This window comes from Trachurus trachurus (genome assembly GCF_905171665.1).
Source record: "Trachurus trachurus genome assembly, chromosome: 13".
NCBI classification, from domain to species: Eukaryota; Metazoa; Chordata; class Actinopteri; order Carangiformes; family Carangidae; genus Trachurus; species Trachurus trachurus.
This window is the reverse complement of record NC_139892.1, coordinates 56804-128892: the sequence shown is the minus strand read 5'-3', so window position 1 is coordinate 128892 and position 72089 is coordinate 56804. Positions and strand designations below refer to the sequence as shown.

General features: G+C 42.7%; 1 protein-coding gene across 1 annotated transcript; it reads left to right on the top strand.

Moving 5' to 3' along the window:
* Nucleotides 1-35787: 35787 nt before the first annotated feature.
* On the top strand, nucleotides 35788-63088 carry LOC310996040 (protein phosphatase 1D-like). The gene is made up of 8 exons (XM_083985311.1): nucleotides 35788-36083; nucleotides 36731-37222; nucleotides 42486-42714; nucleotides 51757-51881; nucleotides 57414-57595; nucleotides 58267-58491; nucleotides 61736-62475; nucleotides 62802-63088. Exons 1-7 carry the CDS (start codon nucleotides 35912-35914, stop codon nucleotides 62129-62131), a joined length of 1821 nt encoding a protein of 606 aa, XP_083841437.1. The 5' UTR covers nucleotides 35788-35911; the 3' UTR covers nucleotides 62132-62475; nucleotides 62802-63088.
* The last annotated feature ends 9001 nt before the right edge of the window (nucleotides 63089-72089 follow it).

Sequence of the window (72089 nt, the reverse complement as noted above, 5' to 3'; positions counted from 1 at the left end):
CACAGATTCAGCTTGGTGCAGTGGAAGTTTTGTGCGAAAATGTCTCGCCGAGGTTGCGCTGAAAGCTCGCCACCTCCAACCAGGTCTACTCTCAGCGCAGGGCGAAGCGCAGCAGGTGCAGTGGAAGTTTGGCTGACTGACCTGCAGTGCACACACGTCACCAAGACCACACAGGCAGATCTCCACAGTTCCAGACACATTTCAATGCAATAAATATCCACAATAACCACTATTTAATGCAACTAATGGAATCAACAGTGAATTTATATCTATATAGATTGTCCCGTCACATCTGACGTCAGATCAAAGCAGAGATCAAAGGCTGTCGGCAGCGTAATGGAAACTCCACCTGAATTAACACAGCAGGGACGAACTGGCACTGAAAAGCAGCTGTGGATGTCCCAAGCAGGACTGAGGGTGGATGACTGCATGTCGCTGCCGTGTTGAGATACCACTCTGCCCTTGTGATGATCGCTTTATTCATTTATTTACTTATTAAATCATTAGCGCGAGCGACCGCATCAGGCAGCCGTAATGAAAAACAAAACACAAATCTTCATCTCTCTTAGTCCACCACAGCCTCGGTATCAGATAGTCAGTATATAGCCTACTACAGTATATTCAGCATCTCTATCACAGAAAAAAAAGAGAAAAAAAGAGACGGACAGAGAGAGAGAGAGAGAGAGAGCGTCCTTTACGCTGATTTCATCCCGCATGGTGTTTGTTTATGTTGTGATTACACCTCTCATCTTGCTTACACAGGGTTTGAATAAATGTGAGTTTCTTTATTAGTTTATTAGTTGTTGTTTCTTTCATTGGGCAGGGGTTCTCAGTGTATCAGATCAAACCTGATTAAGGATATTTGTATTATTATTAGTAAACTCATTATTGGTCACTCTGAGCTCGGACCTCCGGACCAAAACAGCTGTTTCCTCCGGGGAGAGGTTCGGCCTCTGGCGTCGCTGTTTCCTCCGTCCATGTCCAAGTATAAAATGACAAACTTGCAGCGCGCATCACCCGCCGCGCAGTTAAAGGTGAGGAGAGGAGCTCCTTTGATTGGTGAAGATCTGACTCGGCTGTGTCAAACCCACTCCAGGCCTTTCTCTCCTCCTCCTGTCTCCCTCCCGCCCTCTCTCCTCCCTCTTCACCGTTTGCGCCGGTGGGAGGGACGAGGGGAGGGGCTGCGCTGGTCTAAGTCGGACTGCGCGGCCCACCAGACTTGCGAAATGGACCTGGGCCACACCCCGTTGGCGTGGCGAAGCTGCGCTGAGGTTAGACTTCACCTGGTCTAAGAAACTAGGGCCCAATGTGTTTTTGCTTTAGTGATTATTTCTCCTTTTTTATTATTTCTACTTTCTTTATTTGTTCTCTACCTCTTACAGCTCCCTGTCACCCTATAGATTCATATGTAGCTTCTGTTGTTCTGGTTCTTCTATGTTTTACCTTTATATTTGTAAACTCTTATTTTTAAAGCTTCTAGGAAATATGATGAATTATTACGACAACTAGCTCAGACGCTCATCCTGCTTCATCAGGAAACCTGAGTTGCGCTTGAAGGAGACGTCTTTTCTTCAATCGAGCTCTTCAACTTGTGAAACGTGAAAAGAAAAAGAAAATAAAGAGATTATTATAGAAGAAAAATCCTGTGTATCAGCTGTTTCCTCACTCACACCTGGATATCGATCGATCTCATGTGTCTGCTGCCGTTTATTTCATTCTGTTGTATCTGATGTGTATTGATGTGTGTGTGTGTGTGTGTGTGTGTGTGTGTGTGTGTGTGTGTGTGTGTGTGTGTGTGTGTGTGTGTGTGTGTGTGTGTGTGTGTGTGTGTGTGTTGTCGGTGCACAGTGATTTAGTGTAAGTGTCCTGATGGTGAAACACGATGTCATCACGCAGCCTCTTATTGACCCGAAACCTCCACACTGAGTATTTGCGTAGAGGCTGGTCCCAGATCAGACCAGTGTGTGTGTGTGTGTGTGTGTGTGTGTTGGGCTCTTCAGTAATGAAAATTACAGTGTAGCTGTCGTTATTTGCGGCTGCACCACATCATCACAGTCTGAGGCGTCTGCAGAACATCACCAGCCAACGACGACTCTGCACAATCTCCAAACCTGTAATTGTCGCCATGACACCAGCGCCGTCCGTATCGATCAGCGCGCGTGTGATTGCTTTACAAGGAGCCGAGGATCCGGCCAACGGGAGCGGGGCCGAGGGCCTCGCGCTGACCTTTAACACCAGACCGTGACCTCTCATCACTTTTATCCTGGAAGAAAAGAGAGACGATGTTTTATTCATTCACACTTTCAGAGACGGAGAGAGAGAGTGATTGAGGCGGCGAGCCAACGCTGTGATTTAGCGCCATTAACTCCTAAACGCAGACAATCTTGTGCGAGTCGTCGTCGTCGCGGGCGCTCAGCTGAGCGGACGCTGCTGTGATTGCAGACGAGTCCACGATGGAAATCAGACGCCGGAGTCGAGTTTTAAAAAACAAGAGGAGACTCGAGTTTTAATAACAAAATGACAGAGGGACGGCGTCCTGCGTCTCCACCGTAAAGACGTTCATTATGTGCAACAATGAATATTTGATGTCGCCGAAGAGTTCACGGGGGAAACTAAATGAGAGTGAAGTATTTATGGAAATGCTTCCTGCAGGTGTTTATTTACATTTGCAGGAGGCAAATGCATTTATTTTAATAATAATAATAATAATAATAATAATAATAATATAGTCTGTGTTATAATTCAGCATGATATCTTGTGTTTATAATAAATCTGTGTTTGTCGTTGCCACATGTGAAGGACGAACAGAAGCTCCAGGTTCAGAACAATCACACAAATAAAGTGAAATATGAATTATTTAAAAGATGAAAAGAGATTAGACCCTCTATAAAATCATGAGAGGTCAGTGACCTTTCACTTCTCACCTCCATCATCACCATTTAGTCAATAATATATGTTCATATTATATGTTCATATGTTCCTATATGTGCATGTGCTACATGTAGGGGAGACCGGGGATGATAGTAACACTTTTTGTTTGAGCAAGTGTAACTCAGTGGTTGTTGGTGCTAGAGATCTCAAATTTTGACATGTGGTACCCATATTTGTCTGCTGTAAATGACATACACTTGGACTTCTACTACACCATCACAGATTGTGTAAATTAATGTCAAACACGAGGAGGTATCTTGTTACAACCTACCCCAATACCGGGGTGAATTGTAATACTACTTGAGGATGGATGTAACAATTAAATTATTATACTTAAAAAAAGATCCACACTTAAAATGTATGCAGGCACTTTAATGAATAATAAAGAAGGAACCATAAACTTGTCAGAATACAAAAATATTGATAAAAAAAATAAATAGAAAGTATAAGTTAAATACAATACAAATAACATACAATAAAATAAATAAAATAAAGAATAATAAAGTATAAACTGGTGTGTGTTGTGTGTGAGTGTTTTGTAGCCTTGGCGACTCGTCTCACAGATGTTCCTAGATGACTTCAGCTGCTCCCTGTGGGAGAACTTCTGCAGGGACACCCCTGTACATACAAAATGTCAATATAAGGGGAACAGTTACAACCATCCCCATGCCAGGCAGCTATTAAAAACTAACCATTTTTAGCATTTAGCTTCAAAGCTAGCACTAATGCAGCATATCAAATTAAACTAGAGAAACTACTACTTGAGCTCATGTAAGTGAAACAACTGTATCTACAACACAATGGACACTATGCAAAAAATAGTTGTGATGGAAATATTTACTTTCTTACCTGAAAAATCGTTTTTTGGCTCCAGAACAGACAGTTTTCAACTCAGAGACATGAGGCTTCACCTGTGAGATCCATTTGTAAGTGGGCATGGACTGTATTGATGACATCACCACAGCTCGTTTCTGAGTGGTCAAACTGAGAGTGTTACAACTATCCCTTTGTTTCAACCATCCCCGGTCTCCCCTATTTGTGTGAGTATGTGTGATGATATGCATGTTTTCTTGTTTCTTGTAAATGCGTTATTTTTGTTTTTGTCTCTTCTCTGTGAAGCACTTTGGATGACTGTCTTTTTAATTGTGCTATATAAATAAAAGTGAACTTGAACTTGAACTTGAATAAAGGTTTTCATATTTGGTGGAAGTTTGGATCTAATCCACGAGATGATATCATCCATAGGACATCCAGTGATTACAATAAATCATGAAAAAAACGTGTGAGTGTTTTTTTTATTATCATTTATCATCGTAGAGCTGGCTTGTTTTTCTGCAGCAGCTTCAGTTTGTCTAAAATATATTCTTACTGTTGCGATGCCGGTGACAATGAACTAACACAGCGACGTGTTCAAAGTGTTTTATATATATTGTAAGAAATTCGGACGTTGATTTGAGGATGAATTGATCAAACGTGGTCAACTCACTGTCGGCCGCTGGACACTTGGTCGTCACTTTGAAAAAGAAAGACTTTGATTTAACAAACAAAAATAAATGTTTCAAACATTTTTCTAATTTAACTTAAATTAAAAACTTGAAACAGAAATAAAACCATTAAAAAATAAATAAAATAAAACTACCGTATTTTCCGGATAAGCCGCTACTTTTTTCCCCGCCCCGGTGTCCCAGCTCTCGTCTCTGCACCGCAACACAAACACGCTCCGTAACCCGTAATCTTTTGTTCATGACGGTTAAGACTACACAAACACACACGCCGTAACAATTATTTATCATCCTATTAGTTTCTCATCTCTTGGTTACGTTGTTAGGCTCCTTTTTCAGCTTTAACTCTAATAATTGTTCTTATCGTTATAACCAGGTCAAAGTTGACCCTAACACCACAAATGTCATAATTTTAACCAGAGCATTTTAGAATTTTGTGGGGGAAAAAAAGTTGTATTTTGTTTAGACAGAGGTTCCTGACAAAGTCAAAAAGCCTTGGTGCTATAAACAAATTTATGTGGTACTTTTATGCATTTAAAACCTGAAAACGGGTCACTGGTGACCCAAACACCACAGAAGGGTTAATAGCTGAAACAGTGGATGAGTGATGGGAAGGAGAAAAAAAAAAAAAAAAACAGACTCCAGTCGGGTCCGGACCGGTTGGAGCCCCTGCTGTCGTCCAGAGATGTTTAATCTCTAATGAAGATTTTACACATTTAAAATGTCCTGAAGCAGCTCTGAGGATTTATATTTCAGTGGACAGACAGAAAACCAGTATATTATTTTAATTTGACACAAAAGTTAGTCCCGCCCTCGAGTGCAGGATGAGTCATCGAATGTCTGTAATGGTTTTACAGGAAGAAAATAGAAAATACATCGATTATGATGAAAAAAAAACTTCAACAGATCAATCAACAATGAGCAGTTAACGTGTGTTTACAGGACTAAAACTGGACAATGAATCTGACTCGTGTCAGTACAGCAGATTGATCAGTAACTCACCTGCAGCTCCTCAGTGTTTCAGCTCTGCTCCCATAAAGCCACTGTACACTGTACAGTATTTCACTGCAGCTAATTAGCTCGCATTGCCTTCAGTATTAAAGACTCCCTTAAGTACTATTCAAGCTCTCTTTTCGCAGCCGATCTGAGTCGTAAGCCGAGTCATTAGCTCGGGCCGCGTGCCATCGGTTTAAACTGTAACAGTCGGCGGGGGAGCTCGTCGCTCTAATTCCACGGCATTATCAGAATTGTTTTCACAACACTGATCAGATTATGGCTCAGTGGGGGGCTCTTACAGCAGGGTACACACAATTTAGTGCCCCCCACTCCCACACACCCACCCAGCCCTGGTGGAGTTCATATGTAGATGTTAAGGGAACGGACACTGTAACAGCAGATCAATGCTTTCACTTCAGTTTCCTATTGTTGCAACTGTATTTATACACCGATCAGACCTAACATACAGAGCACTGACATGATGATCGGTGGATTTTTATACCTCAGACAGTTTGTTGTTTGTTTCTTTTATTATGTGTTGCTGCAGATTTAAAGAGTGAAGTTCTTGAAAAACCATAATTTCTGTTCTTTCTAGTGGAACTGTATTTTGGCTGATGTCTCTGATTGGCTGCTCCCTCTCAGACCATGTGATCAGTCATGTGATCACCTGAAGTGACCCGATCCTGGGCTGAGAACGTTTTTCTTCTTTTAAGTTTAATTCTGAACAACACAAATTCAGAACTGACTGTTAACTATTGTTTTCATCATATTTTATAGTTCAGCGTCCAGAGTTTATACATTTAACTGTGAATATTTCACTTTGAGAAACATCAGAAGCAGTAAATACACTTGAATGAGTGAGAGATTTGAGTCTTCATCAGATGTTTTCAGGAGGAGGAGGAGGAGGTGAAGCTACGTGAAGAACAGGAAAAGTGTGTGATTGGCTGGTTGAGATCATGGTGGTGAAATGTGATTGGTTACTGTAAAACACCAGTTTGATTCCACCAGTGGGCCTTTGCTATATGTCATTCCCCTTCTCTCTGTCTCCCCTTTTTTCCTGTCTCTCTACAGCTGTATTGTCAATTAAAGGCACAAAAGCCCCCCCCCCCCCCCCAAAAAAAAAAAAATACTTAAAGGGATAGTTCACCCTAGAATGATATTTCGCTCATTATCTACTCACCCTCATGTTGACTAAGGGCTGGAAGAATTATCAGAGTCCACCGTCCCTTCTCTGAGTTACAGGGGGTCTCGGCGTAGCAGTGAATTTCAATGCAACGGTTGCAAAGGGACACCGGAGCTCTTCGTAAAAAAACACACACAAAAAAACATCCAAATACCTCCATGATGCTCGTATGTAATGTCCGTCTTGTGCTGAAGCCCCAAATTGCGTAATTGTCCCGAAAAAAAATTAAATAAGTCTATATTTTAAGCTTGTTTGTAGCGGAAGCTTCTCGTCTTCTTCTTCTTCTCCTATTCCTGGTCCGTCCAAATATCGCGTGATTCGCAGTAACCGCAATGACGCCGGCGCAAATCACGCGATATTTGGACGGACCAGGAATAGGAGAAGAAGAAGAAGACGAGAAGCTTCCGCTACAAACAAGCTTAAAATATAGACTTATTTAATTTTTTTTCGGGACAATTACGCAATTTGGGGCTTCAGCACAAGACGGACATTACATACGAGCATCATGGAGGTATTTGGATGTTTTTTTGTGTGTGTTTTTTTACGAAGAGCTCCGGTGTCCCTTTGCAACCGTTGCATTGAAATTCACTGCTACGCCGAGACCCCCTGTAACTCAGAGAAGGGACGGTGGACTCTGAAAATTCTTCCAGCCCTTAGTCAACATGAGGGTGAGTAGATAATGAGCGAAATATCATTCTAGGGTGAACTATCCCTTTAAATAGACCCAGAGGAGTTTGCTTTTGTCTCATATTAATGTGGATGAATCTATGTTACCACTTGTTAATGGGCCCATTTAGATAAATATATCGTTTTGTCTTTATAGTTATTTTAAAGGAGCATTATCGCAAATCCAAATTCTTAATTTGGCCACTAGATGGAGCCAGGCGGAGCATATCAGATATAAACAAGTGGGCAGCTGTCAGAGAGAGAGAGCAGCCTCGTTTAGTCCTCCCCCCCCCCCCCTCCTCCTCCTCCTCCCTCCTCCCTCCTCCCCCCTCCTCCTCCCTCACCAGGCTGAATGAATGCTAGTGGAAGCGGCAGCTCTACGTCGCGCACAACCACAACAACGACAACAACAGCAACTGCAACTTCCTCCTCCTTAATAACGCTGAGAGGACAGCTGAAGAAAGACACGGGACGTGGAGACAAAGTGTTCTACCGAGCGATTCAGTGACTGTAAGCAGCCTAACACACTGCTACATTACTTACTGTTGCATTTTTCCGGTTCTGAGGTCGGATTTGCGAGTTCCGAGTGCAATTGAACGCAGCAAGCGCCGGGCCGGCTTGGATCATAACAAAGACAAATGCTGCATTTGCCCCACGGACACTACACTGTTGGCGATTTTTTTTGTAAATTTAGTTATGGCTCCCCCCGACCCATCTTTTGCATATTTCAGCTTATTTTATGCTATTACTGCTGTATTTGCGATAATGCTCCTTTAATATTATTATTTAGTTGTCGACTCGCCCAGCATTTCCTGGTTTCGGTTTCCCGGACGCCGCAGAATCGCCGTTTATGGTCGGAACTACGACGGTATCTGATCGTCTTCCAACCTCCGACTTTCATTCTTGATTAATGAAAACATTCTTGGCAAATGTTTTCGCTTTCGTCCAAGAATTTCACCGTGCGCGTGGAGGCTCATGGGAAATGTAGTGTGAAAACAGTTTGCTTTCCGAAACTCCAAAAAAGAAAGAAAGAAAGAAACCAAATATTAAGAAAACTGCTCTAAATATAGAGTACAATAGATATAGAAAATCCTTCATCAGGATTTTTAGTTCTTCTGCAGACAGTAGACGAGCTGCCAGACAAATGAATTTCCCTTTAGGGGATTAAGGTCATTCTAATCTAATCTAGTCATTCTTATCTTATTACATACATACTGCATAAAAATGACTGTGCTACACCCTAAAATAATACTACACTAAAATAGTAGCGCATAGAAACACATATGTAGACATACAGAAAATAGAGACATGGCACATTAAAGCAGGCAGCATGCAGGAGAAGAGCACAGCAGATGAACAGGAACATGTTTCCAAAAGGAACTTGATGAAAAAGAAGGGGAAAAAAAGAGACCACTTTCAGTTGTAGGTAATGAGACTCACAGATCATCAGATCAGACCGTCTGTGTTTCCCTTTGTTGTCCTGACACCCGGTGCCAGTGTTTATAATTGCGTGGCAGTGATTGGCACAAATGGAGCCAGATCCTGCACATTTGTATATCTTTCAGTGGTTTGTTAGTGTGATGGGACAAGGTGTGAAAGACGGTCCCAGCCGGTTTCGTTGTCGTAATTTAACACCTTCCTGCATGGTGTTCTTCTTCTCGCTCCGGTGATGAGCTTCAGCCTTGGAGTTTTCTGAAGGATGTCAGGATGTGGGTAAAAGACTTGTAAATTAGACCGTAAATACACAGACAGGACCGGTGTAGTGAAAGAAAAAATTCAGTTTCAGTTTCTCTGAAAGAAGTCACAGAACAAAAACCAGAACGGTCTTTATACTTCAGCAGGAAACTTAAGTTATTATGTGAAGCACAGCTGTATTATCTGTGTGGATCCACGTGTACGAGTCAATTACAGCCCAGTGAAACAGTGACGCTTAATTGAATAACAGAACGGCCCATTTTATTACATTTCAGCTCCTGACAAAAAGGCAGCGATAAAACGATAGTGAGTTTAAAAAAAAAAAAGAAATAAAAAAAACCTGCGTCGTCCGCCTCCTTTGATGATTCCAGTTACTTTGAATGATCTGAAATAATATATTACTACTTCATTATCTTTTTTATTTTATTCATGTCTTTACGTCTGGTTATTTATTTATCTCTGTGATGTACACCTGCTTTTTATTTTCCAGCCGAGCTCATGTTTAATCACTTCCCTGCAGCTTGTTCCCCTTCTTTGGAGAAGCGATTGAAGTTATAGTAACATTCATATTCATTTCTCAGACAGAACAGAACCTGTTCCTGCACAGATCTCACACTCCTCAATCACAAGGAGCAGGATTATGGTTTTTATTACAATTAAAATAATAATGGAAAAATGCACCACAGACATCTGCTCCGATTCTCACTAATCAATCAACAAATAAATGAAAAAACACGACCTCACTCCTGTTTGATATCAGTTTGTGTCTTTATTTTGACCGAGGATAAACTCCAGGTTCGTCACATGAAGGAAGTTCTGATCAGAAAGTGATCAATAAAATGGAATTGAAGCCTCAATAAAGTTGAATGAACAAGCATACAGCAAAACTGCAACCTCCACGTAGTGTATTCATTAATAAATACATGAATAAGGAATGCAAAGAGTTAAAGCCACTCTGATAGGGCACAGTATTAATAAATATAACAGAATATTATGAATTTGCACTTATGCCGTCAGTCCGGCGCTACGCTCTGCCTCCCAGAAAGACCAATTAGCCGTGTTTCCACTGCAGGAGTTCCTGGTAAAGGGAGGGGGTAGGAACTTCTACAGAATCCTCTCACTCGGCCCTCTCAGTGGCCGTGTCTCCACTGCAGAGTCGGACCCCGCGGCGACGTCATGAGTTTCCATCGCCGCTTAATCGCTGTGCGACAGTTTGGACCGTGACGTCACCCAGGCAGGTCACAAGCACATGCACAAAAATCATAACAACAACGAAGAAGGATGGAAGGAGCTGAGGCGGCAGCCGCGTTTCTGGTTTGTGTGTTTGTGCACATGGTTGATTGTAATCCTGCTTGAGTTTTTTATTTATTTATTTTTTTTACTTTTCACGGCATTGTTTTGCGGCGTGATGGATCCCCAGTGTGTCGAGGTGCGCTGATATTTTCATTTCGCCGCGATGACTCAAACCCCCTCTGAATCTCCTCGGTGCCATAGACTACAATCAATGTCTGCACCTCATCGTCGCTCCATTTGTGTACATCTTCCTGCTGTTTTCTTGTTGTTTACAGCGGTGTCTGCTAGGCTAATGCTCCCCTTCTGCTCCCCCTTTTAAAAATGCCGGTTGTTTTGGTGCTTTCTGGTCGCGTCAGAGCCTGCTCTAGCTTTAGCCAATCAGCGCCGGGTTAACCTCGAGCCCCACCCAGGAGCTTTTCAGGGCCGAACGGAGTACCTACCCTAGAGTAGGTACTCCGTTGGCCCCCGTAAAAGTTCCTGTAAATGGCCCTGTGGGGGAGGTTCCTGCAGTGGAAACACGGCTATAGATATGGCAGGTCATTTGTTCCCTCAGCAGTCATGCTGTTAAATGCTGAGTTGACTATGTGAATCCTTCTTCTTATTTATATATATGTATGTGTATATATATATATTTTTTTTTTTAATCCTTCATAGAAATACATATACATATATTTTTTTACCTCTTATTCTTAACATTGTTACTTATTTATTCTCCTAAGATTGCACTTTATCGTCATTGCCTCGTGTGTTACGAGTTTTATTTATACTTTTAGATATGAGTTACATTTGTACATTCCTACGTTCCATCATGCTACCTCTGATATGTGTGTTAGGCTGTGTGTGACTGACTGTATGTGTATGGTGGATTGTAGAAACTGAATTGCCCTGCGGGGATCAATTATTATTATTATTATTATAACCTTTATTTAACCAGGTTTGTCCCATTGAGATCCAAGATCTCTTTTGCAAGAGAGACCTGGCCAAGAATGACAGCACATAGTTTCAACACATAGTCAGATTAATTAAAAACATAAAACAAACGAACAAACAAAACAAAAAATTTAATTTTCAAAATTAGTTAAAATAATTTACAAGATTGGTCAAACATTTGCACTCAATTAAAACATTTATCAATAAAGTCTCCTGTACCTGTACCTGTAAGAATAACAGGCACGGTAATTATACAATTATGCAATATCTTTCAAACTGAAAACATAAAGGTAAAACATGCTGAAGGTAAAAAAAAAAAATTTAAAAAAGTAAAACAAGCTGAAGATAAAACAGGCTGAAAGTATAACACACTGAAAGTAAAACACACTTTGGGTAAAACACGCTAAAGGTAAAACATTAAGGTAAAACACGCTGAAAGTAAAACATGCTTAAGGTACAATACGCTAAAGGTAAAACATGAAGTGAACTCACTGAAGGTAAAGGTAAAACACGCTGAAGGTAAAACATAAGGGTAAAACATGCTGAAGATAAAAAAACAGAAAGTAATACACGCTGAAGGTAAAACACACTGATAGTAAAACACGCTGAAAGTAAAACACGCTGAAAGTAAAACACACTGAAAGTAAAATATGAAGGTAAAACATGGTTCTTTGTCTTGGAGCAGAAACTATGAAACCGTAACACACCATCATCTGCCTCATGATGCACTGACCTCAGACCAGCAGTGAAGACATTTTAAATGATCCTCTTTTTCTGGACTTAAATTTCAGATGTGAAATACGTAAAAATTTAGGACGGTTGAAAACATTTCTATCAAGAACAAGAACTAATTTTAAAGGATCACTGTGTCACTATTTTACCTTAAAGTGACAGTTTCAATAACAAGCTGTGGTCTGATTGGCTGTCACAGGCTGAGTGTCTCCTGCGCCCCCTGCTGGCCTGCTGCTGTTCTCTCTCTGTGTACCTGTGGTTTCCTGCCTCTCACCTGAACACGTCTCATTTTACGTCGACACCTGTGGCCTCGCTATGAGAATTTACAGCTCACTCTGTTGTCAGTGCGTTGGTCACGGCAGAGGAAGAGGAAGAAAAGACCAAAGAAGACGCTGACGGAGGAAGAGAAGAGGAAGGAGAAGAAGGAGGAGGAGGAGGATGTTGATGAGCTTCGTTGTCTTTGTCAACAAACACTCGTGTGTGTTTATTTTCCAGGGTTTGTCGGTCAGATCTCATCCAGAGCAGCTGAACTCCATCTCTCCACCCGTCAGTATTCTCCACCACACTCTCCACCTCTCCACCTCCCTCCCTCCATCTCTCCCTCTCTCCGGCTCCATATGAGCTGCTCTCCACTCGGCGCTCGTCTTTCTAGTGTCTCCTTCAGACGGCTGCTTTGCATGCTGGGTGACAGCCGATCGATACGGCGCTGCCGAGCCGGGCGTCACCGCTGAAATAACAACCACTCTGCTCTGTTTGTGCAGAGCAGTCTCTCAGCTCGGGCCGCCGCGCTCAGGAAACTTAATGCTAAACAATCATTTACAACAACATGGCTGCGCTGGAGGAGAGAGAGAGAGGGGAGAGATGTCTGTCTGTCTGCCCGGTGTCTGTGTCTGCGTGGCCTTTAAGTAACAACACAGCTTTTGTTCAATGATTTACATTCAAAGTCCAGCTCAGTTCTTCAGAATAAAACAAAACGGTAACACTTTACTTGACGTCTCTATAACACATTATAACCATACTTATAATGAGTTATAATGCAGTTATAGCACTGTATAATATAGTTGTAAACACTCATAAATGATCATAATGCTTTATAACAATAATCATAACACACTATAAAGCATTTTATCTTGACTTATAAGGTCAGGTATTATAATACGTTATAAATGTTAGTAACTCACTGACAATGCCCACATCGATAATGCATTATAAATATAGTTATAATGTGTTATAATTGGCTTATAAACGTGTATAACTATCATTATAAACACTCATTAATTATCATAAGGCTTTATAACAAAAAGCATAACACATCATAGAGCATTATAACTATTATAATACTAAGACCTTATAAGCCATTATAAAATGCTCTATCAGGTGTGTTATGCTTATTGTTATAAAGCCTTATGATAATTAATGAGTGTTTATAATGATAGTTATACACGTTTATAAGCCAATTATAACACATTATAACTATATTTATAATGCATTATCGATGTGGTCATTGTCAGTGAGTTACTAACAATTATAACGTATTATAATACCTGACCTTATAAGTCAGGATAAAATGCTTTATAGTGAGTTGTGCTTATTGTTATAAAGCATTATGATCATTTATGAGTGTTTAGTTATACAGTGCTATAACTGCATTATAACTCATTATAAGTATGGTTATAATGTGTTATAGAGATCGGCGTCAAGTAAAGTGTTACCGAGAAAACACACACACCAGCTGAGGATGAGACGTTCACAGCCCCCCCCCCCCCCATACTCCAGGGACGGACGTACGGGAGCCTGGAGGGACGGCTCCGCTTCTGCTGATAAAACACCAACGTACTTCTGATGATGCCGCCCAGATGCCAGAGCTCCAAACGCAGGTGCTCAATGGGCGAGTGTTAATTGCTGCTAATTGGTGTAAGCAACACATCAAGGCATATGTGTGGGGGGTGTGTGTGTGTGTGTGTGTGTGTGTGTGTGTGTGTGTGTGTGTGTGTGTGTGTGTGTGTGTGTGTGTGTGTGTGTGTGTGTGTGTGTGTGTGTGTGTGTGTGTGCGTGTGCGTGTGTGTGTCACAGTGAGAACAGAGGGGTCGACCAGTGTTTGGGATGATAAAATGTTCCAGGACGAACAAAAACAAAAGACAACAACAACAGACGTGATCGGAACAAAGACGTCTCAGTTACCTGCAACAGGAGCCACATGATCTGCTTTTAGTTATAGATATAAAATCAATACGATCAATAATCTGTTGTACTGGATACTGTTTGTGATCTGAAAGTTAAAAAAGAAGGAAGAAAATAGAGTAGAGATGTTTAAGGACGATATAGAGCAAAAATACAGACAGATTTTATACTGTAGCTGATAAATAATAATCAATTCTATCCTACCTCTCATAATAAGTATTGGGACATTATTTCTAATAAATCATGAATTGATCCAGGCCACAAGGATTAAAACCAACAAGAGAATATAATTATTCATAATCCCCCCAAAAAATGTTACATTTTCAGTTCACGTCCTATTTAGAGCTAAAACCCCGATTAAAATCAAAATTTAAATGAACATCCTCTATATGTATCTATTCATATCCAAACAGCTGCTGTTTGATGCATTTACAAACTCAGGTGTTTTTTTTTGGCTGCCCCTTATACTCCTTCGTAGGCCTGGTTATACAGAGGATTCATGTTCATGTTTACACCTACATTTCTTGAAACGATTCGTGTTTTAGGGAAAACATATTTGAGACCGAAAAAGAAAAAGAATTGTGCAGGGAACGCTCAGTGGCTCGTCTGGTAGAGTTCATACCATATGAACCTGGTCCCAGGGTTTGAGTCCGACCCATGAAGGTCATCACTTCTCTTTCATTTCGTTCTTCCCCCTCCATTAATATCTTCAAAACATGCACCGTCTCTTTTCCTTAGCATTTGATTCGGCACAGTTCTAATACTCCATAGTCCCCGACTTTATCTTATTATACCCCCTGTGTTAAATTGTTCTATTGTCATTGTTGTTCTTGTTTTTGCACATAATTGTAAAGCACTTTGGTCAACATTTGTCGTGCTCTAAAAAGAAAGCTGACTCGACTCGAAAAAAAAGTTAAAAAGCCTGAAAAAGTGGTAATATAGAAGCAAACATCTGGTGGTTTCAGTGGTGTCAGTTCAGCTGGTGTGAGCAGGACGTCCTCTCCATCGTATAGAGACATGGTGTAGGAGGAGGAGGCCGGTGGGATCATGTGTGTGCATCAAACAGGAGCTGATCTGAGAGCTGCATGTGAACTGGAGACAAAAGGCCTCAGTGTGAAATGAATAACTGTAAAGCAGCTCCTCTGGACGGACCGCAGCGGGCCAAGGCCGAGGCCGCAGAGCAGCTAAATAAGATGCATCAGATGCTCCTGAGTCCCACAGTGTGACTCCGTAAGGAAATCAGGATGAGACGGGAGGAACAGATCCAACTTCATACCAACTCTTCTGTTTGATTCTAACGGCAGCCGTTGTGTTGGTGCCTTTATATTACTTCCACCTTCCTGCAACCTGCAGCTCCGGCTCTGTCACCGGCTGGCCTGGCTGCAGGCCTGATGCCTGACGCCCCAGCTGCTGCTGCTGCTGCAACGCAACTTCTCTTTTAAAGGGATAGGCCTTTTTTTTTTTCGTGACTTGCCTCACTCCCGAGTCCATGACCAGCAGATAGACACCATCCTTTCAACTGTGCATGCAGTAACAAGGGAGATGGAAGTGTATGGGTAGTGTTAGCCTTGATTTGTCTAAATACCAGCTGTTTACAATTTTGTTCGGACTTCCGGTTACTTTCACAAAATAAAACACCCGTTGCCCTTTACACACAGAAAACCATGACGATAGAATTTGTGCTTTTACTTTGAAATAGGAAGCTAACCTACCCTCGATGTAGCTAGCTTGAACCAAAATAAAGCGTCTTTGCTTCAACCCTCCGTTTTGACCAATCTCGTCCTGTTACCAGCATTTGACCGTTCAAGATGCCTTACCGGAGAGTTTTGTCAGCTCTGAGACGAAGATCGGCCCGCTGGTTTCTGTTTAGAGTTGCTGAAGAGTTTCTCTGATGACTTTAGGTGGAGGCAGGCTAACACTACCCATACACTTCCAGTGTTTGAGCTAAGCTAACTACGGGCGATACGGCTCTATCTCCCTTGTTACTGCACGCACAGTTGAAAGGATGGTGTCTATCTGCTGGTCATGGACTCGGGAGTGAGGCAAGACACGAAAAAAAATGTTGGCGTATCCCTTTAAAGAGCTTAAGGGGTCTCTCTCTCTCTCTCCTGGAGACGGAGCGAATGAGCAACAGCGATGGAGGAATAGAAGAGGAGAGAGAGGTGGAGGAAAAGGGGAGCCGGACAAGATGAAAGAAGCAGCTGTATACAAATGACAGGCTTCCACACCCCTTCACCCCCTCCTCCTCCTCCTCCTCCTCCAGCAGCAGTAACACCCCTCCACCCCCGCCCGCGGTGATGCTGCCCTGTGCGGTCATCGAACAGCTTCAAAGAGCCAGGCAGGCGAGACGAGGCGAGGCGAGGCGAGCGGGCCGAATCCTCAAAGAGACATGCAGCCTCCCTCTCCTCCTCCACTAACACTACGGCCTCACACACACACACACACACACACAGACACAATCTGCCTTGTGCACGCCGCACACCCTCCTCCTCCTCCTCCTCGCCCCCCCGGCTGCATGTAAAGAGTCAGGAGAAGAAGAAGAGGTAGAGGAGGAGGAGGATGAAGTGACTCTGTAGAAGTGACCGGCTCCAGGCAGCAGCAACAACATGTCGACACTTTCTATCCTTTTATTTATTATTAATTTGTCTTTCCTCTCTTGTGAAAATCTCACAGGTTTTTAAAACCGATACAGTAAAAAAAATCGATAGGAAGCTGTTTTATTGACTGACGGACAGTGAGAGGCCTTAAAGGGACATTTGTTCGTTCGAAACATGTTGAAATGTTTTTACACACAATTATATCTGCATGTATTCATTGAGAAAAACAAACTGGTGCTGAAACAGAGGAGTCGGCTGCAGCGTCCGTTCCTCCCTCTGTTTTAGCTCCAGCTTTGGGCTCCACCACCTCCTCTTCAGCTGTCAAACACTCCACATCAGTAAGTATCACAAAATTAAAGTAATGTACCTGATTACTTCAATGCTAAACATGCAAATTAAGAATAATCGACATACCGCAGATTAGATCACTCCAAACAGGGAGTTAAACGCTGCACACAGCATCCAGTAAATTTCAAAATAAAACACAATGGACAAACTCCTGATCATCATAGTCAACTGGAGCTCATGGAGGAAGAATAATAATAGTTGGATAGGTGGAAAACCACAACATTTTATGATACAAAACATCCGTTCTACAAGAACACAAACAGAAAGTTGTTGTTTACATTTTAATCTCACTTCATACACAGCTGTTATCACGTTAACGAAGCAGGAAGCTCCAACTGTGTTTATGTCTTGGTAGCTTTGCCGTGCTAAGATGTTAGCGTTAGCAGAGGCCTGTTTGGTGGCGTTGCCGAGGCTACAGGTGGATCAGAGTCATTCAGTGAAATTCAGTTTGTGATGTAGCTCCGTTTCCACAGCGACTGGCTCCAGGTCTACTTCCTGTGCCAGCTCATCACAATAAAAGCTTAGATCTGCTTTTATTCTGAAAGTCATACCTGGTTCTGAGCTGAGCTGAAACAGAGGAGAGTTTAGATACAAGTTGTATTTTATTATTTAACCTATTGTTTTTGGTGGAAAGTATTGATGGTAGCATACCTGTGTAACCGTAAATGAAATGTGATGGCGGTCCTGCACTTTGACGAAGCTCAGACATAACGGCCACCGACTTTTTACACCTTTAACTGTCTTAAAGATCTTAGATTGAAGGTGAACTTCAAGAAATAAGAGAAACAGGATATTAGATTATTTTTTTAAATGGCTGCCGGAGAAGGAGAAGAAACAAGATTCTGAATAAACTTGAACATGAACGTTTGCCTGTGAAAACCATAGACTGTAAAAAGAATGGACGTAGCGTCCGTGACGTCACCCATTGGTTTTGGGGAGTCGTTTTTGTGACTCAAATATGGCGGCCTGAACAGCGCCATGTTGGATTGGCCGGCCGAGAACCCGCCCACTGGCCTCGAAGCAGCTGTCCACGGAGCTGCTCCGGACCTGTCACTCAACGTTTTCGCGCCCTAATTGGCCAGAGTTTTAACCTAATAACAGTAAAACGGTAGAGTTAAAAAAAAATTCACCCCCCTCAGAGTGTGTGCGGGGGTAGAAACTATCGATTGAGAAAAAAAAACGTTCTGACACCAGGCTTTTAACATGTTTACTGAGGATGTAAAATCGGCGATTTTAACATGGGGGTCTATGAGGAATGCTCCCTTCTGACACCAGCCCCCAGAGGAAGCCGGGGGGATTGCAGTTTTTTGAACACGGAAGTGAGCTTCACTTCTCAGACCCACAACTGCCCCCTTGGTGAAAACTGAGAAATCTTAAAATGTGAGTGAGATCAATTCATCAACTAAGAAAAAAACTTCAGTTCTCGACATCAATACTTCACTCCACTGTGATATTTAACGGCACAGAAACAAACTCCTTTGTCTGTAACTGACTCCAGATCTGCGGCCTCGGTGTCTCTGACTGTGATATGAGAGCAGCAGCAGCAGCAGCATCGCTGTGGAGGAGGGAGGGAGCTGTGACGGACAAGGAAAGAGACTGATGAGGAACAAATGCCAATTTGGCTGCGAAACAGACCAACCTGACTCCCCCTCCTCCTCCTCCTCCTCCACCTCCACCATACCTAACTATCCTGATCAGGAGTGACAGAGCTTGGGTGGAGGCCAGGCTCCATTCAGCAGCGACACATGATGGAGATGGACGCGGCTTCCAAAGCAAAACACACCGCAGTAATCAATGAGAGGCATGAGGCTGGTTTGGGTTTTTGTTTTTTTGTTTTTTTTTTAGATTTCCAGGACGTCGTCGACCATCACATCCACTTTTTTTTGTGTTTTTTTTTGTACGTCGCCACCTGAACCTCCCCAGAGTGATGGAGGAGGAGGAGGAGGAGGTTTCTGATCTGAGGATGTCATCATCAGGAAGAGAAGAGAGGCTGAATGAGCTCATGCCACCACCTCCAAACTCACACACACACACAAACACACACACTGAGCTCTCACTCTCTGGTTCACTCTGTCCCACCCTTTATTGGCCTGGGCTGGTAAATAAGGCCGGGTGTGTGAGAATCTCATTACCGCAACACAAAGCAGAATTTCCTCTGAGGATTGTAGTGTGTGTGTGTATATATGTGTGTGTGCATGTGTGTAAGTGAGTGTGTGAGAGTGAGAGTGAGACAGTGCTGGTGTATGCAAAAGTGAAATAGACTGAATTTTTTTGCATGTGTGGCTGTGGCTATCTCAGAGTGTGTATGTGTGTGTATGTATGCACACACATATATGTGACTGTGTGTGTGTGTGTGTGTGTGTGTGTGTGTGTGTGTGTGTGTGTGTGTGTGTGTGTGTGTGTGTGTGTGTGTGTGTGTGTGTGTGTGTGTTAGGCGAGCTCAATCAGCAGCAGGCTGATGGGGAGGGAGAGCGAGGCAGCTGGGGCCTCCAGCCCAGGCCTTCAATTTCCCTCCCAGTCCAGCCACTGGAGTGTGTAATTACTATGGGGCCGGCCTGGGGGCTGGCATGGGAGTGCAAACACACACACACACACACACACACACACACACACACACACACACACACACACACACACACACACACACACACACACACACACACACACACATATATACACATACACACACACACACACATCCTTGTAAATCTATCTTTGTGAGGACATGTCATTGATATAATGTATTCCCTAACCCTTTACCCTAACCTTAACCATCCAAAACAAATGCCTAAACTTAACCATTAACTTTTAACCTAATATAAACCTAATTATAACCTAAAGGCTTGGGAAAAGTGAGGACCGGCCAAAATGTCCTCACTTCGCAAAAATGTCCTCACTTTGTGGTGAAAAACTCTTTCCGGTCCTCACAACGTAGTAAGTACAAGAACACACACACATACACACATCCCTCAGTATCCATCCTACCGCAACCAACCACTACCAACCCCCAAGTCACACACCTCCCACTAATAGCCCCCACACACCCATGATCTCCACACTACACACATACTACACACACACACACACACACACACACACACACACACACACACACACACACACACAGTTAAGAAACATGTCAGCCTCCCTCCCTTGGCCTGTAGTTTATCCTGATGCCCCGTGTTGCCCTGGGGTGGCTGAGCATCTCTGATCCGCGACTGAGAGCACACTATGAAATCCCTCTCAGCTCTCACTTCACACACACTGAGACTCTGCTGCACTTCTCCCGCTCGACGCCACACAACCAAGTATAGATTTCATATTAATCTGCTCTATATTTCTTCTCCTGCTTTGCTGCCGACTCCGTTGTTATTTGCTGTGTAGCATTAACCTTCCTCTTGTGGTCTCGTTTTTTTTTTAGGTTTTTAATGCATAAAAGTGCATAAATGTGTTTATTGCATCAAGGCTTTGTCAGGGGCCTCTATTTACTGTAAACGAAATAAAACAAAAAAATGTTCAAAAAATTATAAAATGATCTGGTTATTATTATAACATTTGTGTTGTTGGGGTCGATTTTCACTCGTTTATAACGATAAGAACAATAACGAGTTACACTGCAAAAACTCAAAATCTTTCCAAGAATATTTGTCTTATTTATTGTCAAAATGTCTCATTTCTAGTCAAAACTAATCTCTTTCCACTTAAAATAAGACTCATCACCTAAAAATTAACTTAAGATCATTTTCACTTGTTTCAAACAAACAAAGTTTTTTTGCTTGTAATAAGGAAGAAAAACTTGCTTCACTATGAAATTTTTCTACTTATTTCAAGTGAAAATATGCTTGAAAGAAGTAAAAAGTGTCTAAAAACAATTATTTCAAGTAGAATGAGATTTGTTTTGACTAGAAATAAGACAAATATTCTTGGTAAGATTTTGAGTTTTTGCAGTGTAAAACTGAAATCATACGTGTAAAACCAACTTTTTCATGGATGAGGAAACCTAACAACGTAACCACAAGATGAGAAACATATGGGATGATAAATAATTGTTTTACTGTGTTTTACAGCTGATTTAAAAGATGGTCCAAAACCGACCCTAACACAAGAGATGGCAGCAGAAAGCTACAAGACAGAGGTTAAACTGAAGACAAGGGGTACAGGGACAAAACAGATGCAGGGGTCCACACCAGAAAATATTAAAACCAATATTTTCATGGATGAGAAGCCGAGCAATGTAACCAAGAGAAGAAAAACAAATTGTATGAGAAAAAAAAGTTTTTATTGTATTTCACAGCTGATTTAAAAGATGGGTCAGAACCGACCTTATAACACAAGAGATGGCAGCAGAAAGCTGACACAAGATGAAGGTTAAAAAAAAAGGTGTTATTGTATAGATTCTTTTGATAGTGGAGAAGAAGAGTTCATGTGTGATCTGGATCTGGATCAGACTAAAAACACAGTTAATGCATGAAGAAGAAGGAATAAGAGGAAGACGAAGGGCTCATGAGATGATCAGATCTCAATCAGGTGTGAACGTGACCACATTGTTAGGAAAAGGACAAACGACAGCAGCAGCATCGTCGCCTCCATCAGCTGATCACAGAGCAGCCACAGTGGAGACGACACAAACGTTGATTGACGATTGATAAAAGTGTAAATGCAAAGGCCACAAACCTGGCGCCCTGCGATCCGATCGATCTGTCCAGATAAACCTGACAAACACAGACTTGATCCTGCTAAAAAAGAAAGATAAATATATATACGTGTATATAGAAGTAACATCAAACAGATGCAACTTCAGATCTTCCTCTCTGTGTCCTTTCAAAATATCTGACGCCTCATTTCACAGAAACATTATCCTGCAGATTAACTGGAGCCGGAGCTGAGGCTGCATGGGTTGCCAGGTTGGAGGTGGTTCATTAGAGGAGACATTGATCTGATCCTGAACTCCGGGGTCCGGAGTCGAACCGACGTCTAATGAGCTCCGTCAGGTGTCGCCCTCAGGTGTGTGTGAGGTTCCCAGAGGTCTCAGGTCTCAGCGTCATCAGGTAGAAGTCGAGTCGGGTCAGTTTCAGCGCCCAAGAAGCAACAGGTCGTGATGTTGTGATGTTCACTCAGGTGTTCACGACCCCGAGACGCTCAGGAGGTAAAATTATACAACGACTGATATGGAGGCAGCAGCAAAGAGGGAAGAACGTTTGTCGAGATTCAAGATCCAAGATTCACTTCATTGTTCTACAAAACCACCAAAGATGCTGAGCAGAACGAAACTGCGAGCATGGCTCTATAAAAATACAGATACACATTAGAATACAGTGCTTCAATAAATAGACAGGCTCAATAAATATATAAACATAACTAGCTATACCTATATTATGTGTGTGTACAATAAAGGATAGAATAAAACTTCAAAAATTAGGTTATTACACAGTGTTTCACAGACAAGAATATAATAAAGCAGGGGGAGGAGATGAACCTCTAAAACCATCTGGTTGGAGGAAAAATATTGATTTTGATATCACAAAAAAAACAGAAGAGTCGGTATTTACCTGACCACAAGTGAACTTGAACACATCATGAGACCAATCCACAAAGAATCTGAAGAAAACCAAGAGCGACAATCTGTAGGAAACAACTTTAAACGAGCGTGCACCTTGTGGCTAAACCAGATCACATGTGAGACCTCACTGAGAATTTAACATTGGTTTGCTTCCTGTTCAGTTTTACATTTATAGAAAATACACACAAAAAAACTCAGCATTTGGACACGTTTGCAATAAATATTTAGTCGCTAAAGGCTCCAGAGTCTCACTCCAACTAAAACAACATTGTTGTAATGATGTTGCAGATATTCAAATAGTTATTATCTCATAGCGTGGTGAATGTGCAGGTCACAACTTGTCCACCAGAGCGTTGTGGAGTTGTTGGATTGTGTATTTGATGAGTTTGATGAGGGAAACCAAGAAATCCCATGAGCCTCCGTAGCGTAGCTCTGAGCAGCTCACGGCTCTGCTCTGCCGTTCTAAAAATAGCTTGCACCGACAATTAAAGGTAACGAACCTACTGCTATGACTATAGGGATTATGGCAATGGGCCAATTTGACAAAATGTTGAACTATCCCTTTAATGATATGTGTGCGTATTCATCATAAAGGCCTAGTTGTTGCCAAATCCATGCAAATGTTTCCTATTGTGAACACATTATGCTAGTTTGAACACATTTCCTGTCTTTCTCTAAAGACAAACCCCTGAAGCCGACTGTGTCTCCACATCCTTCATTGTTCAGCTCATGCTCACTGTCTTCAACAGTACAAGAAAAAAAAGGAAACTAACTGTGCAGGATTTTGCAGATTCCTCCTCCTCCTTCATCATCTGATATTTTAAAAATCCAGCACAATCTGCGTGATGCAGCTGTAAATCTGGACAGAGAACAGACAGAGGAGCAGCAGCAGCAGCAGCAGCAGCAGCTCTCTGCTCTCCGGGCTCTTCCTCTAGCTGCTGGTGTGAAGCTGCAGTTACTAAATCTGTGGGTGGGATGTTTGCACTTGTTTCCGCACACACACACATGCACACACACACACACACACACACACACACTCCAAAACAACAGACGGACTTGAGAGAAGCTCCTTGATATGAGCACGTTTTTTAATGGGACACACACTTACTACAACATGTGCCTGATGGTATCTAACAGAGACTCTGTGTGGCTGTTTTGTTCATGTTTTTAATGCTCATGCCCCTCGTGTGCGTGCATGCATGTGTGTGTTTGTGTGTGTGCATGTGTTGTCGCCCTTGTCCTCCTCAGCGCAGCAGGAACACACACTCGCTCACCGGTGGGCGCTGGGACAGGCAGACAATTAAACAGGTCAGCGTGGGGTAACCTCGGCCGGCCTGCGGGGGGCGGCAGACGCTCAGCTGGAGGCGGCAGGACAGGCGAGAACAGCAACACCTCGGACGGACATGCTCTGTGTTTCACAGGCACACACTGAGGGACACACACACACACATACACATATACACACGTCGTGCATGCATCCAGCCAGCAGCAGGAGAGGAGGATGATTAAGAAGTTAGACAGAGGAGGAAGAGCAGCAGCAGCAGCACTCCTTCTTCTCCTTCTTCTTCTGGACACTGACCTCAACTCTGAAGCTCTGACATGACACACACACACTTTCACACCACACACAACACAAGAAATTAACAGTAGTTACACTTTCAGGTATTATTCTGACATAGTTACTCCAAAGCCACATAAAAATGATGAGCAGACGTCATTAAAACCAAGGCGAGACACTAACAGGCAAAAACACTGTTTTTTCATGCACTGTTCAATTTTGAGATTTTGGGCTATTTTTCAGAAAAGTCAAAAGAAATGGTAGAAAATCCACATTAAGGTTTTTATTTTACTTTATTTTGTCAGTAGATTTCTCCTAAATGTATAAAAAGTTAGCATGCTACTATGACGTACTGTGCTGTGCCGTTTTTTATTCTGTTTTTACTTGTGTCATTCTGTATCTTGCTGTATCTAAACTGTGTTTTTATGTTTCTTTTATGCGCACGTATGCACACGTTTAAGAAAAATTTCCACTGCTATGTGCAGGGGACAATAAAGGTTTTCTGATTCTGATTCTGTTGTCTGAGCCATGTCATGTCAGGTATCACTGTAAAGCTCTCTCTCTCCTGAACAATGATGTAGGCTCCAAAACTTGTCATCTCCTCCGTATCCGCAACCAATCGTAAAAGTACGATTTACATTAACAATCTATGGAATTTTACAATAAGTCTTTAAAGGCCGTTTTCTCAGAAAGAGTTTTTCAGACTCAGGCCCAATTCCGATTCTATTTTTCATCCCTATCCCTACCCCTGCCCCTACCCCTAGCCCTTAACCCTTGCCCTTGAAACGGAGCTACAAGGAGTAGGGTTGAAAGTCAACCCCTACGAATTGGGACACCACTTCAACAATCACATACGTCATCAGTCGTCTCTGCTGGCTTTCACATAAGCAGACGTGACGAGCTTTTGCCACAAATCCTCTATTCAGAACCACGTTAACTTCATAAAATAAAATAAAATTTAATGAAGAATGATCGGTTCATTGTAAAACATTTATTTATTGATGTAAATGTGGTGATTTCTGTATAGGCTACAGAGCCCCCAGGCAGTGCTGCTGTGTGTCCAAAACACATGAAGCTTCACTTTTAATTCAAACAAATTAATGTGACAATTGTTACATTTCATCAATGAGACCAGCATTTATCTCCTAAAAAGAATGTAACTACGCGGCGGTAAACCTTTAAAACCCTGCGGGTAAGTTAATTAGCGTCCGTCTTTTCTACCGGGACGAGGTCGGGAGGTTGGCCGGCTGACGAGCTCTCCGGACGGGGTGGTGTCTCCGTGACGAGCCGTTGATCTGCTCCACAGGTGGAGGCTCCACCGTGGAGCTTCACTTCTCCCAAAAACATCGGAGCAAACGTCTAAACAGCCTCATGTGGATAAACCGACCGCACATTGGGGATCTAAACAGCTACTTTCTCGCATGAAAAAATATTAAAACTTAACAAAATGACGTAATAACAGCGCTACAGTGAGAAATAAAACAGCTGCCGGTTGCCGCAAGATGCATTCTGGGAAACTTGCCATAGCCCTCGGTCCGTAGTGTGCCCCTGAAAAATCTCCGTTTCGAGGGCGAGATAGCCCTACCCCTTCCCCCTAACCCTCGTCTGAACCAGAATTGGGACACCCCTACCACTTCACATGAACGCGCAAAATGAAGGGTTAGGGCCAAGGGCTAGGGCTAAGGGGAGAATCGGAATTCGGCCTCAGACTCTGAGCTAGAAATCTCCACTTCAGCAGCACTTACAGACACCAAACCTTCCAGTTTGATCCCTTTCTATATTCTGAAGGTTTTTACAGAGGGGTTTGTTGATATATCATTCACAGCCTCATTTATACAACATTTTATTCCTGTTTTTTTTTTTAGGGCTGGTATTTTCTCATTTACAGAGTGATAAAAAAAGAGATATCCAAAATCCTCCTCTGTAAAAACTTCTGACTCTAATATGTCAACAAAATAAAACAAGAATTTTGAAAGTAACTTCATCCATTTTTCAGATTTCGGTTCTGGAAATTTATGCAAATTAGCGCATATTTCATTAGATATTGCCTAATTTACATATTTAAACATAAAATTTGACAAAACTTGTAATACAAAAAATATTTGTCTTAATGTGAGTGATAAACTTGGGAAGTTTCATGGTGATATCTGTTAGTTAAAATTTTTACCCTATTCACCTGTAGTGTCTCCCCATGCAATAAGCAGATCTGAAAGTGTTTCATTGTATTTGTGATTCTGTCTCCTCTTGTTGAATGTAAAACATTTCACATCTCTCCCTCCGTCACTCCACTGAGAGAGTTTTTTTTTTCTTCTTCTTTTTCTGCTGCAGAGATGTTACAACAATTAAGAAAACAGGTGCCTCACAGTGTCTGAACAAACTTCAGCCATGGCTCCTCTGTGATAGAAGCAGATTAAAGCCTTTCTCTTGTGTTTGCGTGGTAACTGATTGCCAAGGCAATGCTATTCTTGTTTGCTGTTGCAGCCGAGGCGGAATTACCTCGATTTTGTACAAAATAGTCAATTAAATTAACTGTGAAAGGCTATTTATTTTAACCCGGGGATACATTTTTTTTTTCTTCTTCTCTTTTTCTCTCCTCTCAAAGATGTTCTAAGTGGGAGAAGCAAAAAGAGAGAGGGAGGGAGGGAGGGAGGGAGATGGAGAAGAGGAGAAATTGGCAGGAGAACAAAGAGGGAGGATGGAGAGGAGGATCCAGAGCTGGAGTCATACTGCCACCACATGGATGAGGGACGCAACTGCAGCGCCATGACAGAAACATTGTCATATATACAGTATATCTATATATATCAATATGTATATATCATATACACATTCATCATATAGAGACAAGAAGAATACAATTCAGTAGATTTTAAATCTATTGGATAATTGATCCCATCCAGAGCCAGAGGTTCCTCATCCTGTGTGTTATAACCACATACAGACGATTACTACATGTATAACTGTATCTAAAACACTGGTAACACTTTATAAGTACACACTATTAAGCATTAGTTAAGCATTAATAAATACTGAATTCTTCATTTATAACGCATGAATACGCAGTATGTAGTTAATAAATACAGTTAGTGTTTATCAATGATGAGTAAAACATTTTTAACTAACTTTTAACTGCATACTAATGAGTATTCATGTGTTATATAAATTATTAATTCAGTATTTGTTAATGCTTAACTAATGCTTAATTATGTGCACTTATTATAAAGTGTTACCACAACACTTTATAATAAGTACATAACATGATTCATTGTTTATAAATCATTTTTCCTGATTAGTCCGTATAATAAACACCGTTCTAAATGTTTAACTATGGATTAATAAGCTCATGATTTTGTATTTAAAATTAGTTCATTAACCCAGAGTTATACATTTGAACAAGGATATTGTATTTTTATTTAATAAATGATGATTCATCATTATACATCAAGTGTTTTATCAATGACAAACCAGTTATTTATAAGACGATCTATTAACACATTTCATATCACAATACATTACAATCATCACAATACAATCATTAAATAGCCTACATTGTAAATGACCTTATTAATCCAGAGTTAAACATTTATAGCTGTGTTTATAAATTACTGATTAATTAATATCAATGAAAGAATGGTTAATAATTCAGGAGATAAGGTGTTTTGTAATGAATGAAACATATGGACAGAATTCTATGTATCTTATATTGTTTATTCTCTGTTGTTGGAGTAACTTTAATGTAACATAACATAATTTCAACCTGGGGATCAATGGTATCAATAAGGTCTTTGATTCTTATTCAAGATAATAAATACCAGTTATCTCTAATGTAAAAAAATAAATTAAAAAAAAGCAGAAGTAAAGAAACTGATTGATGATTGATTGATTGTCCCAGCATGCACTGCTGTTTTCATGTAGCCATTTGTGTCCTGACTCACACACACATCACACCCACAGACACTTCTGTTTGGTTGTATATTTGTATTGTATCGTATTGTATTGTATCATATCGTGAAGTATTGTAACACATCGTAAAGTATCACATTGTAACCATATCATATTGTATCATAAAGTATCGTAATGCATTGTAAAGTAGGCCTATCATATCGTATTGTAAAGTAACGCATCGTTACATATCGTATTGTAACGTTTGGTAATGCATCGTAAAGTATCATACTGTATCGTATCGTAACATATCGTATCGTATCATATTGTATTGTATTGTATTGTATCATATAGTGAAGTATTGTAACATCCTATATTATCACATTGTAACCATATCATATTGTATCATAAAGTATCGTAATGCATCGTAAAGTAGGTCTATCGTATCGTATTGTAAAGTAATGCACTGTAACATATCGTATCCTAACGCATTGTAACATATCATATTGTAAAGTTTGGTAATGCATCGTAAAGTACCGTATCGTATCATATCACATCGTATCGTATTGTATCGAAACATATAATAACATATCTTCCAGTTCGTGTAAACCAGCTCTACAGCCATTATAATGTACAGACCTGATTCAACACAACAGTTATGAAGAACAAAAAGAAGTATTGTCTTTAACTGCAACTAAAACATAAAACATAAACCCATCCTCCATTAAAAAGTCACCGAACATGTTTCTGTCGCTGCTTCAACTATAGTGAACAACAACACACACAATGACACATTCACATCAGTGTCAGTAAACATGCGTTAACATGAGGTTTCCTTTTATCCAGATAAGAAACATACACACACGTTAATTCAAGGTGAAACAAAGTGAAGGACTTTTTTTTTAAATCTTTTAACAGATGCATCCTTAAAAGCAAACAGGCAAAAACAAACAGACAAACAAAAACACACACACAGTGATGCAGCAGCAGAAACATAAGGGACTGTACACACACACAGAGATGCACATGCGCACAGCAGCATCTGGTTAAATGAGGCGTGTGATACACTGTAGTGGAATGTGTATGACAGTAAGACAGAGAGAATAATTGTGACTGTGAGATAGAGCAAATGATGTGCTGCAGGGAAGTAAACAATGCCAGTTCCTGTGATAGACTGCACAACACTTTCCATCTCATTGACTTTGAATAATTTTTCACATCAAATGAAAAGTAATTACATCACAACAACTCATGTTGAATGGTTTCCTCTGTGTGTGTGTGTGTGTCTGTCTGCTTGTGTGAACATGTGTGTGTGTGTGTGTCTTATGATGAGTGTTTGTGTTGGTCAGTGATGTCAAACAGGAGGCGATGCTGAACTTCACTGAGATCTGACTCGACGTCGACGACCATGTGAGAATTAGATTTACATGGTCCAACACGTACAGGGCCAGTGGTGGCTTGTTTTTTCTTTTATAATAAGCAATTAATAGACTAAATAATATATATTTAACGAGTCAAATGTATAACATGCAACAACATGTATTATGTTACATACTGTTATTTCATTGTAATTAATGAAACATAAAGAAATAATCTTATATACATATATGTTTTATCTTATATTGTTTCTTCTCTGCTGTTGGAGTACCCATGACCTTCTGTCTCTTACTGGCTGTGGTTCAAGGTTGAATTTCTTCTTATTAAACATGTTTATTAACATCAGATTTATCTATGAACATCATCTTACAAGCTCAAAGTCAGTAGGCAAGGCAATTTTATTTGTATAGCCTATTTTCACAAACAGTTTGTCTCAAAGGGCTTTACATTATAGCATCATTACAACATCATCGGGACCATAATTTTAGCTTTTATGAGAATGAAGTGAAGTCATGTGCATGAATTACCAAGTCGGTTTGTTCTGTTCTAACAGGTGTGTCCTGTCCTGACATTTTGAGGACCGTTCCAATGCATTTCCTATGGGATAAAAAAATCTGAAAAAGTTTAATATTTGAAAAAAAGTATAACAAAATTGAATGTCCAGAAGAAGCTGCACAATTTGATGTTTTAATTGTTGAAGTAGCAGAAAGTATACAGGACTAGTTGTACTGCAAAAAATGCCGGAAGCTGTGAGAATTACTAGAAAGAGCATTTCCATAAGGAAAATGCGTGTGAATGCTGAAAGCCATAGCTGAGGCCATGCTGAATTAGCAGAAGAAATTGACAAAGAGAGGAAATGTAGGAATGAGGGTCAGCGTCAGAAGCTGTGGAGACATTGTGGAGACTCGTGGATGGAATGAGGATGATGCTACAGTTTTCTCTTCTTCTATTTATTTTCTTTTTTCTATTTTGATTTACCAGTGCAAACATGTGATTGGATCTCAACATGGACATGGAGACGCATGTTAACGCCAGGTGTAACTGACTCCGGTGTGTTCTGTCCTAACAGGTGTGTCCTGTCCTGACATTTTGATGACCGTTCCAATGCATTTCCTAACGGACAAAAAAATCTGAAAAAGTTTAATATTTGAAAAAAAGTATTAAAAAAATTGAATGTCTAGAAGAAGCTGCACAATTTGATGTTTTAATTGTTGAAGTCTTGCTGGTTCTGTGTGTGGTTCTGGTCTCTGGAGGATTCTGGTTCGCCTATGAAAACCTGTAATCAATATTAAGATAATTAATAATAATAATACAATTGTAACAAAACAACAACAAAAAAATGTAGTTAAAAACAGTTTTGACTTTTTTGTTTCTTAAAAATGAATATTCTTCCTTCATTACACACTCATGTTAGAACAAGGACACTGAGTCTGAGTTGACGTTAACTCAAATCTATTGATTCATTTACACGATAATATTGATATATATAATTGATTGCTTTGACTATAAAATACAGTCCTATCTTCACTTGTTCTGATATTTATTTGTGTTTGTTATTTTCTATTCTGGCCACTAGATGTAGCACTTCTCACATGAAGCATCATGATGATTTCCTGAGTGAGTAAATCCAGTGTGTTTTCAGCCCAGTCCGGTCCATAAAGGCAGGACTTCTTCCCTGTTCACCTGCTTTCTGAAACTGTCCACGAGTATGAAACATTCCACATTATTCTGGCAAAGACTGTATGAACAGTATATAAAATGTATGCAATTAAAGGGAATGAAGGCAACATATTATTAATGATAGTGAAATCTCATTAACAATGTATGTAAAAAAAAACAAAACAAAACAAAAAACGCAGGGACGAGGACCAATAGATCCATGAGGACGGCGGGGGCTGCTAACTACATCGGCTGACAAGAAGTTAGCCAAAACGACTGGATCGCTTACTTCTGCTTTAATAGTGTGTAATGTTGCATCCTATCTTATCTATAGCCTCTTCAGTATTTGTTCTAAAGTATTTTAGCATTTAGTATTTGGTTATTTTCAAGTGCAATAATACACCGCTGTGCTGCTGCTGAGGCAACCTCACTTGTACTTGTGTATGTTAGAGAAGAATTTCACTTCCCTAACTAGTTTGTGTGGTTAAAGACCCCCTCCCATGAAAATCATGTTTTTTTTAGCTTTTCACATGTTCCTGTGGTATTTTTCTTGTGTTAGAGCACATATCAGCAGAAAAGGAAGTGCAAAATTGCATTTCTGAGCTTTTCTGCCTTCAAATTGCTGTGAACCAATGACAGACGCAAACTGGCAGTTTCAGGGAGACTGGAGCTGACGTGTCACAGCTCCAGGGGAGGGCACTAGTGCTACAAGCTCCCGCCTCTGGCTCAGAGGTGAAAGGCTTGGCAGCTCGGTGTAGCTGTCAAGGTATAACAGGTATAGCTCACCTGGTAGAGCAGCTTGCACCGTGAGCAAGGACTATATTCCAGTTTTACGCTAAACGCGCTGAATCGGTAATTGTACAATGTCCAGCTGTCAGCAAGGGTGGAGGGCAGCGCAGTCTCCGCCCACCCTCCAGAGGTGCATTGCTAATGAGCTGCTGGTGCTGTGCAGAAGGAGAGCCCTGGGAAATGGCACAGGTTTTGTGATTTTGGCTAAAAACTTCATAATCACAATTTAAAGACCACAGAGAATGTTTTGAAATAACCAAAAATGGTCGCGGGAGGGGGACTTTAAGGGTCAGTCCCTCTGTGTTTATAGTTGAGAGCCTCCTTTCTGACAGTATACAGTAGCTACTCCTACAGACCGTTATCTGTCCAGGAACAAGCTGAGGACATGTTCCCTCCTTAAGGCCCCGTCCAGACGAAGCCGTTTTTTTCGAATCCGGATAAATACTTTATCGGATTGGCCTCGCGTCCACACGGATCCGGCGTTTTCAGGGGGTGAAAACGGTATTTTTTTAAAACGGGTCCCAGAGTGGGAAAATTTGAAAACGCCGCCCCAGCGTATCCGTCTGGACGGCCAATACGGATTTTTTCTGAAACGATGATGTCATGATGCCCCCCGCCACTCTACCTGTAACCTGAGACACACACACACACACACACACACACACACCGCTGCAGCAGCTGCTGCACACTGACAGTCTATGCACGTAACAACAACAACGGCCGACTAACGTCGCGTCGCTCAGACGCTGCGGCTGAATCGCTCCTGTTTAATCATCACTGATCATCATATTTACTCTGACACGACTCCCTGTCAACATTTAATCCCATGTTTGAGTTTGAATACAGCGGGGAACTTCTTCTATTGAATTACAGCGGGGACTTCCCGTCTTCTTCAGCTGTCTTATGTGTGGCAGGCAGCGCTACAGCGACACACACACTCCACACACACGCCTGCAGTATGTAGGTAGGCTACTACAGCGTTTTGGGTCGTTTTCAGGTGATCGTGTGGACGCAGATATTTTTGAAAACGATTAAGAAAAAGATCGGATTCAGTGAGGCCGCGTTTTCGTGTGGATGGGGCCTTAGTGTCTTGGTGGTTTCCAGACACAACTGTAGAGTATTGTTACGTCCCAGCCTAGGGGAACTGGATGCGCAACATGACTTGAGCCCCCTCGCTCCTAGATAGATAGATACACACTCACTCTTTCCGGAACATGCGCTTCAACTGGGAGCAGCAAAGTCTGGTAGCTCTGAGTTTTTGAGTTTTTACTCAACATTTGCTTTATTTTTGTTGTGTTTTTTGTTATCTACTGATGGATGCTTCTCTGGGGAGAAGAGATTCTTCAAAGATGAGCTTCTTTCATTGAAAATGGACAGATCTGGAGGACACCACCATCCTGTCCTCAGATGATCTGAAGAGGTGCTTTTGTGGTGGTTGTTGTGCTGCTGCTGGTGCAAAGTTAAAGGCTTGGAGGTGCAGATGTCCTATCAGTCCTTTCTGAGGTCAGTCATCATTGGAAATATCAACTCTCTGCCCAACAAGAGTGATGAAGAGCTGGAGATATTGGTGAAGACTCAGAAAGTAGACATTTATTTTATTTTTTCGAATCATAACAACACTTGTGTACATCCCACCTAATGGCAACTGCTTAAGTTCCATCTGAAGTTCTCCATGAAGTTGTTGCTAGGATACAGACTAAACATCCTGAGGCACTAGAGCACTGAAGAAGGAGGAGGCAATTCTGGACGGCCTGGATCATCCACTTCATGGCACCTTGACTGACCAGGAAAGCAGCGGTGGTGGATGGCTGCTCTCTCCTTGCTGCAAGATGGAGGAATATAGTAGTGGGGCAGATAGGCAAAATGATTTGGCCCCTCCACCAATGATCCTGATCCACCCAGCTGCCTCTTCACCATCGGTCCAGCTCCACCCGGCGGCCCTGCTCCACCCGGCGGTTCCTGCTCCATCCGGCGGTTCCTGCTCCACCCGGCGGTTCCTGCTCCACCCGGCGGTTCCTGCTCCATCCGGCGGCCCTGCTCCATCCGGCGGCCCTGCTCCATCCGGCGGCCCTGCTCCATCTTTCTTTCTTTTTTGTGTCATTGTCATGTGAGCTACTACACTAATATGAATTTCCCTCCTCGGGATGAATAAAGTATTCTCTACTCTACTCTACTCTAGATAGATAGATAACAGTAGATGTAGATGATAACAGTCACTGTCACTGTTTAACACTTTGTGTGTGAAAGAGAGAAAGCATTGTTGTGCTCCCATCATCTAGGAGGTGTGAATCTTTATCTTCTTTCTTTCTTTCATCTGTTTCCATGTTGTCTTTACCTCTTTGATCTTTTACTGTTGTCTTTTCACTGTTGATGATGAATGTGTGTTACTGTTTGTATCTGCAGCAACACGTGTGGCACGTGTGGACAGATTTCCCTCAGGGGATAATAAACTTAACTTGACTTGACTTGAAAATGAAAAATAATAAGTAAGTAATTAAATAAAATATAAAACAATGAATTTTTCACTTGGTTATAAGATTTATATGTCTTGCACATACTGTATTTGTGTAACCTATGTGAAGCGAAGGGCAGACTTGGTAATCCCTGTTAAAAAGGTTTTCCCGGGAGTTTTCTTTAGTAGATGTTGTCATGATGCTGAGTAAAGAACTTTGAGACAAATAGATACAAATAAAATTGCCTTGCCTTTTATTGTGAAATATCTTACAGGAAGATGGTGTAAAACTCACTAACGTGCAATGTTCAGTGTACAATGTAAATCGCATATTTGCCTTCAGAACCGTTAATATGCAATGGTGCAATTAAAAAAGGCTATTTCTTTTTCTGTCAAAATTGTTTTTTTCCCCTTTATTTGTATCAAACACAGCATTACATTATACAGTTACAATCAAATTAAAAGGAGAAATAAACTAGAGAAACCTGTAAACAATGCAAAAGTAATACAGAAATAAATGGGTCAAACTAAAAAATTAGATTAATAATTAAATGAAAAAGAATCAAACTTAAACAAATAAATAAATAAATAGATGCCACATTAGGCTAAAGACATTAATCATAGGAGTTCATATGTTTGTAGTTTTAGCAGCTTTTTTTTTGTAGACAGGAGAGGGTTGAGATAAACTGTTCAAACTCTGACCTAAACAACAAGACATTTGTTTTTTACCTGAAAATTTACATTTGTGTATGTGGGATTTGGCAAAAAGTAAAATGAAATTGCTTTAAAAAAAAAATGCAACTATGGTGATCATGAAAGCCAAATATGACATCTTTGGAGTGACTGAAGTTTCAGGGTGCAAAGACACAAAAACAACACCTCAATGTCAGATTTAAACTTATAATGATGATTGAGGTTGTTTAGTAGGATAAGCCCCTTGAATTGTTACAACTCGTTTACGAGGGGGTCCTACACACAAAACATCAAGACATAAGACAACTCAGCACAATACAATGAAAGGAAACAAGACAATACAGTACAATACGAATGATACAGACAATAAAATAAAAAGACAAGACAGACATATACAAGAATCACTTAGACTAAATTGCAACCAAAGTTTGTACAAATATTAGATGAGATATGGCGACAGAGTCAATGAAAGCATGAGCAAGATGTTTCAAAATAGGAAGATGATAATACCCACAGGTAAATGTATAACATACAACATAATATATAACAGCATTTTAGTGGGATAAAATCTATGTAGCAGTTGAAATGACACTTAGTTAAATAAAGTTTAGGAGCAGGGACCACTATGCTAGAATGGCTAGAACCAGTGCGCTAGGGGGCAGCACCAGCAGCTGCGTGAACCTTGACGCACTCACGTACCGGAAGAAGAATACGCGAGATGACGTCAGCGCGTCGGAGCATGCCTACTACGCTCGAACATAAACAAAGGCAGGACGCGGCGCTCGTACATACTGAACTCTTCCGTTGATTTAAACGTTTTATATGCGAACAACGGGCAGAAATTTGGGGAAGTGACTTTGACTTTTATTTTTTATATTTCTGGAGCGATGGAAAACGCATTACTGATGCGAGTGAGTGTGTTTACCGACCAGGGCGGCAGGAAATACATGGAAGACGTGACCGAGATCGTAGTGGAGCCAGAGCCGGGAGAAGACGAGTCGACGTCCGGGGAGCCGGAGGAGGAGGAGAGCGGGGAGGGAGAGGGAGAGGCGGCTGAAGGTTCGTTTTATTTTTAAAAATCATTTTAAAATACAAAATACAAATTCAATTCACAATATAGGCTACAGTAGACATGATCTTGTAAAAAAGGGTAACCCCAGAAGCTTCTGTAGCTTGTGAACGGGGGCCTAGAGACATCAAAACAACAATATAGTAGGCTATATATTATGACAATAACAATTCCTATTTCTAACCTACAATCTAACCTAACCCTAACCATCTAAGGCAATTCCATCAGTACAAAGAGTTTGGTTCAACACAATAATGACATAATATCAACACATCAGGCACAGGTACATGAAACAAAAAACAGCAAGCTGAGCTTGATTTAGACAGAATTTAGCAGCAGTTTTTGTTTTAATCTTTTTTCTTTTTTTTTTAATAGTCAGTGATGCAGACTCTTTAATCGTGCTCTCAACCTCATTCCAAGTCTGTGGTCCTTTAACGGTCACACTAAGACTTGTACATTTTAGTTTCCGTCTCTTTCCCTTTAGAAGTTGTTTTCCTCTCGTGTTGTATTCATGAGTGGGTAAAAAAATGGGATGGGATGGCAGAGTCTGTCATTGAGTCTTAATGCTACACCATACATCACACAGGCATTATGGAAAGTGTTACATTCAGTGAGTTTCAGAAGTTTGTAACTGTAGAAAAGAGGATCAGAGAAGCTGTTCCCACCGACGACGACGACTCGCCACACCGGACTGAGGAGGGAGAAAACACGGGGTGTGCGGAGACCAGCGGCGAACCAGAACCGTTTGAACCGGTTCGGACGGAGGATGAAGCCGATGGAAGCACATCATCATCATCATCGGCGGCTGCAGCGGTGGAGGAAGAAGAACCGTCGTCCTCCTCCTCCTCGCCGGGCGGCGAGAGTCCAGACAGCCGGGCGGAGGAGCGGCAGGAGGAGTTCGCGGAGGAGCGGCAGGAGGAGTTCGCGCCGAGCCGTTCGCGCCGCTCCGTGTCGTTCTTTGCCGTGTTCGACGGCCACGGGGGTCGCGAGGCTGCCCAGTTCGCGCGAGACTACCTGTGGGAGTTCATGAAGAAGCAGCGCGGCTTCTGGTCCGACTGCGACCGCGAGGTCTGCGCCGCCATACGGAAGGGCTTCGTCGCCTGCCACCACGCCATGTGGAAGAAGCTGCGTGAGTTTTTCAACCAACCAACACTTCACATATAAAAAGTCATGAGCAGGAACCAAAACCTCCACAAACTATCACGGGGCTGCAGACTAATACCTGTTTTTACTAGAAACGCAGTGACCCCCCAACTTAAAGGGATAGTTCACTCAAAATTGAAATTGCACTCATTATCTACTCACCGTGGCTTCTCTGAGTTACAGGGGGTCTCGGCGTAGCAGTGCATGTCCATATGACGGTTGCAACTGTCTTCGTAACAAAAAGACACACCAAAAAACATCCAAATACCTCCATGCTGCTCGTATGTAATGTCCGTTTTGTATTGAAGCCCCAAAATGCGAAATTGTCCCGAAAAAAATTCTATATTTCAAGCTTGTTTTGTAGCGGAAGCTTCTCGAAGCTCCTCTTCCCGGTTTGGTCAAATTTGGACGAACTGGGAAGAGGAGCTTCCGCTACAAACAAGCTTGAAAAATAGACTTAGGCCTATATAATTTTTTTTCTGGACAATTTCGCATTTCAGGGCTTCAATACAAGACGGACATTACATACGAGCAGCATGGAGGTATTTGGATGTTTTTTGGTGTGTCTTTTTGTTATGAAGACAGTTGGTATCCATATGCAACCGTCATATGGACATGCACTGCTACGCCGAGACCCCCTGTAACTCAGAGAAGCCACGGAGGACTCTGAAACTTCTCCCAGCCCTTAGTCCACATGAGGGGGAGGAGATAATGAGTGAAATTTCATTTTGGCTGAACTATCCATTTAAATCAACTTGCAAAGGATATATTCACATTTCCTTTTCATTCATGATCCTCATACACATCGGTCTGACACGAGTCGTCCTTTTCACATTTCACCAGTGATAAAAAAAAACAAAAAAACAAGCAAAGAACAAAACAAACGCAATTTTACTGGTTTTACATGCACGAGTAGATTAAAAATGTACTCAAAATGCCCTGAGCCCTGCAGCCAGCTATCAAACATTAGCCCTGAATTTACCAGAATATTCTCCCCATTGGGACATTTATCTTTATAGAGTCATATATTTATCATATAATCAGTCGTTATCTATGTTCCTATGCAAATAAAAAAAGTTGTGGCGGCAGTATTGTTGGGAAACAATAGCAACAGAGCAAACAACGTTAGCAGTAGCCGCCTAAAACAGTGTAAACACAGACAACTCTGTTTATGTGAAGCTGTGTCCACGTGTTGTTGTTTATAATTTAATATGTGTTGTTTTCTTGGAGTGTTTGTGTGTTGTTACTTATATATAAACACACAACCTATTGAATAGTGTAGTAGCCAGTGTTTGCTAGGTGACACAGACAGCCGGTGTGTGTGTGTTTAGGTGTGTGTATATGGGTGTGTGTGTGTGTGTGTCTCTACTCTGGATATGTCCGGACAAGTCAGCTGTTTTACAACCGGTGTTTACACACAGTGTGTGTGTAGGAGGCGTGTCCAGTCTGGGCCTGGGTCTGACCCCAGAAGTCACAATAAATAATAAATACACATAAAACATTAAACTTCTTATTGATTCCGGTTGTGGGAAATCAACTTGCAGCAGTAGAAGCAGAGACATACAGGACAAGTAAAGAATAAAATATAAAGACATTCTCTATGTACTAGTACACTTATGTACTGAATTATTTAAATAGATGAGAAAAACTAGTTGCTTGATCAGAAATATTGCACAGTGTGGGTCGGCATGAAATAGTTTTGTAGTCAAGACCGAGACCAGTTCCAAGACCGTCACTGTATTCAGTCCCAGTCCTCATAATAATAACCATGTGTCTTGATATTTACGTTATTCCTCCTCAGCCAATAAGAAAAGATGATTTGATGTAAAATCTAATCCATATTTAATGTGAACAACGTTTAGCAGAACAGCAGAAAAGCCACCAGACTTGCATAGTTTGTTCATTTTAAAACATTTATTTATTGATATGTGGTGATATCTGATGACCCGCGGCCGCTGGTTACGACTCTCTGACCAATCAGCGGTCTGCAATGTTTACATGTCACATTTTAGTACCGCTTCACCCGTTCTGGAACCGCGGCAGGGCAGGTACTAAAAAAATAGTACCGGGTACTAGGGCTGGGCGATATGGACCAAAAGTCATATCCCGATATATTTAGTCTGAATATCGATATACGATATATATCCCGATATTTTTCCGCAAAGTGAGTGCAAATGTTCAGTCAAAGTTAAAGCCAAATATGACAAGTCACAGGTAGTTTTATTGAAACCGGCTATTTCACTGAACAGTTGCAAAATCAAATGAATAAATAATAAACAGGTTTCTTCATCTGGTTCATGAATAAATGTTCAGCTGCTCAAATAACAAAATGTAAACAAATACTGCCTGACAAGAGTACCTTTTTTGAATTCAAAGTAATGGAGTAATGGATTTTAGAAGGCGTGATTCCATAAGGCCTCTTCTAAGATCAATGTTAAAAGTTGGCTGGAAATTTGAAAATATTGTCATTATCATGTATAATTTATTATAAGACATAAAAAACTATCAATTTTCTGCACTAAAAACTAAAAAACAACAACTGCCTTGTGTCTCTGTTAAAGTGTAGCGTTATTTCTCAGAGATTTTTTTTTTTTAACCTGGAGTCACGTGACGTGCCCCACGTCTTTTCCGGTCAGTCGTCATGGAAACGTCACGTGACACTCACGGACCCACGGTTTGGACCAGAGTGAAAACAAACGTGTGTAAACCATGGATGTATTATATTATCTTATGGCGCATTTCCACTAGCACGGCTCGGCTCGGTACGGCTCGGCACGGCACGGCACGGCTCGGTTTGGTTGTGTTTCCATTACAACTGAGTATCACTAGTACCGCCGTGACGTCATTTACACGTCGCCGAGCAACGCTCTAAACTCTGTAAATATATAACTTTAGCAACATTTGAAACATTTTCAGGCGAGAAAGTAGTCGTTTAGATCCCCAACGTGTTGAAAATCTGACAAAATACCAGCTGTTTACAATTTTGTTTCAACGAAGTCGGCGTTACTAAAGCTAGCCGTAGTGAGCAACGCACTTCCGGTTATTTTCACAAAATAAAATACCCGTTGCCTTTTATCATAAGGAAAGCCATTACGATAGAATTGGTGCTTTTACTTTGAAAACAGGAAGTGAACCTACCCTCGCTGTAGCTAGCTTTAAACCGCCGTTTTGACTGCTCTCGTCCCGTTAACGGCATTTAACAGTTCAATATGCCCTACCGGAGAGTCTTGCCAGCTCTGAGATCGGCCTGGTTCATTGTAAAACATTTATTTATTGATGTAAATGTGGTGTTTTCTGTGCGTACAGACCCCAAGGCAGTGCTGCTCTTCTTTCTAACCACAAACAAACTGCTGCTACAGCCACAATTGTTAGATTTCATCAATGAGACCAACATTTAAGAGTTTAACCAGCCGGTGGTAAACCTCTAAAAGCCATCGGGTAAGTTAATTAGCGGTCGTTTTCTCCTCGGGGTGACGGTGGTAGGCTGGCCGGCGGAGCACGTCAGGAGCCGGGCTGCTGCCTCTGTGATGTCGCGGTCGCTGCTCGGACCTGGAGCTTCACTTCTCCGAAAAACATCGGGGCAAACTTCTAAACAGCCGTCGTTTGGATAAACTAACCGCACATGGGGATCTAAACAGTTACTTTCTCGCATGAAAAAATATTAAAACTTAATACAGTCACGTAATAACAGAGCCAGTCTCAATATTAGAAATTCTCTGGTAATAACAGGCTTCAGGCTTCAGCAGGAACATTTCTGTTGTCGGTCGTCGCTTCCAGTGACGACACTCATCGGCCAATCAGTGGAAGGCAGTCGGCTGACGTCACGTTTTAGTAACGCTTCGGCTCGCTTGGAACCAGGGCTGAGGTGATACCAAAAATGTACCCGGTTGCAGGTACTGCGTGCTAGTGGAAACACGCAATAGCGCGCCGAGCCGTGCCGTACCGAGCCGAACCGTGCTAGTGGAAATGCGCCAATAGATCCATGGGGTAAACGCGAACCTTCCGAGCTGAACCTGGTGACAGCACCGCGGCTCACAGAGGTCTGGAGCTCTGACGCTGCTGCAGGGGACGACGTGCTAACGGCTAATAACAGCTAACGGCTAACAGCTGTGCTACAGCAGCTGACTGAGCCTCTAGAGCCGCGGCTCGGCTCGTTAACGGCAACGAAGTCGACGTGGACTCGGTGCGACTGCGTTCCTCTCGGTCAGCTGGTGAAGCAGCGGTCTGATAAGCATGAATAAAATAGGAGGAGGAGGGGCGGTGGCGCGGAGCGCGGCGAGCAGTGCAGGGAGCTCCAGATCACACAGAGCTACAGATCACAAGGATCACAGCCACATTTGACCTATATCGATATATGCGATATGGTCAAATTCCATATCCCATTAAAAAATATATCGATATATTTTTTATATCGATATATCGCCCAGCCCTACCGGGTACCAGGTTCCAGGTACTTACGTATTGGATACGCAAAAAGACCAAGTTGAGTCGAGTCGTGCCGGTACCATGTAGTGGAAACGCGGCTTTATTGAATTACATCACAGAAACCATAGTGAGACAGAGACATTTGTGATTAAATACATTTCAAAAGACGTCACTGCAGCTGTGGTCTTGATGGTCTGGAGAAAAAACATCCAGAGTCCGAGACCAGACCAAGACCTTGAAGATGTGGACTCAGGACCGGTCTGGAGTAACACAACACTAGCATGAATATAAGTAAATATACAGCTTGTATGAACTGAGCAAAGTAAAATATATAAGAATAAATTATGCAGAAGAATGAAACTTTATCAGTACAACTAACTGGGTGAGGTAATGGAGCTTGTGCAAAGGTGGCACATGAGAACAGTAGTGCAGATAAATAAATACAACTATTCATGTGAGTATTTATTTATCTGCCTGCCACAAAACCATCCATGCACTGTGTATGAAGGGTGCAAAAATACTCAGTTTATTATTCATTTTATTATTATTATATCCTTGATTTAAACTCAGAGATGTATTGAGGAAGCGGCCTCGTTTACAGTATCGCCGAGACAAAACACAAAACATTTGAAACGTACAATAAACATCGATGAAATATGAAATGAAACATCTAATTAAAAACAGGAGAAGTTGGAGGTAAAATAAGATGCAATTATGGATTTAAAATAAATTGTCCTAATGATACAAGTTGGTAAGTTTCAGATGGTTTAGATTAATGTTTGTAGCTTTGTAGATAAATTAATTTTCCTTTTTTAATTCCTCAGCTGAATGGCCGAAGACGCTCACGGGCCTTCCCAGCACGTCGGGCACCACGGCCAGCGTGGTGGTCATCCGAGGAAACCGCATGTACGTGGCCCACGTCGGGGACTCGGCGGTGGTGCTGGGCATCCAGGACGACGACACGGTGCCGTTCATCAGAGCGGTGGAGGTCACGCAGGACCACAAGCCGGAGCTGCCCAGAGAGAGGGAGCGGATCGAAGGCCTGGGGGGGAGGTGAGGTTCCAACACGCTGCTGCTTCATAGAAATACAATAGTAAAAGAATAGTTCACTCAAAATTCAAATTTCACTCATTATCTACTCCCCCTCATGTGGACTAAGGGCTGGGAGAAGTTTCAGAGACCTCCGTGGCTTCTCTGAGTTACAGGGGGTCTCGGCGTAGCAGTGCATGTCCATATAACGGTTGCAAATGGATACCAACTGTCTTCGTAACAAAAAGACACACCAAAAAACATCCAAATACCTCCATGCTGCTCGTATCTATCTCGCGAGATTTGGACGGACCAGGAAGAGGAGCTTCCATTACAAACAAGCTTGAAATATAGACTTATTTATTTATTTTCGGGACAATTTCTCATGTTGGGGCTTCAATACAAGACGGACATTACATACGAGCAGCATGGAGGTATTTGGATGTTTTTTGGTGTGTCTTTTTGTTACGAAGACAGTTGGTATCCATTTGCAACCGTCATATGGACATGCACTGCTACGCCGAGACCCCCTGTAACTCAGAGAAGCCACGGAGGACTCTGAAACTTCTCCCAGCCCTTAGTCCACATGAGGGGGAGTAGATAATGAGTGAAATTTTGAAATTTCAATTTTGAGTGAACTATTCCTTTAAAGTTGATGATGTGCTCTGGTGTGGCCGAGCGCTTCCTGCACTGGAAAGAGAGTGTTTTTGCAGCTTGTCCCACATGTCACTGACTGCCCAGAACATCAACCACCACAACTCTCCCAAAAAACAGAAAACCAGAAAACCAGTTCCTGTCAAAACATGTTGTGATTCTTCGGCCACGTCGAAGCAAACTGTTTTGTCTGATGTCGGAAAAGTCAGAGTAAACCCAAAGATGCAGCACCCTGCAAAAGTCTTGAACTTCTCCACCTTTTGTCACGTTACAACCACAAACTTAAAGGACAATTCCAGGTAAATTCAACCTGGGGCTGTAGTTTCCTAATATTTTAGCTCTAACAGAATGAATGTTTAGATTTTCCTGTCCTGCAGTAGTTCTGTCTGTCCCTGCATCGCCACAGCAGCGTAGAATGGGAGCAGACGGATCTTAGGCTGTTTACATCCCACAAAACCACATTTTTTTTCCACAGACAACGTCAGATGTCTTCAAACAGACACCGAGGGGTTTGTTCAATTCAAGAAAGACGACCTGTTTGTAAACGGAGCTGGAATACGAAGTCTCGCGAAAGTTTGATTAGATTTTTTTTAGGGATGCGCCGATTGTGAAATTCTGGGCCGATGCCGATGTTTAAAATAACAACTTGGCCGATGCCGATGCCGATGTTTTTTCTTTTTGTTATTCATTCCGTCTTTGGTGCCACAGAAACATTACTGAACTATTTTAAAAGTCTTTCAGCTCTTCATCACATTATTATTTAATGAGCACAAATTCAGTTTGACAAATTTATGAAACAAAAACAACCTTTAATGTCAATTTTTTAGTTGACATAACTACAACAACACTTACAGTGGAGTTATAAGTTAGAGTTAGTATTAGAGTTGCTACATGGTAAAAGTAGTTACCAGGAAAAGTAACTATAGCATTACTTTTTTTTTAATAAAATGCTCAAATATGTCAAATTACTTAGACTTCTCTCCCTAACCTCCTTTATCTGCAGTAACACAGGCACAGAATGATGAAAGGTTTTTTTTCCAAACGGTTGATGAACTAAAAATAATCTGTATAATGTAGGCCTACACTGAAAGAGGAACTAAGCAGGATTTCTCCCGTGGCTATGCTACATTTTTACCTCAATTAAAAAGCCCCAGAGTGATTGTGATAGTTAACTACATGACCTGTGACTGGTTACAGTGAGAACGGAAGCTCTCTGCCTTCACCTGGCGTCTCTCGTTGTAACATCAGTGTAGTAGCTACCTGGCCGCCCCGCGGTGTCCGTGTCCGTGTCCCAGCTCTTGTCTCTGTGGCACCGCGACACAGACGCACTGCGTAACGTAATGTTTAGAACAGTTACGTAATCCACCGCTCCATTTATTGATTTCTCGCTGGCTTCGTTGTAAACACATACACGTGGCGTTTTAAGGGGTACAGAATGAAAGTATTGCTTTTCCATAAAAACATTTTTTTTAGTCTGAATTAATATTTTTAATTTTTTTGACGGGCTCGACAATGACTTTCTGTCAACGTTCTGTAAACATTTGCACCTGCCTGTAGCCGACACGTGGCTCAATTCTCCGCTGTTTTCCTGCCTCCTCCCGGTCGTATACGTCTGTTTCCAACCAAGCCTTTTTAATAATCAATCGGTGGATCAATGGATTATCATATAGGTGTATTTGTGTAGTCTTATCTGTCATAAACACGTTTACTGTCGCGGACTCCCGGTGCCACCGAGAGTCTCCTTTTTTCTTTCTTTTTTTCAACTTGACGAGAGCAGTGACAGCGGAGGCTCCGAGCGCAGGTTTGGTTTTCAGCAGCGGTGTGGAAGCAGAGAGCCTCCACTCTCCCTGTAACAAGCTACAAGTAGGGCTGGGTACCGAACTTCGGTTCTTTTGTGGCACCGACCGAAACGCTTCGATAGTACCGAGTATCAAAACATGCCTCGTTTTTTGGTGCCAGGTTTCGATACCCAGAGGTTAATCACGTGATCAAGATGCTGTCGGTGATCAGCTGTAACATTACGTGGTTGGACATGCAGGGTGAACGTCCTCTTTTACCCGCACATGTCTTTTACATCCTGTCCAGGGCATCCGGGTTTGTTTGTTTTTTTTAAATATAAATTCATTAAAACGTCTGGTTTTCATTGTTTTTCATGTGCTTGAATTGACTGGCGCTTTGCACAGAATGCTCCGGTATTTCGTTGCGATTGACGTAATTCCCGAGAGACTGCCTCTCTGTGCGGCTCCGCGACGCACACATATGATCTCGGCTACTTCATGTTATCAGTCCCTCCTGCCTCTTTCTGTCGCCTCTGTATTATATGTGCGGCTCCGCGACGCGCACATACAGAGGAGCAGACGTCGGAGCAGCGTTGCCTCTGCCTGCAAAACACTGGAGCGCAAGTGTAGCTGTACACAGGGGCGGACTGGACATCTCTGTGTTCTGGAGGATCACAACACGGCCGGCGGCCACCATGTCACCGTTTTGTTTTTGTTTTTGTTTTTTTAAATAGGCCTACCTGACAGCAATGTTTAGGAACAGTTGTAACACTTTTTGCATTTTCCCTCAACAAATCAGAAACCTTTAGCCTTAATATGTCAACTACAAAAAATATGTAGGCCATTAAAGTGGTTTTAAGTAATATTTTCAGGGTGCAAAATTCATCTAAATAAAGTGACCAGTGTTTCCCCCAGAAAATGTGTTAGTTAAGGTGGTGTCTGTCCTGTTGGCGGGGGGGGGGGGGATGTGCGCGCGCGAGCGGATCGATTGATTGGCGAGGGGGGGGTGTGCCGTATTAAGTTTCGCTTTCACCATGCGCACTGCTGTTATGCGCTTCTCTGTGGTGTGTAGAGCAGGGGTCTTCAACGTTTTCCAGGCCAAGGACCCCCAAACTGATGGAGAGATGGAGCGGGGACCCCCTACTTATATACAGTATATTGTATAAAATTGTGTTTTATATTTAACTGGTCCTGTAGTGCCATACAGGGCCGTTGTATAGGGGAGAAAGGTGATGATCATTATAGGGGCCCAGCGCCCAGTAGGGCCCACAAAAACCCCAGTAGTCTAATCTTTGTATGACTGAATTATTCTGCATAAGACCCTGACTGATATTCATAGTAATGCTGCATTAGCATCAAAACAAAGTAGGCTAAATAAGAAATGATAATAGATACGTAAAAGTGGAAAAGTCAGGGGGCAGGGGCCCACTTTAGTATACTTTCAGGGGGCCAAGGATTCCTAGCAACGGCCCTGGTGCCATATGCCAAAAGTACCATGTTATGAACTATAAATCACGCTTTTTTTAGGAGTTTGGCTGGTCTTGGGACTTTTCGAAGGGACTTACATAAAAAAACATATGCCATGCCATCTATGATCACAACAGGTCACAACTACGCTCGTGGTAACTGAACACTGCTACTGCACCAATGAAAGAATTACTAAACCATAAAAAGACAGAGAAAACAAGGCAGTGTTTCCCCTACTTTGTTTTTTTCTCTGGCTTTTTATGCATTTATTTTGAAAGGGCAGCTGGAGAGAGACGGGGGCGCGGAGAGAAAGTGAGAGGGGGGATTGACACGCAGCGATAGGACTGTCGGAGGGTCGCTGCAGCGGCCGTGCTCTACCAAGACCATGACGCTCGCGACTCACCCCCAATCGTCAGCGCCGCGGTCACCGGGGCTGAGAACTTGTACACCGGGCGCGCCGTGTCATGTCTCGGTTCCACGGAGCGTTTCAGTGACGGCCTGACGCTGCTGCATTGTTGCTGCGCTATGAGCAGACGTGGCGGCGCGCGTTAATGTCACCGTCGTGTGTGTGTGCTGTGAATATCGCTACATTTTTATTTTTTTAAGACGTTAGTTTAGGCGGCAGCTCTTTGTTGTTAAGGCGGCCGCCTTAACAGGAAAGCGCTGCGGGAAACCCTGAGTGACTGCAATGTAGTTATAACACATACCAGGGTGATCTACCTGTTGACCCTTAGAAAAGCTGCTGGTTGAAATAGAAAAATACAACTCAAGATTTGTACCGTAATGTGAAATATAATTTAAATTTTTTTAGAACTGATATGATAAAATTGGTATCGAAAAAAGTATCGTTCAGGAACCGGTATCGAAGTGAAGGTATCGGTATCGGTACCGGTATGGAAAAATTTTGATTGATACCCAGCCCTAGCTACAAGTCATTTATTATGCTGTTAATGACGGTAAAAATGAAACTTAAGGTAAATATCCCGCATAGACCTCCTCCTGTCTGTCCTCTGATCAGAGCGGAGTCCCTAGCAACGGCCCGTTTTACCTAGCAACGGTCTGGCAATCGACTGCTGGAATTCTTTTTCTGTTGTTGTTCTGGTAATTCTACATATTTAACCTTTAAGTTTGATGGTGCAAGGAGGGAACAAAGCCAAAATGGGCTCGTGCAAGAGTTCCACCCCTTGTTGGGTTGACGTCTCAGTGTGTTTACAGGTCGTCTGAAGCTCCCGTCCTTTCGTAGCAGTGAGAGTAAATCTGGTTGTTGTTTATTCTACCTGTAAAGATACTGAGCACCTCAACTTGACTCTCACGCAAGTCATACAACTGGTTTACATCAAAGCAGATCCATGTGACCAGTCAAAGTCCTACAGACCGGAATCCTACTGAGAATCTGTGGCAAGACTTGAAAACTGCTGCTCACAGACGCTCTCCATCCAATCTGACTCAGAGCTGCTCTGCAGAGAAGAAGAACGGGCACAAACTGCAAAACAGCTGCTGGAGACAAACCCCTGACCTGCAGCTGGAACTAAATATTGACTCAGGATGAAGACATATGCACAACACACTTTTCAGATCTTTATTTGTAAAAAAAAACAAACAAAAAAACAACCTTGAACACCCTTGATTAATTTTCTACTTTGTGTTAGCCTGTCACATAAAATGCCAATGAAACACATTTCAGTTTGTTGTTGTAACGTGACAAAATGAGGAAAAGTTCAAGGGGAATGAAAACTTTTTGTACGTCTTTGAACAAAACAAACCCAAGCGTCAGTCTGTCAAACAGTGTGTTCATTCTCATGACTCAGCTTTCCCACTAACGCCACAAAGAATTGATTGTGACTGAGAAGAATCTGTTTCTTTTACAATAGTAAATCAAATGTTATCTGCATCGAGGGGTAATCTACTGTTTTACTGTCTGTGGCATTTGCACTGATAAGATGAGAGTGATTGGCTCCTGGATGGTTTATTCTCACATGACAGGGTAAACTCCATGGTTTTAAAGGGTTTTACAGCTGTGCAGTAAGTTAGTTATCACACTGATTGATTCAGATTTACTGCATAACAAGGTATTTAACTGGTGTGTTTAGTGTCGTCTTGTTTTTCAGGATGTCAGCGGTGGAGAAGTTTCGATTTTAAAATCATGATAAACCAAAGTACAGTCATAGAATCACTTATCGGTTTTATACCCTGATGGATTTGTGATTAACTTTAAACATGTGGGAAGAAGCAAAGTGAAATCTCTCTACTCGACATGTTAACGCTCCCTGTGATGCACCGCCCAGCAGAAAGGTGCAGAAAGGTGCAGAAGGTCAGATAGATATTATTATAACGAGACCGTACTACACAAGCCACAGTCACTGATTTGTCAGCGCTGGAGTAAAGACTCATTTGAACTGGAACATAGAAGAAGCCCTTTAACGGTCTTGATATCATTATTATTTTTATTATGGGACAGATATGTAACCACAAGAAATATCAGATTTATTCAGATTCAGATTCTAACCAAAAGTGTTTCTCAGGACAAGTGAGATAAAAAGAAGATAATAAATAACCTATAACTTCCATATTTAGGAAAATAAGTATATTTGGGTGAAAACGCAAAGATGCCTGATGATTAAATTACATCCTGGACTATATTAATTATTATTATATTGGCTGTGTGGAGTGACATGTCTTTATTTTCTCTTGCTCAGTCAGCGATAGCGTCACAGAAAAACACAAAAACACCAGAAATACACACATTTCTTCAACACATCAGATACAACACAGGGATATATATTGGTCAGACTTGGAAATCTGACAGGTTTAATATGTAATAGGGGTGCACCGAATGGCATTTTTTGGCCGAAGCTGAATACCGAATAAAATCAAAACGCTTGGCCGAATAACCGAATAATACCAAATACTGAAAGTGGTTATAAAGTTTTTAAATAAAATGTTTTTTTTTAACTTAATTTTCAAAGAAAGTAAATGTTTATTGACTATTCTGACAGTTTTTGAATATTCCAGTTGCCGTTGCTCATCAAAAAAACCCAAGTGTCTTTTAAAACAGTGGTTCCTAACCTTTCTTGGTCAGATTTTTTTTAATTCATCAATTAGGCTGCTAGACATTTCAGGCGACCTCATTTGAATTTCAGGCGACCCCACGTGGGGTCCCGACCCCAAGGTTGTAGGGGTGTAACGGTACACAAAAGTCACGGTTCGGTATGTACCTCGGTTCAGGGGTTGCGGTTCGGTACGGTTTCGGTACAACAGACACTAATTGAATGTAAAACTAAAATCTGTCTTGTGTTATAAAAGTTAAAAGAAAAAAGAATACAAAATAAAACAAGTGCATTAGGAGTGTTATAATGCCATTCATTAATTCTAGAGGAAAAAAAACGTGCACTTGACAACTGGCAACTATTATTCGAATTATTAAATTATTATTATTAAAAAATATTATTAAAAAAACAAAACAATAAACTGACATCAATGTTGGTTTACACAGTTAAATTAGACTAGCAGTTACTTTGGTGATGTTTCTGGTCCTGTCTGTGTTCATAAAACATATTAGGCAGCTACACGCACATCCCCCAAAAAACTGAAGACTGGGTGCTGGACCACCAAGAAAGACACAGGTAAGGAAAAAAGGAGACCGCACACTAGTTAAAAGCTCCCGTGACAGTTTAATGTCACTCACGTTTCGGGCGTCAGCCCTTCATCAGACAAAATGTGTCTGATTATATAGGCCTATAGTGTGCGGTCTCCTTTTCTCCTCACCTGTCTGTGTTCATGTCAAGAGGCTTAAAAGCTGCGGGATGAGTTGTTGCACACAACTTGTCTTTTTACTTGCACCAGTGATTGACATATCGGGTTGAACATGCGCTACGTGTTTGATGCGTTTCTAGCGACGCACCGCGCATACGTGAAACATCGCCGACGGACTTTGTCCGGTGGTCCAGTCGCGAGCATGGATGTATTATGGTCGCGAGCCACCGCCGCCGCCGTTTGTTTCATTGAGAAGCCACAGTGACATGAATGAAGCAGACAGCTCTCCTCCTCTAACTTCACTCTCTCATCACTTCTCTTCTTCGTCTGCTATGACGGCTGCAGGCAGCTTCGAGGCTCATTACCGCCACCTGGATTCGAGTGAGGACTCGACTTTTTTTATTTTATTTTTTTTTTAAATATTCATTCAGACGTATTCGTTGTGTGACTGTGTGCACCGAACCGTGACCCCCGTACCGTGACGGCACGGGACGAATACATATACCGTTACACCCCTACAAGGTTGGGAAACTCTGTTTTAAATAGACGTCGGCCACGGACGGAGTTGGCGACATGCTGGGACGAGGAGCTTTCGTTTTAACTGCTGCAGCCGTCTCTTCCTCTCGTACTCAGCATGTTGTTGTTTGGTTTTTAAATGATTAATTAAAAGGCGCGTTCCTACAGGAACGGTCCCCTCACTCAGTCCTCTCAGTGGCCGTGTCTCCGCCGCAGACAGGACGCACCGGCACCGGGCTCTTGGAGACGTGCAACAGTGCGTGCGGTCGCTGTGCAGCTCCCCCCCCCCCCCCCCCCCACTGCTCTTGTTGCTGTTGTTTTTCCAGCAGTAGGAGTCACCTACTAATAAAGCTCCATGGGGTTTAAGCTGCCGTTTCCATCGTCGCGCGATCGCGTATTTATCAGACTTTTTTTTTTTTTTTTATATTCGGCCTTGCTTTGCGCTCATTCCACCGAAGGCCGAATGTTGCTTTTTTGCAATATTCGGCCGAATATATTCGGTTACCGAATAATCGGTGCACCCCTAATATGTAAATTTCGACTCAGAGCTCCATTTACGATCATGAAATTAAGAAGCTTCAAAGTGGAGGAATGTTTTTTGTTTTTCTGTGTATCGGTGAAATTACGTTATTGTATCAAAATATCATGGGTTCAGTTGCACCGACCAGATGCAGCAATGCAGGTCACCTTGATTCAACTAATAGTTTAAACTGTTTTGTTTTTAACAGATTAATAATTTATGACAGTGAATGTGTCATCATTTGCAGCTGCATTTGTTTATTAGTTCCAGCCCAGTTTGCCCAGTAAAAGTGAAGATTGTGTTGTCATTCATTGGTCCATCACACACCCATCAGGTCTAAAACTGTGTAAACGTTTTCTGTCCTTGTGTCTGAAACAGTGTGATCAAGAAGTCTGGAGTGAACCGGGTCGTCTGGAAGAGGCCGCGGCTCAGTCACAACGGGCCGGTCCGCCGCAGCACCGTCATCGACCAGATACCGTTCTTAGCTGTCGCTCGAGCGCTCGGTAAGAAAAGGTTTTTAAGGCGACACACTAACAGGCAAAAACATTGTTATTTCATTTCTTGCTTCCTCATCATGTCTTCTTTCAGAATAATGCCATTTTCCTTGTAGCAGCAAATTGTTAAAGTACGATTGACAATAACTATCTATGGAATTTTACAATACAAGTCTTTAAAGGCTGTTTTCTCAAAAAGAGTTTTTTCTCAGACTCTGAGCTAGAAATCTCCACTTCAGCAGCACTTACAGACACCAAACCTTCTTTCTATATTCTGAAGGTTTTTACAGAGGGGTTGGTTCATATATCATTCACAGCCCGATTTAACATTTATTTCCTAAAAACAGGGTGAAATCTCATTTCTTAGGGCTGGTATTTTCTCATTTACTGAGTGATAAAAAGAGATATCCAAAATCCCCTCTGTAAAAACTTCTGACTCTAAAGGTGCATTCACACCGGACCTTTTGTCGCTGGCGACAAGTTTACATATTAAGTGAATGCAAACGGATGACTGAGCGATTAATCGCAAGGCCCGGGGCAAGGAGAGAGACCTCCTACTCCAAGAAGAGGTCCGAGCAGGTCTGGAGAGAGACTGAGGCCCCATCCAGACGAATCCGTTTTTTTTGAATCCGGATAAATACTTTATCGGATCGACCTCGCGTCCACACGGATACGCCGTTTTCAGGGGGTGAAAACGGTATTTTTTGAAAACGGGTCCCAGAGTGGGAAAATCTGAAAACGCCGCCCCAGCGTTTTCGTCTGGACGGCCAAAACTGATTTTTTTTTCTGAAACGATGATGTCATACCCCCCGCCGCTCTACCTGTAACCTGAGACACACACACACACACACCGCTGCAGCAGCTACACACAGACAGTCTATGGACGTAAACAACGGCCGACTACCATCGGGTCGCTCAGACGCTGCAGCTGAATCACGTCTGTTTAATCATCACTGATTGTCATATTTACTCTGACACGACTCCCTGTCAACATTTAATCCCATGTCTTAAGTGTTTGTGTGTGGCAGCACTACAGCGCCACACACGCTCCACACAGGCCTGGAGTATGTACTACAGCGTTTTGGGTCGTTTTCAGTGGATCCGTGTGGACGCAGATATTTCTGAAAACACCGAAAATGCCGTGTTTACGGAGATTTTTTTCAAAACAATTAAGAAAAAGATCGGATTCGGTGAAGCCGCGTACTCGTCTGGACGGGGCCTAAGTAGGGCAGTGGGACTCCGGCAGCAGGGAGCGTGGACAAGCAGGGATGTGATTTTTCTGGATTTATCCGGAAATCCGGATTTTTAGACATGAAAATGCGACCCTCGTAAATCATGCAAATCCGCTTTTTTTTTTTAGAGTGGGTGGGGGGGGGGGTAGGACCGTCGGAGCGCCCGACCGCCATTATCCACCATTTAACCCACACAGCCATAGGTGTTGATATTGCCCCAACCATTGAGCAGTAACGTAAGAAGAAGACGTAGCGCGCTGACGTTACTGTGTTTACATTTAGGCTACGACGAGCATTAATTCTCTGTCCGAACCCGTTAAAAAAAAAAAAGAAAAGAAAAGAAAAGCCCGGCCTCACCGAGTCATATTCTCGGTGCAAACCCGGCTCGAACCAGCGCGTCCGGACGGGTTGGGCCGTCCATGCTACTTATTAGAGCCCAAAACAACAGTCCAGAGAGCCGAGGGACAGAGAGAGACAGTGCAGCAACAGGTGTGTGTGAGTGTGCGTGCGTGCGTGTGCTACCTGCTGTAAAGGAGCTCTGCAGCCACAGCTTCCCACTGAAACTGAACTCAGAACTGAGTTCAGTTTAAGTTTCATACACTCCAGCCATTCTTGCCATTACAATGATTTATTATTTAGTTAAGCAGCTACAAAAAATATTAGACATGTAGCACACATCTGGCTGGAAGGTCTCAATGGTTCATTAACTTTTTTCCATCATTAAATATTAAAATGGAGCTAAGTAGCTACTGCATGTTTGTTTTCCTTTTAAATAAGTTCAATATCAAGTGGTAATTCCACCTGCCATAACTGGCTCTCTCTCTCCTGTCTCTCTCGCTCTCAGACACATTGAATTATCAAAATGATGAAGATTATGTCACAGTGTGTGTGATATTCACAACACACACACACTGTAATAATATCTGCACCTATTGATTGACATGCTGTTTTTGAGGTTTTTTTCTCCTTAAATTAATTGTTTTCTGTTTGTGTATATACTTTTAACTCATTGAGTGCCAACCACGTAATTTCTCGTTTTTCGTTCCCATGCGTTGAGTGCCAAAAACGAGATTTTTCGTTTTTTGCTTTTTTTTTAAATTATGAAAATAGACACTTTAATACACATTATATGTAAATTTGGGGACTCTACGACGAGGAGAACTGAAATAGATGACGATCAAAGTCACATGACAGCTCATGATCTGGAAGTTTTTATCATAACTCGGCTTCTGCAAACGGAGTTCTGCATGCAGATGCAGCGCAGCTGCTCCGCTGCTGCTCTGCTCTCACCCGCGCTGCTGCTGCAGCAGCTCGGAGCAGAACCAGGAAGCTCTCAGCCGACAGTCCCGCCCGGTCTTCACCTCGAGCAACACCGTGTCCTCCCCAAAGTCCCCCCGTGGTAAAATCTGATGGTCTCTGGGCCAAAGCAGACCGGCATCACCGACCCGTACCACAGCAGGACCGCGACCACCGGCGGGACCGGTCTTCCCGAGCCGCGGTGGCCGACTGACCCTCACGTTCCGCGGCTAGAGGCTGTGACACGGCACGGTGCGTATGTGTTATTGTTGTTTAGTGGCGCCCCCCCCCCGCCCCCGCTGGTGGTTTTGTGAATAGAACAACAACTGTTGTATATATTTATCTTATACGAGCCCTTTGATCCAGAAATGCGAGTGTCAGAAGAGCGACAGACACAAACAGCGCACCTTTCATAAAAGACGCTCTATCTCCTTTTCTAGAAAAAAAGGAGGGATTTTGGTGAAACCCAGCCATGTTTAGCTTGACTTTTCTCAGGAACGGAGGCACGTAGAAACAAACGGTTTGTGGTCATTTGAAGCATAAAGTTAAACCTTTCAATTGAGCTGCAGTATGTGTTGGTGGCAATAATATAGAATACACTATGGCTCTACATAAAAAGTCAAAAATGGTCTAAATTGCCGGTACACTTGACTAAAACTTTGGAAAGGAGCGCGGCACTCAATGAGTTAATATAAAGTGTCAAAATTATGTCATTGTGTGTAATGGCTGCACTGTTGCCGTGTTGCGCTATGGGTCCATATAATTTCCTGCTTTTTTGTCCTTGGCCAATCACATCCCTGACAAGGTTGGAGAGCGCGTTGCAGCACACAGTCACCTGGTCAAACATCATAAAGGCAGACTTCCATCACGTCTGGATCCTGGTGCAGGCAGTCTATGATGCCCTCCTAAGCCCAGTAAACCTTCACACCTGGGGGAAGAGCTCCTTAGAACACCTGCAGCAGCTGCCCAAAAGCCCTGGCTGATACAGTCGCTGGCGCCATGGCCAGGTGCTCAAAGCAGTTGCTGAGAGTATAGCCACAGCCGTCGGTACCAGCAGACACCATCGCGCTCATAATGCCACGTTCACATGGAGTCTGGCAGACGGTAAACGGCAAATGCCGCTGGACGGAACGGTAAAAACAAACAAACTGTCGGACGACACGGCACAACGGCAAGGCACGTCACCATGTCGCTATGGCAACGTCAACATACTCGTACTCAAACGTCACGTTCGGTTGAGGATACGGTCGCGGCAGACGGCAAAAGTTAAAATATTTGAACACTTTGACACTGCCGTTTGCCGTTGCCGTCCACGGTATTTTTTGCCGTGCTCTCCCATCGTTCTCTTGTCCACTAACATGGAGTCCGGCATGCCGTCTGCTGTTCACCAGACTCCATGTGAACGCAGCATAAGACAGTCCCCTTCCTCAAGGCCGAGAGACCTCGGCCACGGCCACAGACCACAACAGGCCACTTCCACATAGCCCCTGATTGGCAGCTGCAGGTTGACCTGCGAATCAGAAGAGTTAAAGGGGAATTTCAGTTTTTTTGACACCTGGACCTTATTTATAGGTGTAATTATGCTCACAGACACTTGTAGTGCAGCTTGGAGTCCTTCAGACGTTATTTAGATCCAACCGATCATAACCGCAGCGCACGGGGGCCACGGCAATGCAACCTCTACATAGGACATTATCGGCCGTAAAACTCGCTCATTTCACCTACATTTTGTCATGAATGGCCAGTGTTATCATCACAACATAAGTTATCATCTTAAGAAGCTGAGGTTCCCACAGCACATCGCACCAACATCCCTCTGACCAGACATGATAATAACATCTGAGGCTTCAAAACACCCGATCATGCTGGAACTAACCGAGCCCTGGGAAGAGCGGATCGAGGAAGCCAACGAGAGGAAATGCGAGAAGTACCAGGAACTGGTTGAGGAGTGCAGAGGCAGGGGTTGGAGGACCTTCTACGAGCCTGTAGAAGTCGGCTGCAGAGGCTTTGCAGGACGCTCACTCTGCAAAGTCATTGGTCGACTGGGCGTTACAACTGGGCGGCCAAGAGCGGCGTGGAGCGGTGCGGGATTCTGACTGCAGCGGGGACTATCATGTCTCTGCTGCGTGACACTGTGAGACACCGCCGGTGAACGCTGTAGGACGGGTCCCACTAATCGTTGAAAACAGCAGTGATATGTGCTTTTACGTCGAGTCTCCAAACCAGAAACGCCTGGAACAACATCGGAAAAAGTCGCTCTTGACAAGGAAAAAAAAAGTAGGGACCGGACCTGCCGTGCCATGTAAAAAAAACACACACACACAAAAAAAGAAAGACAGCGAGTGGTGTCACGACTTCCTGTATCTGGCCCTTCAAAATAAAAGCCCTATAGCTTTTCATATACAGTTCAGTCATATTGATTTTGACTTAATTTTGACAAGACACGGCTCCAAATGTTTTTTTTTGTTTTTTTTCCTGCGACCAATCGACCAATGAGATTTTGGTCTGCTAATGTTTAGCCCTAGTATTCTGTTTCTGAACGGTGAAGACACAAGCCAATGTTTGGTAATGCCACCTGAGGCTTATGTCATAATTTTTAATTAGTCACGGTAATACCGTATACCGCGGTAAAATGTGGAGGAAGTTTGAAGGTATCAAATTTGGATACCGCCCAAGCCGAGTGTCTGTTGCAAGACCCGAAAAACCCTATGACCCCAGGAAACAACACTGATGATGCGTCCCAGTGCATCCAGGAGATGTTTGTTAAAGAGATAAACTTAGGAAGTTTCATGGTGAAATCTGTTGGTTTAAATTTTAACCCCATTCACCTGTAGTGTCTCACCTTACTCATCATGGGAATCTCTGTGACGTCCCGACAGTAATAAACAACTAAATATAAGACAATAAAACTCTGAAGCAGTTATTATTTTGACCAGAGAAGGAAAATGTTGTTTGTGTTTGGACTGAATTTTATTTTTAAGTAAATTGAAAGTGTTTATCTTCTCTGCACAAGGTGACCTGTGGAGCTACGACTTCTACAGCGGAGAGTTTGTGGTTTCCCCGGAGCCGGACACCAGCGTGGTGACCCTTGACCCCAGGAAGCACCGCTACATCATCCTGGGCAGCGACGGCCTGTGGAACATGGTGCCACCCCAGGAGGCCATCTCCATGTGTCAGAACAACGACGAGCTGATGGTGAGCGCTAGGGATGGGTACCGAGAACCGGTTCCAAAATCGGGTACTATCATGGATCTGCTCCGTGACACTGTGAGACTGACCGCCGGTGAGCGCTTTGGGACCGGGGAACGGCAGCACCCGCTAATCGCTAATAACCCGAAAACAGCAGTGACACGTGCTTTCTCGCTTTTGAAAAAAAAAGAAAAAGAGAGAGACCTGCCTGCCGTGTAACCACAACAACAACAACAAAAAAAACTGACAGCGAGTGAGTGTCACGACTTCCTGTATATGGCCCTTCAAATTAAAAGCCCTATAGCCTTTCATATACTGTTCAGTCATATTGATTTTGACTTAATTTTGACAAGACACGGCTCCAAATGTTGTTGTTTTTTTCCTGCGACCAATCGACCAATTACATTTTGGTCAGTCAGTGATTTTTGCTTGGTCGACTATTTGGGGGCAGCCCTAGTAAGTCATATTATATTTATTTACTTTATAATTAATATTGGTATCGGAATCGGTAATCGAAAAGAATCGGAATCGAAATGAGGAATCGAAATAGGAATTGGAATCGATGAAAATGCAAACGATACCCATCTCTAGTGAGCGCCACTCGTTTCAGTCTCCGGCTGTGGACTGACTCTGTCCACCAGTGTGGTAACAGCCCTGTGTGTGTGTGTGTGTTTCAGGCGCCGTGCGGAGTGTCGAGCGCCCGGCAGCTGGTCAGCCACGCACTGCTGCGCTGGCGCCAGAGGATGCTGCGCGCCGACAACACCAGCGCCATCGTCATCGCCCTGCAGGAGCCCGGGACGCCTCAGGACACGCTGCACCACGAGGAGGTGCTGCTGGACCTGGCCAAGGTGTCCCAGTGTCCCCCCACCTCGCTGTCCCGCGCCGACACTCCTCTGCTTCAGGTGAGGCCACGGAGACGAGGACGCACTCACGCTCCTCCTCTCTTTTCTTAGGATTATTCTTCAGTGTCTGTGTTTTCAACCCGTCTGTTCTTGAAACGTGAACGTTGAGCTGGTTGGAGGTGGAGAAGAAAACTAAAGGTCCCACATTCTCTTGCACTCGCTTTACTATTGATTTTTCATTCCTGAAATGTCAAACTGATTTTATTATTTGTTTGTTTATTTTAAAAGGACATTGCACATTAATAACACCAGCGTGGATATAAATGCACCGGAGTCAGTTGTTGCTTCTTTTCATCCGCTGTCCCCTGGCAGGTCACACAAAAGACTTCATTGCAAAGACACAAAACACAGAAGATAAAAGCAGACACAATAAACGACAAACGAAACAAAACAAACAAAACAAAAAACTGGACAGATAAACGAAACACAGAGACAAGGAGGTACAATAAAGTGCTGTAACAGCAGTTAAAGGTGCTTTACATTACAAATTGCGTGAGTTACATATCAATAAAGATCAACAGTGAGTGCAAGTTTGATTACGTTTCAACCTTCAGATGTGTTTTGAAGAGGTAAATTCATGCAAAACTGCAGTTTTTCATCAAGCAGTCTCTGAATTTCCCTCTAAAACAACTCTGTGTGGTAACGTTGTGTTATTATCTCATAGCGTGGTGAATGTGCAGGTCACAACTTGTCCACCAGAGCGTTGTGGAGTTGTTGGATTGTGTATTTAATGAGTTTGATGAGGGAAACAAAGAAATCCCATGAGCCTCCGTAGCGTAGCTCTGAGCACTTCACTTCAGTTAGGCCTGGGACGATAATCAATAAATCAATTAATCGCACGATAAATGAAAATGAACTCGATAGTTTTTCCGGCCTCGATAAATCGCCATGTGCATGCGCACGTAAGTTTTCCTGGTCTCTTGCCTCGAACCAGGCTGGATGACAAGAGGCTTCACTCTGTGCATCGGTCTCAGCACCTGGGCCGTTTGTTTTGCAGAATGAAAGGAGTGAACCCTCTTTTCAGTCATCCAGGATCTTTGTTTCCCAGAATGCCTTTTGCAGCAACCGGCAGCGCCAGAGCGATCTATCGCTCTGGGCAGCGCTAGCTGTAAAGCTAAGCAGCTGAAAGCTATTTTACCGTAATTCTCGCTACAGCGCTGTTAACACATCACTTTTTAAAAGTTTTAATATTTTTTCATGCCAGAAAGTCACAGTTTAGATCCCCAGTCTGTGGTCAGTTTATCCACATATCGCCTGTTAGGAGATTTCCTCCGACGTTTTTGGAGCTAATGTGGTAGCAGCGAGCAGGAGGAGCAGGGCTTCCCACAGACTGCAGCCGTCTGCAGCAGCTCACGGGCCGGTCAACCTCCGTCATTGGGGGAGAAAACGACTAGAAAACTTATCAGCGGGTTTTTAGAGGTTTACCGCCGGCTGGTTTAATAGTTTTTAGGAGATAAATGCTAGTCTCATTGATGAAATCTTACATCTGTGGAAGTCACATTAGTTTGTTTGAATGAAAAGTGGAGCTTCAAGTGTGTAACGTTATTGGACAGAAGAGCTGCACTGCACTGTTTATTATGTTTTGTTTATTTTATTTATTTAGAATAGTAGCTATATAAGTTCTTGTCATTCCAATTACAATGGTTAAAATATATATACTCATGAGAAATAAAAGTTTATTGCATTTAAAGCAATACTTACCGATCTGGCATTTCACTCAGCACAGCACAAACATTTGAAAATCAACAGCTCCACCTCCCTCACAAGTCCCACCCACCTCTCACTCCTGCTGCACCTCCACGAGCCCCCTCCCTCCCTGCTGCATGCGTTGGCATGGCAACGGTAAACAGAACAGGAACGCGAGTGAAACAGGAACAACACAAACAAACACAACACCGGAGTTTTAAACCGTATAAACGGACTCAGTGATGATGACTGATGAGTTTTATAATAAACTGTTGTTAGCCTACTGCTACTGGAGACGCAGGGGAAGTGATTGTTACAGATTACAGTTCTCAACGAGCCGGGCTGGCGGCCGGACCAGCGCCACCTGATGCGCTGGTTCAGGGCCAAAATAAATCCAGACCGAGCCGAGTCGAGCCGCGCCGGTCCGGAGTTCAACCGGGTCCGGACCGCTGAGAACTCACAGAGCTAACAGTAGCCTAGCCGTTAGCACAGAGCTAACAGTAGCCTAGCCGTTAGCACAGAGCTAACAGTAGCCTAGCCGTTAGCACAGAGCTAACAGTAGCCTAGCCGTTAGCACAGAGCTAACAGTAGCCTATATAGCTACTAGCCGTTAGCACTGGATGCTTTATAGACACATGTGACGTCCTGTGTTTACGTATCACTCGGGGCTGATCACTATCAACGTTACAATATCAGACATGAAACTCCGCGACCAGCTGCGGCTGCAGTTATTGGTCTTTTAAAAAACTATTTATTTCCAAAAACCTTCTTTCTAGTGTGTTGTGACTCTAGTCTCCTCTGCTCATGTCCTGCTACTGCTCTGTCAATAAGCGTTCTTCCTGGTCGGGAGGGGGGAGAGGAGGAGAGGGGTGCACAAAGTGATTACATATTAAGTAGGTTCGGTCGCACGTCAAATCTTATTAATCGGACCGAATAATATTATTGGTCAGACTTTTCTCAGAATTATATGAGAATGAAAAAATGATGAGTTTTTAACCCTTTTGGATTTCTCTTACATTTTAATGTATCATCAGATTATTAATAGCATTTTAACTTAGACAAAAAAATTGCAAAAGTTCCAGAAAGGAAAGTATTGCTTTAATCGGACCGAATAATATTATTGGTCAGACTTTTCTCAGAATTATATGAGAATGGAAAAATGATGAGTTTTTAACCCTGTTGGGTTTCTCTTACATTTTAATGTATCATCAGATTATTAATAGCATTTTAACTTAGACAAAGAAATGTGCAAAAGTTCCAGAAAGGTAAGTATTGCTTTAAAAGGGTCTACTTGCATTATTATGAAATATTATTAGGCTATATTAGTGGTTAATTTGTTCTCAAAAAAATGTGTCAATAATATCGTTTATCGTCAATAATTTGTGGGACAATATATCGTCCAGCTAAATTTATTATCGTCCCAGGCCTAACTTCAGTTCTCAGACGGACCGACCCAGACCGGGTTGTGGTTTCCTTCACTGTAAAAGTTAAAAGGTGAATTGTGTGTATTCCATATGTGTGTTATAAGTGAAGTTAATCACCGTGTGTCCTCCTGCAGCGGCCTACGGAGGAAGACTCCCCGTCGTCCGTGTGCGAGCTCCTCCCCACCCTGGAGCGACGGGACGGCCTATCAGGGAGCAGCAGCCTGTACCACATGAGCCTGTCCGACCCGTTCGCTCTGACTCCGCTGTGTCCCAGTCCGTCTGACAGGACAGCCGGCAGCCGGACGCCCGCCAGCAAAAGAACTATTGATGGATCACCATCGTCATCGTCATCACCATCGTCATCACCATCGTCATCGTCGTCGTCGGGCCATTCGTCTAAGAAAGCCCGGCACAGGACTGCCGACAGGCCGCCGCTGGTCCAACACAACGCAGAGAAGAAACAGAAGGAGTCCAGCAACGTGTCGCCCATTCTGCAGCAGCACAACAAGACCACAGTGTGTGTGTACTGAGACACACACTACACACACACACACACAGATCCGCCTGCTGCCTCCCACTCTCATCCTCATCTCCAGTGGCGTTCCTAATTCCTGCTCCGGATGTTTGCAGTTCTCCTCACAACTGGAACCACAGGAGAGACTCGTCTACGTTCATCAGCACCAGTAAAGTTTGTTCAACTTTAAAAAAAAATTCTGTTTGTTTGTTTGTTTATTTGTTTTGGAAGAGCGTTCATTTTCAGAAGACCAACCAACTCCGCCTCTTTCTGGTTAACAGTTGTAAAGAAGTATATGATGATGATGATGATGATGATGCTGGCGTAAATATTATGCATTTTATAGCTGCGTGTTGAGAAGTAAGTCAACCTGTTCATTTAAAACTAAAATATATATTTTTTATATATTATTTTACTGTGTAATAATTCAAGTCTTTTAGATGAGCTCCACCACAGCTTTCATCTCCTCACTCTTCCCAGATACCGTTGTGTGCACACCCTGTGTTTAAGCATATTTCTGTATTTTTATTATTATTGTTATTATCATATTTAATCACTGGAGATTTGTCTTGAATATGAAGGTGCTGCTACAGTCACAAACCAGTAAGCTACTATACTGTGTATATTTATAGATAAATATATGTAATAAGTGTGGGTAGCATGTTTCTGTTCCCTCTGTCTGACAGATCACATCTGCCCCCGTCACGTTTCCAATCAAGGACGTTGGTTTTTAAAAGTTTGAACTGCACAAAGCATCTAAAGGGAAAACTCCACTCCTGCGCTCATCATCTTACATCTGTGTGTTTCTGTCTGAACGTTGCGTTTACGGAACGTTCGGTTGTTTCACAGTTCATGTTTCTGTTTTTTGTTTTTTTTTGTAACACTTTACTTGAATACGTGTTCATAAGACTGACAAAGCACCATCATAACCACAACATGACACCTGTCATAAACATCAATGAATACTCATGACAGCTGTTGTTAAGTGTCATTCGGTAAGTTATGTCACTTTTGATGCAAAGTTGACATTGTTTGAGATGTCCTTGTTATGACAACTTGACATAAAGACAACATAACCTGTCATAGCAGACATAATTGCCAAACTTTAAGTTGTCGTAACAAAAACATCTCAAACAGTGTCAACTTTGCATTAAAAGTGACTAGGGCCCGACCGATATGGATTTATTAGGGCCGATGCCGATAACGATTATTAGGGGGGGAAAAATCCGATAACCGATTAATCGGCCGATTTTTTTTTTTTTTTTTAATTAAGTTTTTTAATTGTATTACTATAATAATATATCTATATATATATATATATTATATAATATATAAATTAGGGCTGCCTGGTCGACCAAAAAATTATTAGCCGACCAAAATTTCATTGGTCGATTGGTTGCAGGAGAAAAAAAAAAACATTTGGAGCCGTGTCTTGTCAAAATTAAGTCAAAATCAATATGGGCTTTTATTTTGAAGGGCCAAATACAGGAAGTCATGACACGTGATACTTTTTTGTTGTTTTTTTACACGGCACGGCGTCTCTCTCTCTCTCTCTCTCTTTTTTTTTTTTAATCAAAAGCGTCTTTTTCCAATGTTGTTCCAGACGTTTCTGGTTTGGAGACTGTTTTCAACGATCAGCGGTTGCTGCCGTGCCCGGCACCGTGTCAAAGCGCTCACCGGCGGTCAGTCTCCCAGCAGTGTCACGGAGCAGAGACATGATAGTCCCCGCTGCAGTCAGAGTCCCGCAATGCTCCACGCCACGGACCCCCCACCCGTCACACAGCCTCAGCTTAGTCACTCACCCTCATCTACTGTGTTTATTGGTGATAAATGAGCATACTGCCGTGCCGGTAGGCTATATAACGGTAAAACCTGACCCCGACCGGCTTGAATCTCGGACCCAACACGGCTGGAGACGAGCATTAATTAATTAATTAATTCACAACCCGACCGCGGTTAAGAAAAAAAAAAAAAAGGGAAACAGAAAGCCAGTGGCAACACTGGTTTTGAGACAGATCAGTCACTGCTGTGTGCTGTGACCAGGCTGTGACTGAGGTGGTAGTGGATGGAGTTTGTCATGAGGTCGGCGCCGGTGCGGGGGAATCTTTTCAAAGTAAAACCAAGTTTTTTTCCCTGCATTTTATTCCTGAAAATATCTGCGACAATCGGCGAGTTTTGGCCGATTACCGATTAGTTTGTGCGGCGGCTGTGGCTCAGGAGGTAGAGCGGGTCGTCCACTAACCGGAAGGTCGGTGGTTCGATTCCAGGCTCCTCCTGGCAACATGTCGAAGTGTCCTTGGGCAAGACACTGAACCCACACTTGCCCCCCGATGTGTCCATTGGGTGTACGAATGTGTGTGAATGGTTAGATTTCTGCGCTGCCAAGCGCTGTGTGAATGTGCTATATAAGTGCAAGTCCATTTACCATTTACCATTTCAAACGGGCTATAATTGGCCGATTTAATCGGCTCGCCGATAAATCGGTCGGGCCCTAAAAGTGCTGTCCTAAGTATTCATTGATGTTTATGACAGGTGTCATGTCATGGTTAGGACATTGTTATGTCAGTCTTATGAACACGTATTCAAGTAAAGTGTTGTGCCGCCAAACTACCATGGCGACTGCACTGCAGGTGTTAGTGATGTCACGCCGCCTGTCGACCACACATGTACTACACAACAGCAATAAGAGGAAACGCTCCATCACACACATGTTGGTCCCGACCAGACAGGACGGTCTCACCACCACCGCTCCATCCTGCAGAGCTGTTTTATTCTGAAAACCAGCTGTGAGCTCTGATTGGTTGAGAGGTTTCTGGATCATTCTCCTTAAAACAAGCCATTGCTCCCTCCCTCCCTCCCTCCCTCCACGCTGCAGCTGCAGCCGTGTCGTTACTGATGGATGCACAAGGCTCATTTGTGGGTAAACAACACTCTGCATGGACTTTGTAAGAGAATATTTTTGCACTATTAACGGTGACCATAATTGTCTTTAAGGGGGGGAAATGTTTGAAAATGATTTTGTCAGAATTGGATGAGATGATGATCAGAGTGGAAAACAAACAACCCAGAGAGTTTCAGGATTATTTGTTTTTTTATTTTTAGACAAAAAAAGAAGGGAATCCTTATTATTATTATTATTAGTCTGAGTAGAGTTTTTTGTTTTGTTTTTACAGGACGTGGCAGTGTCCTCTTTTACCTCTGATGTGTTTTTGTTACATGATGGACAAGTGTGTGAGTCACAGCAGGAGAATAATGACCATGACACCGATTACAACACGTCTTAATCTTTGTAAAACCTTGTTACACGATGATGTATTTTCATTGAGCTAAGTGCAATTTCTAATAGGAATTTTTAGCATTATACGAATTGGTTAAAAAAAAACACAAAACAATGTTGTACTGATTGACAGTGTTGGAGCAACGACAATGCTCATGTGTGACATGTTCTCTCTGCAAATACAGTCTCTTACTTTACTTTTCTGGAATCCCTGTATGATTTGTTTTTCTATACTGTTGTTGAGGATATTCATGTTGAGTCTGTTGAATAATGTCATACCTGGTTCAGATGGCTGTACTAACAGCAGGCAAGTGCATGTGTACAGTGCAAATGTGAAAAACACTTACCTGGAAATAAACATATTTAAATAAAAAGTTATCTGGATTAAAGTTAAAGTTCAACTAAAGAATATAGGTGAAGAGATCATCAGTGAAATGTCAGGTGCCAGCTACTTCACGAAGCTTGACGCCTCACAAGGCTTCTGGCAGCTGAAACTGGATGAAAGCAGCACCAAGTACTGTACCTTTAATACACCCTTCGGCAGACACTGCTTTCTCAGACTGCCTTTTGGAATCAAGTCAGCACCTGAAATATTTCACAGAGCGATGGAGCAGATCATCGAGGGCTTGGATGGAGTTCGAGTCTACATTGATGACATCATCATATGGGGTTCCACAGCCCAAGAGCATACAAAAGTATGGACTAAAACTCAACAAGAGTAAATGTGAGTTTGGCATTCAAGAGATCCTCTTCCTGGGAGACAAGCTGTCTGCACGTGGTGTCCAACCAGATAAAGACAAAATACATGCAATACAGAACATGCCAAGGCCCACAGACAAGACAGGGGTGCTACGCATCATGGGAATGGTGAATTTCATAGGTAAATTCATTCCCAATCTGACAGCAAAGACATCATGCATACGAGAGCTTCTGCACAGGGACTGTGAGTTTAAATGGACAGTGAAACATGAGCATGAGTGGCAAAAACTCAAGAACCCACTGAGCACAGCACCTGTGTTGTCATTTTATGACCACACAAAGAGGATAAAAGTGTCTACAGATGCTTCCAAGGATGGTATTGGTGCCGTTCTACTCCAGGCTGAGGGTGAGCACTGGAAACCGGTAGCCTATGCATCTCGGGCGATGACAAAATCTGAATGCCGATACGCTCAGATCGAAAAAGAATGTTTGGGACTGGCGTATGGTTTGGAGCGGTTTCATAGCTACGTGTACGGCCTGCCGTCTTTCACAGTCGAAACTGATCATCGACCGCTGGTCGCCATCATCAAAAAGAATCTGAATGAAATGTCTCCACGGATTCAGCGGTTAATGATGAAGATGCAAAGGTATGATTTTGAACTGATATATACTCCAGGTATATACTCCATATACTACAGTCCCAGCCTGGTCAGCTGCGTACATGAACTGATGAAGCCTCTTGGATGAGAGGTGAAACGTCTTCCTAGACAAATAACTAAGTCCAGTTGCTTTCGATTTAACCTCCTTTGATATACTCCAGGTAAACACCTAGTCCTTGCTGATACCCTATCCAGAGCAATTACAGGCGACAGTGTGAGTGCGACAGGCGAGGACATACAGTGTCAGGTGAACATGGTGTCGGCTACACCAGTGGTTCCCAACCTGGGGGGCGGGACCCCCCAAGGGGGTCGCCAAAGATCCAGGGGGGGTCGCGAAGCCCTCTTGATTTTAAGGGGTTTCATAATTTTAATGTAATTAAAATGTTAAATAAATGAGTAGGCTAAGCATTTAATTCATATATGTGACGAAATCAACTAAATTCAAGGGCCACATTAAACATTTATTCGAGTATTTAAATAGATAAACAAATAAATTATAGGCCTATATCAATAGATGATTGAATATCAACAGTTTTAAAACATTAAATACATATACATCAGGGCAATATCAGTCACAATGAATTTGAAAAACAGCATGGAACAGTGAGAAAAAACCTGTGTAAAATTACAACATATTCTTCAGAACTTGTACTTTTAAAAACACAATTATGTTTTTAAAAGTACAAGTTCTGAAGAATATGTTGTAATCATACACAGGTTCTCCTGATTGTTTGTTCCATGCTGTTATTAAATTACTGAAATATAATAAAGTATTTCATGTAAAATAAGTTATGATGGTCCTTTTTACATCGGGGGGGGGGGGGGGGGGGGGTCACCAAAGTTTTCAATGGTAAAAATATGGGTCCCTTAAGAAAAAGGTTGGGAACCTCTGGGCTACACTGCCTGTGTCTGACACAAAGTCAAGACAAATAGCGGAGGCTACAGCAAAGGATGCTGAGCTACAGCATGTCATGAAGAACATGGATGAGGGATGGCCAGCTGGTTCATGTCCACAATTTTACGATGTCAGAGGTGAGCTTAGTACTGTGGATGGTCTGCTGTTGAAAAAGGGCAGGATTGTTATTCCACGGGCTTTGAGAATGGACATGTTGCACAGTATACATGAAGGCCATCTCGGCATCGAAAAGTGCAAAAGGAGGGCGAGAGACACGGTTTTCTGGCCCGGACTGAACAAAGTCATTGAAACACTTATAAGTAAATGTGAAACATGCCAGAAACACAGGAACAAGCAGAACAAATAGCCTATGGTGGTAGCTGAGGTGCCAACAGCACCATGGCACAAAGTAGGAATGGACTTGTTTCATCTCAGAGGTAAAGACTATTTAGTGGTAATGGATTACTACTCAAACTTCCCTGAGATGGCGCTACTAGCAAGCTCAACGTCAACTTGTGTCATAACACATGCTAAATCTATCTTCGCCAGGCATGGCATCCCACACACCGTGGTGAGCGACAATGGCCCCTGCTTCAGCAGCAAAGAATGGCAGAAGTTTGCAGTGCAATATGATTTCAAGCATGTGACGTCAAGCCCACACTATGCACAGTCAAACGGGCAAGCTGAAAAAGGAGTTCACATTCTCAAGCAACTCCTAAAGAAAGCAGCTGACAGTGACTCGGATCCGTATCTGGCTTTATTGAGCTATAGAGCATCACCTCTTCAGTGCGGCCTATCACCAGCTGAACTGCTGATGAAGAGGAAGCTACGAACAACATTGCCGAGTCATCAAAACGACAAATTAAAGCAAAAGAATCACTCAAAGATTGAACATAAGCTACGACAACAGAAAATGATGCAAAAGTCATTCTATGACAGAACAACCAAGCATCTCCGTCCACTGACTACCAACAACACAGTCAGGATTGAGGATGCTGATGGATGGAGTACAAAAGCAACTGTCCTGCAAGAAGTTGCTCCACGATCGTACACGGTGAAAACTGATGATGGACAAATCCTCAGACGCAATCGTCGCAGTCTATTAAAGACTCCTCAAGGGACTGTTGGTGAGCTCAGCGTAATCTGTGGTGAATCTCAGGTAATTCCCACACCTGTTATGGACTGTAACACTGACTCTCACACACCTACTCCAAGCGAACCTGAGTTAAGAAGGTCCACAAGAGAAATCAGAAAGCCTGATAGACTGAACTTATAAACAAAGAAAATTCAATATGCATGTTAAAGATGTTGAACAAAATGTATATTGATTGATGTTGTGAATGTGTTCTAAATGGTCTAGCTTTGGCTTAGATATGAGTTATGCAATCATAAACGGGGGCGGCAGTGGCTCAGGTGGTAGAGCGGGTCGTCCAATGATCAGAGGGTTGGCGGTTCGAATCCCGCTCTGTCCCGGTTGCTGCCGTAGTGTCCTTGGGCAAGACACCTTACCCACCTTGCTCCTGATGGGTCGTGGTCAGCGCCTTGCATGGCAGCTACCGCCATCAGTGTGTGAATGTGTGTGTGAATGGGTGAATGTGATGTACTGTAAAGCGCTTTGGGTATCGTTCAGGTATAGTAAAGCGCTATATAAATACAAGACCATTTACCATTTACCATAAACTGTTTATACTGCTTATGTGTTGCAGAGTTATGCTGAATGTGAAATGGTTGAAATAACTGACACAGCTAATGTTATGATTCATGGTAATGCATTTTACCTTAGAAAAAGGGGGATGTTATGATTGGATGTTATTACATGTTTGACCGCTAGGCGGCAGCACTGGTTTGTAGTCAGCTTACCGTACCATATAACAGGGTAGAGCAAGACTGCATGGAGCCACATGTATGTTGTTGAGAACGTGAGACATTAAACTAAGGGCGCACTCACACTAGGCAATCGTACCGTGCCCAAGCACGTTTGCCCCCTAAAGTCCGGATTCTATTGCTGGCAGTGTTGTTTTTGGCAGGCATTTTAGATTTAGTCTTAGTCTTAGTCTTTTTGACGAAAATACTTATTAGTTTTAGTCAATTTTAGTCATTCCTATATGTGATAGTTTTAGTCTAGTTTTAGTCGACGAAAACTCAACAAGGTTTTCGTCTAGTTTTAGTCAGTTTCAGTAAAAAAAAAAAAAGTCTTTCAACAAATTAATTCAATAAAGGAATGGTTTTAGACATAATGTTTCCACCCAATGCCAAATACTTTATGGTCTAAGGATTATCCATTAGCCTACACACAGATAAAGTGGTAACAGTAGTGCATTCAGTTTTTTTTCTGATGGAGTGACGGCAGGTGTGTTGAGCAGAATGTGCGCTGCATGCCAGGTGGTGGGCGTAACCACACAAGGATGCAGCAGTGTTGCAGACACTTGTTGATTTTAATGGACAGATTACACGCACAATAAGCAGAAATGTCATGCATTTGAACGTCTGACCACCCGTCAGCGCCGCGGAGCGGCTGCACCGCACTGACCGAGGTCACCAGAGCAGCGGATCACTGCCTGCTGCTCTCTGCCGCTCTAATCACAAGCACCGGGCGGCGGCGCACCGCGGCTCGTCTCAGCAGCGTTGTTCTGTTGTTGACGGAGCCGTTGCTAAATCGTGTGCAGCTAGTAATGACAATCCATAATATGGAATGTAGAGGCGATCACAGCCCGACCACTAACATTTACGTCCGTTCTCGTCTCGTCAACGCAAACTCACACACGTCTCGTCATGTTTTCGTCATCAGAGAGCCATGTTCGTCTCGTCACCCTCTCGTTATCGTCATGAAAAAAAGGGGCGTCAACGAAAATATTTCGTCATCGTCATCGTTAACGAAAACAACACTGATTGCTGGTGTGAGTGCAAGCGTTCCGTGCCTGAGCACGGTACACTTCCCTGGCCCGGTACGGTTGGGAGAGGTGTGCTTGGGCACGGTACGCTTGGCCAGGAATGCGCACACGTAATACGCTGCGGGCTCGTTCTCCACCACGTGTCTGCAACCGCATGTAAACAACAGTCACTTAACGATTACGTCGCGCCGTAAACATCGCTAGTTAACGTCGCTTTGATTAAACTTCAAGATAACCATGACAACCGGTCAAAGCGCCATTCTTTCTGCAGTCAGAACGCATCCGCCGTGTTGGTATATCAACGTGATGACGAATGTGTCGGAGGCAACCGTGCTTGAGCACGCTTGGGTTCGAGGTAGTGTGAGTGCGGCCAGCGGGGGACAGGGGAGGGGGGCATTCGGGCATCAGCGCGGTACGGATCAACTGGCCCTAGTGTGAGTGCGCCCTAAGTTACTTGCTATCAACATGGCCTCATCCTTGTGTGGTGGGGGGCGGTAAACGAAAGGATGGTTTAGAGAGTATACCGCTGGTCTGCGAGTGGCAGATCTAGAGAATTACACCAACAACGCCACCTTAGGACTTGCACCTAAAGAATTTACTCTTTTTCAAACTTTACTTTCTCAGAGGGTTTCCCGAAAACAACCCATGCACAGGTAGGTACACAAATGAATACAGGCACGGTTATAGAAAAAGTTTAACAAGTTTTATTTAGTCACAAATGGAAGCATTAATTTATTTAAGTTACTTATCTTCTGTAAAAAACAATTATAGTTATTTTTATTTCCAAAGAGCACAATATTAATCTGTACCACAGACTCAGTTTAAGTTGAAACTGAGGAAATAACTGAGCTAAGGTCCTGCACAGCAAACAAAGAGAAAAGAAACCAAACAAAATATCTTATATACACAAAAACAAACTCAAATCAACACAAAAGAAAACAAAACCCATAATGCTAGATGCATAACTTTTGCAGGTCTTCAAAGCTGTGCTACTTCCCACCCCCCACTAAGGAGTCGCGGTCAGTCAGTCTTGAACTACAGTACACTACTTTAAAACGAGCGTCTAACTGACGAGGGCAGAGCAACTATGAGCAAGGCAACAAAAAGAAACAAAACGTGGAGATAAAAGGCAAGAGGCAAGGCAGGGCACAACAGCCTAACGCCAGGCAGGCTTTAAACAAAGAAACAGAGCCAGATGTAAATAAATACATACAAGCTACATTAACAGACACAATAATGTAAGACTTGTGGCACTGTTTACCTGCATGGCGGGCTGTAGCCTGCACCAATAAATAATGTAGCCGTCAGAAGCTAGCGCGGCAGCGGTGGCTAACCGAGGGGGACACACACACATCCACCGTTTCGGCATACACGCCAACCTACAACAGAAAATTGTCAACACTGCACCTTATAACACTTTAAGCATTCTGAGACTGCGCTACATACCTGGAGAACCAACACCCCGGCGCATAATGGCGCCGGTAGACCGCGGCTCGGAGGAGCCGTTTGCCGGGCCTACGCAGGCGAGGAGAGAGAGAGGCAACTGAACAACA

What these genes read in the sequence shown, in the direction of transcription:
- LOC310996040 (XM_083985311.1), top strand. Translation starts at nt 35,912, where the DNA reads ATGGAAAACGCATTACTGATGCGAGTGAGTGTGTTTACCGACCAGGGC. An exon ending in ATCGAAGGCCTGGGGGGGAG is followed by an intron (nt 42,715 to 51,756) that starts GTGAGGTTCCAA and finishes TGTCTGAAACAG; the next exon opens with TGTGATCAAGAAGTCTGGAG. An exon ending in AGAACAACGACGAGCTGATG is followed by an intron (nt 57,596 to 58,266) that starts GTGAGCGCTAGG and finishes TGTGTGTTTCAG; the next exon opens with GCGCCGTGCGGAGTGTCGAG.